The sequence below is a fragment of the Phaenicophaeus curvirostris genome, chromosome 3 (genome assembly GCF_032191515.1).
Source record: "Phaenicophaeus curvirostris isolate KB17595 chromosome 3, BPBGC_Pcur_1.0, whole genome shotgun sequence".
NCBI lineage: Eukaryota > Metazoa > Chordata > Aves > Cuculiformes > Cuculidae > Phaenicophaeus > Phaenicophaeus curvirostris.
Window position 1 is genome coordinate 45,056,776 of NC_091394.1, and position 67,145 is coordinate 45,123,920.

Sequence of the window (67,145 nt, forward strand, 5' to 3'; positions counted from 1 at the left end):
AACCTTGTTAGGACCCAGGGAAAGAGCCTTTTGCAGTATTTATCCCAATTGGTGGTGGTGGTGGTAATTTTCAGTTCTGATATTGGGATAAGAGAAGAGGCAGTTGCCGCAGGAAGGAAGCTGGACCTCACCACAGTAGAAGGAAGAAAAGGCTAACAGAGAAGCTCGGGAAGAAAGAAAGCCATAGGTCTGAGCTTAAGACACCAATCACTAATAGCTCCCGCAAGCTGCCATGCTGCAAGGGTGGCAGTGCTAAAGGACCGAGAATCATGTGACAGCGTCATGGGCTGATGGCCTGAGATAAATTTGACAGCAGGATCCCATGTTAAGGAGCAGAAGAATTTCAGAATCATGTAACTTCCTCGCAGATAGAAGAATATTTCCTTCTGTTCTCCGTCCAGTCCTCTGGCTCACAATATGCTCTCTGGAGGCATCAACAGCCCAACGGCTTGTCACTCCATGCTATCAGCTGAGATAACAATTTGTCTGTACGGCATTCTAGCCCTCCTGGCATCAATTCATTATTTTGGTTAATTTTCAGTGTAGAGAATTTACTGGCCAGAGCTGCTGCTCTTCCCCAGGAAGCAAGGGGAGATAAAAATACCAAGGAACCCTACAACTGTCAGAAACAGCCTTTCCATAGCCAGCAGGAGATGACAATCAGCAAGAGGCATATTGCTTCCTCCACTAGGGAAAGAGAACATATTAATGAACACTTTTCCCTGGATTTTTTATGTATTTTGAGTGGTCCTTCTGTCATCATCTCACTGTCCTGCTCCAAAGGCTTTATGCCAGGTTTGGAATAATGCCAAGAAGGATGAAGGAAGCTGAGAACAGCCATGTCAGATACCCAAATTTCAGGGCAGTGTTGTTGCCCAGTGTTTTCCCCAGGGCTGGTCTCCAGTCCTAAAACAGCAGGACAGAAGAAGGTGGACAGGTCTAGATCCATCAGTATAACCTCCCTGGCACATCAACACAGCAGCAGGTCACTACTCATACTCTTCTAGTGAAAGGCTGTTTACACAGGAAAAATAACAGCAACAGAAAAGGTAGAATAAATCACCTTGGGCTTTTTTCCCCCAGCTGTGACATTTTGATGCAGTTCTGTGGCCTGGTGTTTTCCTTTGAACTATGCCATTCAGAAAGACTTCTGCCCAATCCCTTTCCAAGCATCTCACAGCAACCTTCAAATATGCAATCAAACATACTAGTCTCAACATTGTTCATGAAACTAGATGTAAAAACTTTCCTGCCAATCCACTAGCAAATAAGTCTTCTTAAAAAAAATAGAAAAAGAAAGCCAACAAACAAAACCAGAGTACCAGTACACAGACATTTCAGTTCAAAACAGTTATTCCTCCAAAAGCGTCAAGTATGGGTAGCTGGGAAAACACAAGTCAGGCTCAAAACAACTTAAGGACCTGCCCAATTCTCACCAACCTCCTTGATGCAACTCATTCCACCTTCTGCTCTGAATTGAGGGCCTGATACAGCAGTGCACCGAGCACGTGCTCAATGAGAAGCGTGGTTACTGCCCAGTGGCATCAATACACCAATACACCTTGAGCTGCTTGTTGCAGTCAGGACCTAAGAAGGCAGGAGCTCTTCCCTCACAGGTACACTAACCTCTCCAGTGGGCTGTCTTGGCTTTCCAGCGTGAAGCCATGCCTGCCTGAAAGACTTATTTCTCTGTTTTCCCTCACTCTCCTGGTACCAGTGTTGTTTCAGTCTTGCACTTGCATTTCCTGCAGTGAACTCACTCTGACCTTTGACAAGCTCCACACAGTTAATTTAAGTTTGGCTGCAAAATGCTTCATTTCTAGCGGGGTTTTAATTTTGCCTATTCCCTTTTCCCCTCCACTGCAGCATACAGCTCTTCAAGGGAGACAAAGCCCATTTTCAGGTGAAAGTCCAGAGGTTTTTTTCATCGGTCTAAATTAAACTCCAGATTTGCATTGACATCAGAATTTAGTCCTAGGACTTTCAAGTCCTGCCAAATTCATAGAAAAGGAGAGCTGCATGCTTAGAAGTCTACCTCCACTCATTAAAGTATTTTAATTAAACAATATTTATAGTACAATTGGACATATGCATGTGTATTTTGAGTGAATATTAATATTTTAAATTATGCATTGAAATGAACCACGAAAATAAATTACATGCCTGTACTTGGGAAGTCAGCAAGTGCAGAAACAGAACAGAAACAATTTCTCCTCTTTCACCTGCTTAAGAAAGAGTTGAAAGTATGTATGTTAATGCTAGAAGGTGGTTCTTAAATTAAACTATCACAGGGCCCTCAAAAAAGAATAAAGGGCTAGGTAAGAATGATTAATGTGCTTTTACACAAAGAATGATACTTTTTATATATCTTTGACCTTCTAAGGTCAAAGGGATTATAGGACTGCTTGAAGCTGGGGAGGAGCTGAGCACAGGAACAAGAGGGCTTTTCACAGGGTGATGAGAAACTGTGGCTGATGTTTGAAGAGCAGAAAGCCGATTTTTATTAACTCCTTCTTTCTCAGGTAAGAAATGTTTTCAACAGAAGAAAACAAAACAAGTATGCAAATATGAAAAAAATCTTCCAATTTGCTCTGCAAACATGCAGACCTAAACTTGAAGTTCAACAGAACCAGCAGAACCAGAATGGTCATCCATGAGGAGGCTGAAAGAAAGACCCATTAGAGGGAGGTCACTGAAGGCAGGATAGCATGGCATTATCAGCAGTTAAACTAACATTGCTCACTGCACTTTCGCAAATTTCTTTAGGACAGTTGTTCGGATCCTGCAGCAGTCATAGTAAATTTTTATCTTAGATTTTTCTGTTTAAACTTCTGAAGAGTATGTTTTGTACATTTCTGTGCATATATCAGAGCAGTTATTTCAGCATGCAAATAATAGCAAATATACTGTGTGGACTAGAGAAAGGAGTACAGCATAAGGACTCAAGGATAGATTAGGTAATTTATGATTAGTGAGTATTTTATTTGCTGAAAAAAACTTTGCAAGGGGGGCACAGAAGGACAGGTTAAATTTAATTTAAAATTCTGGCAGTGAGATCTCAGAAAGATTAATGAAATGGCAAAGTGGGGTTTTTTTGATATTTTCAGTATTTTTTTTCTTGTTTTAAAACGGTATTTTTTTACTTTTAAATTGTCCATTTACTTCAAAGAGTTTTTAAAAGGCCTTAAAATCCCACAAAGGAAACTGAATATTTGACTTTGAGTCAAATGAAAGGTTTTGATTAATCTTAAATTATTTGGGGGTTTGTAGTATAATTACAAAAGGGTATGTGCCTTTTAGCATGAATATTAATATTTTGTAAACACATGCAGTCCTATCAAATATAAAGTAAATTATGTGTATTTACTCGCTCAACCACAGTGGTAAAGTGTGAAGAAGAGCATTCACTTCTTTATTTGTTCTGAAATATACTTAAATTTTGTACTTAAATGCCACAAGAATGTCCTGATGTTGAGTATTTGCAAAACAGGAAAAAAAATTCCCTTCTGGTCACCATTATAGCAAGAGTCCATTCCAGTGTCCTCAATACAGCTACCAAACCAAAAATTCAGTGGAATATGTTATGGAATACTTGGGTTGGGGCTGGCTTCTCCTTTTTCATTGTTGTTGCTTAAGTTCTCCACATTTTTATGGAAAAAATGAATTTTTTTCACTTTTCCAGAATTGTCATCTTCCACCTCTAGCAAAAAACTGTAGTGAAAAAAAATCTCATCTCACTCTCTTTTCACTTACCCTCGAGATATGAACTGTAGTACTTGACTGTTATTAGCGCAGCCTGCTTACCTTGCTTTAGATTTTCTGAGCATATGCTGAGGTTGCCAACTGAAGTTCTCCATCTGTATATATAAAAACACCTACACAAGTATCACTTCCTACAAAAAAACCAATGAGTTCTTCTCAAGTACGAACCCTTAAAATGGAATTGGAAATAGCTTGCAAGCCTCCACAGTTTAAAGGATGAATAACCTACTTCCATGCAGAGCATGAGGTTTGTTCTCAGCCTTTTTGCTTGCTTGCATCAAGAAAACACAGGAAGTTTCCACTTTCATGAAGATGCCACCACAGAGAAGTACAATTCTGGAAAATACTTTCAATCATAAAACAAGCCTCTCTGAGCTCATCCTCTTTCGTAGTGTAGTTTAAAATGGTTGATCCCTATTATTCTTCTTCCATACTCTCTCCATGGACACATAAATGCAAAAAGCAACTTCAACACAGCTTATTCAGTCAAGATTGTAGACCAAGTACAAAACTATACCTAGAGATATAATATATACCCTATAAAATCTACAATTCAACGTCCTTCCTTGTCTGTGGACTACTCTGCCATAGCTCTATTTGTGTTGGGAGAAACATCACTTATAGTCTTGCTATCTAGACCTTTCTGAAAGAAAAGATGAATTTCACCTTAAAGGCTACATTCAACCCACTGTTTACCCTGGTCTCGTACTGTAAATCCAGAGGTGTTCAAGGACATTTTTTATTTGGTGGAATATCTGCCATGTAATATGTGTAGCAAAGGGCAGACTGGTCAAATTCACCAAATCACTTCAGCTTGAAGAAAAATTTTAAAAGACAGGCTCATGAAATGGTTAATTGAGGTGTTCTTTTAACTAATATTATAGCAGTCGGAGAACTCAGATGGATGTAAGAAAACATGAGTTTCCTTCCTCTGCCAGAGGTGATGCAACCAATAGCTCTCATCTCCCAGTAGTTCACCCATAAAATCAACACTTTTTTGTGTTTAGTAAGTAAGGAACTTAAGAAACTACTATATTGCAATTTTACCACTTTTCAGCTGAGGATCCTATCCATTAGGGTAGGGAGTCCCACTCATTTGCTCTAGTTGTCTCTGTTTCCAAAAATCCCATACAGGGTAGAAGAGCTTCAACAGAAGTGACTGAGAAACCATCACTAAAATCTGACAGTCTGAATGCTTTCTACAGAGATCTAACTTTAAATTCACTGCTTTGTGATTCAGGGGCTTAGTAGCACCGGCAACTTGAGCTGTACATGTCAGAAGTGTTTATGCTACATCAGGCCAAGGAGACATGCATAAACTCACCCTTTTTCTTTAGCAGAATGAGGACTGGAGTGAAGGTGCTGCCTTCTGGTCTACTTTTTGTCAAATATTTTTTTTAAATAAGTAGTCTGCAAGTTGAAACACTCCTCTGGGCTTGTTTCTATGTTCCAATAAATATTTATACAAAGCTGAAAAGTGACGACTCAGGAGAGTTGTCTGGCAATAGGTTAAAAAGAGTATCCAAATCCTCCTTTTCGTTTTCCAGTTTTGTGAATCTATCCCTTCATTTCCTTTGCTTTTCTTGCAAATGCTTGGGAAACAAAATGTTTCATTTTGGGTTGAGCAGAATATTTCATTCAACATTAGATGTAATTTGGGGAGTTTTCATTCTTTCTCGAGGATAAAAAAAAAGTAAACAAATCTAGTTTCATTTTAAAGTAAACCAAAATCTTGATTTATTTATTTTTTAATTCAGTTACCAGAGTGAAAAAAATCAGGTTTTGATACAACCTTAATAATACATTGCTAGATCTCACTTGTTAAGCTGCTGTAAGCACTCCAGGCTATGAAAACAAATTGTTGCAACAGGAAAAGATGTGCCAGCACATCTAAGTGGAAGACAAGATGGGATGGGATGGGATGGGATGGGATGGGATGGGATGGGATGGGATGGGATGGGAAGGGAAGGGAAGGGAAGGGAAGGGAAGGGAAGGGAAGGGAAGGGAAGGGAAGGGAAGGGAAGGGAAGGGAAGGGAAGGGAAGGGAAGGGAAGGGAAGGGAAGGGAAGGGAAGGGAAGGGAAGGGAAGGGAAGGGAAGGGAAGGGAAGGGAAGGGAAGGGAAGGGAAGGGAAGGGAAGGGAAGGGAAGGGAAGGGAAGGGAAGGGAAGGGAAGGGAAGGGAAGGGAAGGGAAGGGAAGGGAAGGGAAGGGAAGGGAAGGGAAGGGAAGGGAAGGGAAGGGAAGGGAAGGGAAGGGAAGGGAAGGGAAGGGAAGGGAAGGGAAGGGAAGGGAAGGGAAGGGAAGGGAAGGGAAGGGAAGGGAAGGGAAGGGAAGGGAAGGGAAGGGAAGGGAAGGGAAGGGAAGGGAAGGGAAGGGAAGGGAAGGGAAGGGAAGGGAAGGGAAGGGGGAAACTGTCTAATGCTGTCTTCAACAAGGTAAGTACCATTGACAGCCACGGTTATTCTGATTTTGAGAAAAGTGAAAGACAAGCAAGTAATGGGACAGTTGGACCCACTGCCCTTTAACATTGATAAAAAGAATTAGAAAGAAAAAACAGTCCAAACTCCTACACTTCAACACTCCCCTGCATGCAAAACCAGGTGAGTCTACGCCAATTCCTCCCAGCTTGTGTGTTGAGACTTGGCTGATGCCACATTCCACAAATAATTCCTCTTCTCTGTGCCTGCAAGATATTTCAGTGTAGGAATGGGAACACAACCCAACACTTTCAATTAAAATAATTATTCAAAATTGGCAAACTCTGAGATACTCCTATTGTTTCTTGCTTAAAAGTTGGCATTAAAACTTTCAGAGATATGAAGAGGAACTTTGATTACAGATCAAGTGCAGTTCTAAGGAAATCCTGCATCTCACCACTCCTGAAGATCACAAAACCCTCTCTGAGGCTCCCTTATACAGGGACATTGTTAATACATATAGATAAGTATCTCATTGCATGTGCATGAAAATGTTCCTAATAAAACATAAACTGTTTGGCCATAAATGTTGTGCAGTAAAAGGACTATCATGTAAAATTATTCTATTGCTTGCATAGAAAAATGCACCATCTCCCTTTCTAATATTTCAATATTAATTAAACATCTCATCACCTTTTTTATGTGTTTCACATTAGTTTTCAATAACCCTGGTTCCAAAGGAAAATATGAGAAATTAACTTTATTTAAATTGAGAACAACTAGCCTTCTTCTGCATTCATTCATGAGGATGGCACATATAAATAAATAGCCTTTTTTAATTACAAATAGCTCTTAAGTCTCACTTCCTATACATGATCATTGTCAGAGAAACTAGTCTGGTGCTACAAGACTTTGTGATTTAAGCTCCAATATTTTGTGTATGTATATGCATTATAGCCTTGCTGAGGCAAGTTCTATTCTTTGACTCTAAATGTCTCCCCTGTGGCTCAACCCTTTCCTGTTGCTTTAATGAAAATGAGAAATAGCCCTTGATCACAAAGTTCCCAGGTTTTTCCTCACATTGACACAGAAGATTGTTGTTAGCTTGCTGGCAAGTTTTTTGAACATTGACAAAGAAACAGGATTCAAGTGAATATTCTCATCAATCAGGAAGGGATTTTTTAATCCTCTGTAGAAGCATTAAGAACACCGTGATGGCAGCATGATGGAAGCCAAAGGTGACTATGCACTAAACACAGTTCTTAGAGTAGTTTCTCAAATTTTTCCACACATGACCTCACTTCCCAGTCCACTTCCAGGCTCATGATCCCATTTCTGATTGCAAGCCCTACTCCTGCAATCAGGTTCCCATCAAGCCACCTCTGAAGTCTTGTGATCTCTTGTTTGTAAACCCATGTACTAAGGGTCTGGTAAAGAGATAATTTCCTTGTGATTCTCCCAGCACACCCACTGCCACCAAATGGCAGGTATCTCTGGCTGCCTGCCTATATGCTGCCTTTCCTCACAGCAGAGATGAAGATATTTCTACCCAAGATTTTGTCTTGGAGAAAAATGGTCCTAAACTGTCCTAAAACTATAGAAATAAGATGTTTAAATCCTTAAAATGCATGTAGGACAAGACTCCTTCACGGTCTTCCCCTGGCCAGCCTGCACTCCTGATCTGTGACTCCTCAGGATTGAAGGCATGCTTCCACTGACCACTCGGACCTCCATGTAGAGGAGTGCAGAGCCGAGTGCGGCCACAAAGAGCACGTGAAACCACACATTGCCATGATTCTTTCACAATCACTTCACCCACAATTTGCAATGTTCCTTGTGTCACTGTTAGAGGGAAGGGGAAACCAAGCCACCGTAGTAAGCCTCTCTTCATTTCCGATCCCTCCTCATAAATCAGCTCCTCTGTTCCTGACTCTGTAGACTTTCACCTCTGGCTTTCCTCCATTTTACCGTTGAAGTTGGAGAGTTTTGAATCCTACAATCTTTCTCAGAGGCGCTCTTTAAAGTAGAATGCACAGCTAATCACAGAAGAAGCCTGGGCAGCCTGATCTGGTGGGATGTGCTCCTGCCCGTGGCAGGGGGGTTGGAACTAGATGATCGTTAAGGTCCCTTCCAACCCAAACTATTCTATGATTCTCTGAGTCTACGATACTGTGATTCTAAGAACTATAGACTTGGGTCACAATTTAGGACTGAAACTGATGCCTAATGAGCCTCGCACATGCTCTTCTCTTCTTGGTATCTCTTCTTCTGAATTATCCTGCTGTTTTGACCCTGCTGTGTTCCATTTGTCAGACTGCACATGCTACTGCAGATTGGCAGAACCCCACAAGGATTTGCATTCAGTTCTGCAGGGAACATCCATCCAGGTCAGGTTCAGGTACATGCATGCACATCTACTAAAGCAAGAGAGCAAAATGCATCCTGTAAAATGCTTTTTGGTTTTTTAATGATAAATATTTCCTTACAGGGTGCTGGACCATCTGCCACACAGAAAAATGCAATTTCTGGCTGCATTAACCATAAATGGGTCTTTGTAGTGAACTGGAACTTTCAGATGTGTGTTACTATTGATGCCACATGACTCCCTTTCTCTGAGCTTGTTTTTTTGAATACAGGGGAGATCTTCACACCTATGCACAAAAGCACAGAAGCATGGGTTGATTTTTTTTTTTTCCACTTCTATGAACATGCTTGCCAGAACGCGAGCCAGGAAATACCAGCTCCCATCGGCACTGCCGCTGTGGGTGGTTTGAGGCTGGTGCACCCATCCCTCTGGGGGAACAGATGTTGCCACTGATTCACTTTGCAAGCATGTGAGTCTGTGACAACTTACAGTAAAGAATTGTGAGCAGCTGCAGAGCAAAAAGCACAGAGTGAAAAGTCAATCAAGATGTAAGGTAAGATAATGCATCAACCCTGAAAACTAACAAATGGAATCCATTTGACACAAGCTGCGGCAAATCTGCCTGAGCAGAAGAAAGAAAACAAATGAAAGAAAAGAGAGACAGACAACATTTCACTGAGCGCCCCATGCACAATCCACAGTGCCTGCTCTCTGCCTCCTCCCACACTAAAAACATCTGAAAGGCGTCTGCACGTTACTGCAAGACTTCTGATAAACTTGTGATCCAAATGCTGCAATTTTCTGCACCTTCTCCCCATCCCCCCCTGACCCAGCAAAGCACTCAGAGGGTCTCACTGAAGTGCAGCCCCTTGTCATTTGCAGTCACAACAAGATCCAGGACGTTCAGAAAGTGTTGATTTAAGTCTGCTGGTCAAATTCAAATTTTACCATTTATTTTGCCCCTTTGATACAATATTGATGCTGTCAAAATTAAGGGAGGTTGCTTCAAATTGATATGCCCTGCCTACTCCAAAACACAGGCAAGAGCACTTCAGATGAGAGCAATCATAGAATCATAGAATAACCAGGTTGGAAGAGACCCATTGGATCATCGAGTCCAACCATTCCTATCAAAATGTAACCCTGAATTTAATTGTTTGTAAAAGGGGTTAGAATTCTCTAGGTGAAAAGTATTCTCTGCTTAAAGACATAAAGCTACCTCCATGCCTAAACAGGAGAGTGAATACTGGTGGAAAATAAGGAAAAAAATGCAAATATTTGATCATCTTTCTAAACAAGTATTTCCCATCTGGTTTTTTGCTCTTTTATGTCTTGGGGGTTTTTTCCTGGATATTTATGGTTTGGGGAAGGCAGAAATACATTTGTAGAAGGCAGAAATACACAAGGTTGCATGTTAAGGAAAAGCAAATTTTTAATGTGCTTTATCCCCTAACTCTACAAGAAGCAGGATTATATTTCTACACTGTCAGACAAATAATACAAACAATTCCATGAGTCTGAAGTAAACTAAGCCTGTGATGTGAGAACTATCTCAAACTTACTGGTAGTGTTGATACACCAAAAGTTATCTTTATAATCTTCAAACTTATAATGATAATTAACCTTATTTAGTTAAAGTGGGGGATTTTGCCAGTCAGAACATTTTTCTAGCAGTTACCAAGACTATAATTTTGCAAATGGAAGCAGCATCTTCAAAATAATGTTTTTTATGAAAATTTTATCTTTCAAACCTGTGTAGTTCAGGGACTTCTTAAATTAAAAAGGAGTGATTTGACTACCTGAACAGTTTCTATTTCTTGTGTGAGTAGGACTTTCCCTACTTCATATGTTATTTGTAGTGACTTAATAGTTGTATGCTGAGCACAGATTTTTCACTTTTTTTTTCTTGAATCCCTGTAACATACGACTATCTACAGTGTGCATTTGCACTACATTTAAGTTTTATTTTTTATAACTATTACTGCATTTATAAATTGCATTTAGCAATACTGAACTTCATTCGCTACTAATAGTTCATTTATCTAGATTTCTTAAGGCTCACCAAATTTCTCCCAGACTGTCTCCTACCTACTTCTTTCACTTTGACTAACCTTAATTATTTGGGGGCCATCTGCCGACATACTGTGTCCAGACTCACCCTCACTTCCAAGTTATTACTGCATACACTAAACAATAGCCCTAATATTGAAACTTGTCAGACCCTGCTCTTCAGATATCACAATAATGAAAACTGATCACTGATGGAAATTGACTCCTTCCCACTTTTTCAGTGATTACAACTCTTTAACATCCAGCCAGTGACTACTTTGTTTTTTAATAGCTGCTGTCAAAGGTCTTTCAAAGTCTAAATAAATTTTAGGAACACTTTATCCACTAACCACTTAATTGACATGCTCAAAGAAGTTCAAGAATTTGCCCAGCACAATCTCCCAGTGCAAACACACGTTATGATCTTCCAGATTAATTTTATTTAACTAGTTCAAAGCCTTTTGCAAAGTCTGAATGTAAGGTTCATGGCCTAAAACCTCCTGCACTATCTGTAAACCAATATAATATTTATTTAAAAAATAAAGAGAGAAAAATAAAGAAAACTTTCACACAAAACTTTTTCAAACAAAAGTTTGAAAAGAAAATTGGGTGAATTGCCCAACTAAAAATGTTTATTTTCACTCTGGATTTTTAAAAAAACATTCTATTCTGTTTTTCTTAAAACAAACTCTGTGTGTGTGTGTGTTACTACTGTTCAGCTAGCCTAGTCTAGTCAGATCTAAAAATTATCTCTAAGCTGCCTACCCTTCTACAGTACAATCCTTTATGTGGATGTTTTCACATAAATACAGGTTTGGTATCAGTAAGGAAAATCAAACATCGGGGACTTTAAAAGAAAAGACCAAAGCTAATTGTTATTAGTATGTCACTGCATGGATTTCTCATGTGCCTGCACCTTGAATACCTTGCAAAGTTTTGTTCCTCTGAGCTCAAAAAAGATATATTTGAACTGTGGAAGGTTCAGAGGAAGGTCACACGGATGATCAAAGGTGTGGAACAGCTTCTCAACCAGAAATCACTAAACAGAATAGGCTGGAAACAGAATGACAGAGCGGGGATATGACAGAGGTCCATAAATCACACACGTGTGTCTCGGGGTTGGGGAGCAAGCTGGGCATAAAGGGAACATTGTCCCCTCCAGGGCAGGAACCAGGGGCATAGTGTGAATTGGAAAGGTGGCAGGTTGAACACAAGGGACAGGTAGCAGCTCTTCACACAACGTGTTATTAAGCACTGAAGTACTTTGCCTTGGGATGTTGTGGATACCAGCAGTTTCAAAAAGCAACCAAATACATGAAACAAAGGTTCACAGGGGACTACTGCTTCCCCCATCTCAGAAGGGGATTGGGCCCCAAATCGCTAGCCAGGAGAGCACACCAGGCAAGTAGCACTAAGCAATAACCCCTGTTCTACTCTTACATAGACATCCTTGTCTCACCAACATTAGAGAAAAGAGTCTAAGTTAGACAGGCGCCTGCTCTGACCAGCACTTCCATTCTTACATTTCTATTTTCAATCTCTGACGCTCAAAACTACTTTTAATGACAGATTTTTGCTAGTATCTAAACAGCCTCATATCCAAATTACCTGCCAACTCTCTTCTTGTGACAACAGCAGTGTGATATAGACACTCTTCCAACATTTCTGTCCTTCGTCTTTACCGCGGAAGAAGGCTTTTCTGGAGATAAGTCTTTTATGAAGTCATCTGAGGAATGTCCCAGCCATTGATCAGGAACTGCATCTATATTGAATTCAAGCGGAACTGCACATGCTTGCTGACAGTCTTTGATATTTACACTGCAACGTACAGAGGATGTGTAAAAAAGTGATAGACTAATGCACAGAATACCTGATTCCCCATGCTTTGGGCACTTAATCAGCAGGACATTTGGAGCAGAATGACCAAAAGATGGTTGGGCTGAACCAAACCTCAAACTTTAAAGCGAAAGACAAATGTTTCAATTAAAAAATACAAAACCAGGAAATAATCCTGCTATACTGATGTCCTGTATAAATAGATGTATGATATTTCAAGAGCTATATTGGATATCTTATCTGCCAGGGTAAAGAAAAGTAATTTTAAATAGTATCTCCTTGCAGAGATAATTTTAGAAGTTACAGAGGAAATGGGTAAATTTATTTGATTGTCAAGATGAACTATGATATTTTCAAGCTTGTCTGAAAATTTGGTGCCTGAGAACATTTTGCCTCATAGACTTACATGCAAACATTCCCCCATTTGTTCAAAATAGATATATTTATTTATACACACTGAAAGCATACACACTCATGCACCAACAACAGAACATCCAACAACAATCCTGGTTGCTAAATTTACAGAGTCAAGCTAAAAATCCTATGGGGTTGCTTTATAAATATTCAGTCTAAAAAGGGTCAGTAATGCTTATCCTGAACTCATCCTAAACTTCAAATTTTCAGAAGACTTAAAGTACACCTTCCATGCTAGTGAGACATCCTGCGCTAAGAATTATCCTTGCTTGAAAAAGAATGGGGCAAAGTGGCCTGCTTGACATAAAGAACTAAATTTTCTCGGTTTCATTTCTGGAACTGCCACCAAACCATTGCACAATTCAGTCAGCAGGATAGCAGGCATTTTTTCACTTTAAGAAGGTTTTCTTCTATCAAAAAATAGGATTTTTGTAAACACAGAGTTTTGATGTTTGTGGTTTTTAAACAATCCCAACTAATTCCTTTTTATTATTTTTTAAAAACTTTGACATTTGCTACTTTAAAAGCAAAAGAAAATTCCCAACCTTCTCTCTACTATCTTTGGTTAAGGTTTTCTTTGCACTGGCATAAAAAAGGCCATAAAAAGTGAGAAAAAAAATACAATCAATATTTTTATCTTTCTATACTCAGCTCTGGAAAACTGATGAGAGGATAAAGACATCAAACAGAATTGTTTAAAATGCAACTTAAATGATACATTTTTTTCGATTTAAGCAAGCAAAATATTGAACCTAAATCTTTCTCACTTCACCCATCACACATACAATATTCTGCAGCAGAAACAGACAAATGACAATGCTGGCCAAGCTGTACATCTGTTTCACCCAGACCTCCTCACAGTTCTGGACATTCGGCGCTCTGCATCCCTCATACCTGCTTCCAAGAGAGGTGCACCTTGGGATACAAACTAACCCTTGGCCAGTCCTTCCTAATGCTCCTGGTGCTGGCATCAGCATGATCTCTTCATGCTAAAACGTGACTGGGTTGAGCAACAGTTATTTTGGGGGCAGATCTGTTCCTTGCTCAGGGTCACCGGGTGACCAGAGAGCAGCTCATGGTGGCCAGAAGCAGCTGCTCTCTCACATGGGAGCAAGCATCCAATAGCAGAAAATCAGCTCAGTTCTTTCAGCATCTAGCTTTTTATACTACCGAGCCCATCTCTGGGAAAGTTGGGCTGAATTTCCCCTCACCTATTGAGAGGACAGGTTGGTCCTGGCCCCAGAGACCAAGCTGTGGCCGTGCAGAGGACAGGCACTCTCCAGCTGAGTTCTCCAGCAGGTTGCCCAGGGGTAACTGCTTGCCCCTGCAGACAGGCACAGTTCTGCCTTTTCCACCATCATGTCGTGTTCCAGCCTCCTGGAAGCCCAAAAGCCCTGTAAATAAAGTCAAATCCATCCTTCCATTACAGTGTAGCTTATACTAAATCCTCTGTGTGCATGTGCTGCATGTCCAAGTATGCATTATGTCAGAAATGGTTATGCCAGAAACTGATGAAATTATGCATAATGTTGGGACCTTCCTGAAAGGAATTAGTAATGTTTACAAATATGTAAGAAGACATTTCATCAGAAATAAAACTGTGGATATGGGATCTTGCTGCATTCCACAAAAATCATGTATATTACACTGTTGGATCCAATAAACTTTAACAAAGACAGGAAATAGACCTTAGTCAAAATTAAATTGACCTACAGAGTGCATGCATGAAAATATGTGGTGTGCCTCATCTTTGCCTGTAAAATAATGCTTACCTACTCTTTAAGGTTAATATATGAATGTTTCAACCTGATTTAATTTAATTCAGTGCTTCACTGCCACTTACCTACAGTTCAAGCAGTGAAATGGATGCAGCAGTTCAGTTTGCGTAGCAGGGTTTTTCACATAAAGCCATGCCTTCTAGACGTAAGTACAGGCATTCCCCATACATGTAAGATTATCCAACATTAGCAAACGCAAGAATGGAACCTAAAATTTGACTGTGGTATCTGACCAGTGCATTAGTATTTGCTGGACTCTGATACTTATTATTTATTGGCTGTCCTTTTTAATTCTTTTTCTTTAATAGCCTGCTTTCTTTTTCCACATTGGTCCACCATTTCATGGAATATGTCTTTTCTGAAAGGAATCACACGTTATTTTTTATTATTATTTGTTTCCTTTTAGTATTGTACTGCTATCTTTTAACACTTCAAATAAAAGCATGACTGGAATAAAAGACAGTTAAATTACATCCACATGGTTACCAACAAGCAGTCTATGAAGTCTTAGCCAGTTACCTAACTAAAACATGAAGCATATGGGAGAGAATGGGGCCTAAAATTAAAAAAAAGGATATCTCTGCCTAGACTGTTTAGTCTGCATAGTTGAAGGACCGTGAGTATAGAGTACAGGGACAGGAGGGCAAGCGATGGAAGCCTAGTGCAATTATATTGATGTGTAACGATGTTAAAGGACCCCCACCTATACATGTAGATCAACATGGCATACATTTAGGTCTCTACTCCTCTAAAACTTCTATTCTTTTATTGCTTTCTCTGTATCTGCACATCTAGAAGGACCAGGGCCTGGTCCACTGGTGTTGCATCCATTGCCTTGTGCGGGAGAGTGAATGGCCTTAGTCCTAAAAGCTTCACTAACAGCTTGGAGCTGCTCAGAAATCATTATCTTTCCAAGGCCCAAAGGTGGGGTGTTACGAAACGTGTGCACAATGACATGCACATAGTGGAAATAGCTGCAAGAGTCCCTCAGCTTGACTGAACAAAAGCCAAAAGGCACACTGAATTGCCACCCAGCCTGCTCCCTGCCGAGCTCCACGCTGAAACAACCATAGAATTGGATCAGTCACACTTCCCAATTTGTGCATTTTACTATAGGATACTACAACTGGAAAATGTGAAATTTCTCGCAATGGCAATTTGCTGTTTTTCTGATTTTATTTCTACTCAGACAGATAGAGTAAAAAAAATTATTTTTCCGAGCCCATATTTCTTTGCTCTACACAGATTTGAGTATGTTGATGAAAAGACAACAGTTTTCTCTATCCTCACCTTTCCCTCAGAACAAGTATTCAAATCTGAGCCATTTATCTGAGAAGAATCCAGAAAGGACTGAGAAATTATGATGTAACGAGGAGTGATCTGATTTCCAGAGAAGAAGCAGACCTCCACCTGCTGCATTATTCAATTACTGGTCATCAGTACATCAGGAAGCCAATCTATATTATCAGCACTAAGAAAGTACGGCAATTATTTTTCCCTGGTAGACCATTAAGTGATTGTCCCAGATGGGTAAATATACACTCTATTCACCAGAAAACAAGCAAAGAGAATCTGAAATCATTTCCATCTGAGAAGAAATGATGTGTTGTAGACAAAATGGTGCTGTGCATCTCAGAAAGCTGGATACCAAGACCAAACTGTAAAATCTGGTATAAATAAGGTAGATTTTTTTTTTTAAATGCACACTGATTTTGGACACCTAGATGAAGTTATCTTTTTCAGTATGCTTAATAAATGTTTTTTAAAGATGCATAATTCCCTTTTACAAGGAGACAGATTCTTTGGAGTCCCGGGCCTCTTCACTAGGTTCGAAGAGAGCATATTCTGTCAAGTAGGAAGAACATTTTCTCTTGCTTTTCTCAGAGGTGGTGACAAATAAATAATTTCTTGCTGAAGACTTTGAAAATACATTTCACCTTAAAATAATGACCTGGCTAAGAAGCTCAGAAAACTACCAGCCAGTGAAAATAGCAGATTAACATAGAAAACATTACACTATCTTAATGACTGCAATTCAAGAGAAGCATTTGCTTAAGTTTAACAGCTTCTTCAGCCTCAGTTTCTGAATGTATGTAATGAGATTACTTGAGTTGAAATAAGTCTAAAAGTTTATGTGGGTTCAGTGAATGCAGATATGGTCTGCAAATACTTCTTACAATGCCAAGGCCTCTCCAAACAGGCACACAATCTACGGTTTAGATATAAAAGGATTTGGCATATATATATACACACATATATATGTGTGTGTGTATATGTATGTATGTATGTATATATGAACAAGCATATACTTAAGATATGCTTAAGTATTTTAACACTAATATTAATATGCAGAAGAGAAATAGTAACAGGAGAATATAATGTAGTTGGTATGATAAACTGTACCCCATTCTTCTTAGCGTTTCTTCAGCTGCAAATATTTACCAAGTGTCCTTTAGCAGAAGATAAATATATCTTTACAAAAAGCTTATAAAACTTCTCTTGCTAGCACATCTCTCTGTTAACTGTCATCATACCTCTGAGGGTCTATCTTCCCCGTAACATTATAACAAAATATTTTTTTTCCTGTGAGTGTTTTGCATTGTCTCTGCTGTGCCCAAGTATCTGAAACTGCTTAGCCAAGTCATGTTTTCTTTGACTTCAGCAACAAGTGACCATACTATTAGCTAAAAACTTTCTGTTAAGTAAGAGCTCAGGCCTGACCCAGGGTCCTTTAGTGTTATCATCACAGAGAGAAAAAAAAAACAAAAAACAAAGCTGTTATTACAGAAAGTCAAGGAATCATAGAATCATAGAATTACAGAATGGTTTGGGTCAGAAGGGACCTTAAAGATCATCCAGTTCCAACCCCCCTCCATGGGCAGGAACACCTCCCACTAGACCAGGTTGCTTGTAGCCTCTTCCAACCTGGCCTTCAACACCTCCAGGGATGGGGCACCCACAAGTTCTCTAGGCAACCTGTCCAGTGCCTCACCACCCTCATGGTAAAAAACTTCTTCCTAATATCTAACTTAAATATATCTCTTTCAGGTATTAAAGTAAAGTATCAATAAGGGCTCCGTCCACTCTTAAAATCCATGCTGCATTGCTGCAATACAGGCAAATTTTCTTGAAACTTAGAGTGTGGAATGTTCCTCCATTCCCATTCTTATTATTCACATCTTCTTTGAGGCAAGATGCAAAGAATGCTTTAAAATGTAGGACTTTGAAAATGAATACTTAAAGCCATTTCAGACCCAAAACAGCTCCTGGTCAACATCAGGGAGTTAAAGATACCCAACTGTTCACTTAACACAAAGGATTAAACTGTTGGAATTTTTTTCTTAAACTAACATCTGTACAGACAATTTTTTGTTCCATGTCAAATTTGACAACTTTTAAATGGAGCCCATTACAAGCCAGGCTCAAACCTGAACCATTGCCACTTCTCCTCCAATAGAAGCAAACACTTTCAACTCTTGAACACATAAGGAAACACCACAGCAACAACAGTGAAAAAGAGAAAGTTGAGGACAGGGACTCTTTCTGCTGCAAACAAACACCCCAAGAGTATTTCTTTGCTATTCCATTATATAAGGCATGATCAAAAATTTGTACAACAGCCTCAGGGAACATCTCCTTCTTTTCTTTCAGTGGGAATGAATTTCCTTTTTTATTTGTAAATTATTTTAGAAGCATTTAATTTGTGGTAATCTAAATTTTTCATAAGTACACCTTTCAAAGTGAGATTCTGAAAAGATTTGCAAGAAATAAGTATGCCTGTGAGATTTATAATTGAGCCAAAGCCAACAGAAATAAAATTAGATAACCAGCATAATGCTAGTTCATGGCTGAGCTAGTACTAGAACTTGAGAGTCCTGCTTCTGAGTTCTCTGATGTTGGATTGTATGGATTTGAAAAGATAGATATCTTGGACTCCCAGAGGAAAGTGCTCCAGACAAAATAAATCACTGTCAGAAGCGGGTAAGATTCCACTGAAGTCATGCCAGGGGTGAGTTAAGCAATTCATCTTCAAAGAAGTTCATCGCGTCTATCTCCAGGAAGATATTAATGATATTAATGGCACATTTACGCAATGTAAGTTTCAACATGCAAATTATCTTTATTAAGGTATTTCTTTTAGTTGTTTGCACTTGCTTTCAAACTGAACCATAAAGTATTTGTCACCTGCCCTGCAACCTATCCCATTTCTGTTGAAACCAAATATGAAACTATCATTGACTGCAATAAGAAATGATTGAATGAAGTAAACTTGGATAAAACATGGAACAATGTACTTAGTGCTAAAGGTGTGCTTGAAAATTGAAAAAGCAAGTAAAGGGATAATTATTTTCATCATCATCATCATCATCAGGGTTGATAAAAAGCAGGCTAATTGCCATTCTTTAAGGACCACTGTGCATCTCTCTGTTCCTGGGTTACAAGTTATCCTGCCTGTCGTGCCATAAATCATTCCCAGTGCTCACGTCTAGGGCATTTCACCAGTGAAAAAGGAATACAAAGCTCTTTAGAGCAAATTCCCATACTGTTAAGGTGCCCAAAACCAAGTGCAAGCAAGTAAAAGTAAGTTCAGGGAGCTCATAAATAGCTACAGACTCATGTCAGACAGGAATATGAGTAATAGCAGTTTGGTAATGGTTGACCATGAAAGCATTTAAGCAATTAAATTGCACTTCTTTCTCATTCTTGATTTCCCAATATTGATGTTCAAGAGAGGAGAGAGTCTGTGAGCAGTGGAGCATGTTGCAGAGGGCCTTTCATGCTCAGCCACACCTACTCCTCTTCCCAATATTCCTCAGTCCATAGGAATGTGGACCCTGTTGTGGTGGCATCATCAGAAAACAGTAGCCATGCTACTCTCTATATTCATAATTGTAGAAACAGAGAGCAGGCAGAAAGGCACTCTGTTTTACATTCTGTGAGTGAAATGTTAGTTCCTATCCACTGCTCGAGGCTCTCTTTCCCCATGGAAAAACTAAAATCCACGGGGCCTATCTGGTACAACTTGAGGAACTTGTATTAACTTCACCCCTTCCTCTTCCTTCCAAACAGCTCCTTTCAATGCAGGCAGCTCGCTTCCATTTCACACACAACAATGCTCAGAAGAAAATTCTGCTCCCCACATGTGCGTCAATTCAGAGTTACTGACCGGCTGCTTGTTCTGACCACATTAGCTCCCTCCAGATCTGAGAGTAGAGACCAAAGTGAAGGAGCAGCAGCAGCTGTCTGCCCCTTGATTCACAGTGGAGGCAACCTCTGCAAAACACTCCATTAGAAATATCTCAGGGAGTTTACCACCCTTGCATAATGAGCAGAGAGGTCTATGTGTAGACTCCTTCATGTCAGACAATTACTACCAAATGTTACTTTTTCTTTCTGTAATGTGATGGGGAACAGTTCAGTAATTAAAAGAGCAGGCTGAAGGGGATATTTTTAGTAACTTGATAGCTTGAGCAAGTTGCACACACGTGTAGCTATAACTGAAGTAGCTGACGTTATTCTGATGGGAAAACAGTTCCACGGGTTGTCCGTGTGTGCGGTGTTTATTTGTGTGCAACAGAGGAAGAGTGGTGCAAGGGTCAGCATGCCTTTGCTGCTCTCTCTGCAGTCCACATCTCTGTTCTGTTTGCCTCATGGAGCATTACACACACACAGCTCATTACCACCCAAGCCAATAGAGGTGCAAGTATGTCCCTTTTGCCAGATGTTTTTCACAACCCGTCACAGGTAAGTGTTCCTTGCTGGTGCAAGGCCAGGCAACAGTATAAAGGGAAAGGGCTGAGAGGAGAGCTGGGGAAGGGGCTGCCAGAGCTCCCAGGGTCACAGCCGGTGGATGCGATAGGGATAAAGGGCTTTTGCGCTGCTATTAATTCCTCCCACATCAGGAGGAAAAGGTACCTCTACGTGCTGTTTGACACAAGTTGATTGTAACTTCATCTGGACCCAAAAAAAAAAAATAAAAAGAAGGCAGGAGGGGAGATAGGGGAGATATGAGGTATCCTCTTCATACAGAGACCATGTGACTGCTCGGCACAGTTCTCTACAGTAGACAAAGATGCAAAAAGGGACCAAGCAGCCCTCTGTTATTCAAAGCAGTTACTCGCTAGCTATTTTCCAGAGCCTAAATGACATCAGCACCAGAAAACACAGAGATGTCTTACACCACCATGGCTGTTCTTCTCCTACTTCTTGTACCAAGCACAGAAACAAGAGAGGAAATAAATGAGCCAGAATTGAGCTGGTTGGTTTCTCCTCTCCTCTCCTCTCCTCTCCTCTCCTCTCCTCTCCTCTCCTCTCCTCTCCTCTCCTCTCCTCTCCTCTCCTCTCCTCTCCTCTCCTCTCTCTCCTCTCCTCTCCTCTCCTCTCCTCTCCTCTCCTCTCCTCTCCTCTCCTCTCCTCTCCTCTCCTCTCCTCTCCTCTCCTCTCCTCTCCTCTCTCTCCTCTCCTCTCCTCTCCTCTCCTCTCCTCTCCTCTCCTCTCCTCTCCTCTCCTCTCCTCTCCTCTCCTCTCCCTCTCCTCTCCTCTCCTCTCCCTCTCCTCTCCTCTCCCTCTCCTCTCCTCTCCTCTCCTTCTCCCTCTCCTCTCCCCTCTCCCCTCCCCTCCCTCCCCTCCCCTCCCCTCCCCTCCCCTCCCCTCCCCTCCCCCCTCTATTTAGCCACTGCTCCAAGAAAATTGGAGCTTCTCTCCAAGAAGCTGGTAATATTTTCTCAGCAGATAAGCAGTTTTCCTGCAGAACCTGGCAGCTTTTAAGTAGCCTAGAGAACACCTTACAGCTGCAGACAGAATTGTCTGGGAAGATTGCAGTTTAATTCAGGCAGTCAGTAAACTGGCTGGCTGTGTATAGACTTGAAAAGCATATGCTTAGATAATTTACTATCCAGATGTTTCAAAGATTCTATGCATAGATAAAATAGACATTTTATGCATACACATGTATTGTATATGCACATACACCACCTATACAAATATATGTATATAAAATACTTTTTACATTGGTAAATAGGTGGAAATGATGGAAGGAATTCAAAACCTACTGCAACTGAATTGGAATACCCTGAGATGGTGTATATACAGATTGTTCTGTGTAAGTTGTGGAGCCTTCCACCCTGGAGATATTCAAAAGCCATCTGGATGCAGTCCTGGGCATTATGGCTCTAGGTAACCCTGCTTGAGCAGGAAGGTTGGACAGGATGACCTACAGAGGTCTCTTCCAGTCTCAACAATTCTGTGATTCTGTGATTTCTCTTACTTAAAGCCATATTAATGCAATTCTATCTGTGTGTGAACTCCTAAGTTACAGCTCATATTGTACATGCATAGCTTTCAAGCCATTAAGTTATCTACACAGTTGTACATATTTTACTGCAGCTGGGGAAATTGAGGCCCTGAGAAATCAAGTGACTTGCACTAGCCTTGCACAACAAGGCAGAGCAAAGGCTTGCCCTGGGCCTCTGCTCCACCCTGGCTGCCAAGACAAGAAACAGTAACTCTCCAAGACTTCTTGTTGTTGTTTTTTTTCCCCTCCTTCTTATTGTCAAGCTACATGAGAAAATATATTGAATCATGGAATAGAATCATAGAATCATTCAGGTTTGAAGGGACCTTAAAGATCATCCAGTTCCAACCTCCCTACCATGGGCAGGGACACCTCCCACCAAACCAGGTTGCTCAAGGCCCCATCAAGCCTGGCCTTGAACACATCCATGGACGGGACATCCACATACTTCCCCGCGCAATACTAGCTAGAATTTCTTCCTAATGTTCTTCCCTGCTCCAATTTAAAGATGTTCCCCCTCATCCTATCACTGCATACCCTTGTAAAAACTCCCTCCCTGGCTTTCTTGGAGCCCCACTTCAGGTACTGGAAGACCATCATAAGATCTCCCTGGAGCCTTCTCTTCTCCAGACTGAACAACCTCAACTCTCTCAACTTGTCCTGATAGCAGAGGTGCTCCAGCCCTCTGATCATCTTCACAGTCTTCCTCTGGAACCAATCCAACAGTTCCACATCCTTCTTATGTTGGAGATTCCAGAACTGGACACAGTACTCCAGGTGGTTGTCTCATGAGAGTGGAGCAGAGGGGGAGAATCACCTCCCTTGACCTGCTGGCCATACTTGTTTAGATGCAGCCCAGGATATGGTTGACCTTCTGAGCTGTGAGCGCACACTGCCAGCTCATGTCAAGCTTCTCATCAACCAGCACACCCAAGTCCATCTCTACAGGGCTGCTCTCCATCACATCACCCCCCATCCTGTACTGAAACCACAGATTGCCCCAACCCAGGCATAAGAACTTGCACTTGGCCTTGTTGAACCTCATGAGGTTCACACAGGCCCACTTCTCCATCTTGCCCAGGTCCCTCTGGATGATGTCCTGTCCTTCCAGAGTGGCAACTCCACCGCTCAGCCTGGTGTCATCTGCAAACATGCTGAGGGTGTACTCGATCTTGCTGGCTGTATCATCAGTGAAAGTATTAAACAGCACTGGCCCCCTTGCGGACCCCTGAGGAACACCACTTGTCACAGATCTCCATCTGGACATCAAGCCCTTAACTGCTACTCTCTGAATGTGACCATCCAGCCAATTCCTTACCCACTGAACAGTCCATCCAACAAATCCATATCTCTCCAATTTAAAGAGAAGGATGTTGTGAGGGACTGTGCCAAAGGCTTTACAGAAGTCCAGATAGAGTACATCTACTGCTTTTCCCATGTCCACTAATGTGGTTTACTCCATCACAGAAAGCCACTAGGTTGGTCAGCCTGGCCTTGCCCTTGGTAAAGCCATGCTGGCTGTCTTGAATCACCTCCCTGTCCTCCATGTCCTTTAGCACAGCTCCCACCATTTTTATTGTAGCCAACTGTGCTAGCAGTAGCCATGATTACACCTTGATGATGTCATTTGAAAGTGTGTGGAAGTGGTAACCCTTTGCTGAAAGACGCTGGTCAGCCCCCTTCAGGAACAAGCTTTGATAATATGCACTTGTGGTGAAACATACAAGTGGTTTTGAGAGCAGGACTCTGAGTTTAAGATTCAGCGAATGTTTTGAACAAGGGTCAGCTTTGAATGAATGAAATAAAAATGCCTACACTTGGGTACATTTGAGATATCTGCAGACCTCCAAGACTCTGATACTTGCAACTTGAGTTCAAGATTGAAAGTGGCTGCTTAGAAATAAACAACCTTAGTACAAGAATGAGACTGGATACTAAGACAGTCAAAGGCCCGCTACAAAAACCCAGAGACACTGTGAGACAATGTCATACTTTCAACTTGTGCTTGGCTATTTGTGTACCTAAGGCACATTACAAGGGACCCATCACCAAATACAAGCACTGAACAAAACCATGAAAGAAAATATCCCACCTGCTCCCTCAAGGGTCAACTCAGGATCCCCCCAGTTCAGCTGACCACTCGGGGCAGCTATGGACAGAAGGGCAGGAGAACTTCCTCATCTCCTTGCTGAGGAATGGCTCTATCTTTAACAGGACTGCCTGGAATAGGTTCTATTTCCCACTCTTTGTCTCTCCTCTATGTGTTTCCCTTGCTGCAGAAGTTTGCAAGTAGAAGAAAGACCACAGGCAGTGCTCTGCAAAAGATGAAAAATCATTTTCCCAAGGATGTTATTAACCTGGAGGGGCATTGGCCCCATAAGGAATACGAGAAGAATATAAACAAAGAAAGTAGCTCCAATGTGCATTAGCTGCTACTTGACACTTTCAAACAAGCTTGGCAGATCACATTAATCCATTTTTCAGTTTGGAAATGAAATCTACTTCTTTGGATAGTTTATAAAAAAATTGCCAGATCTTCCATTTTCTCTGAGAAATTAATCAAAATCAAAGTTTAATTTTACTTTGAGAAAATATAAGCAGTAATGAACAATACAGTACACGTGTTCAAATTTTTCCAGAAGTTTTCTTTTGTCTTCAGTGATGGAAACCATCATCATTTCAGCTGGTTGCACAGTGTTGAGGAGCAAGAAGATATACAGAGGGCATTTTTACCCAGAGTGCAACAGATTTTCAATCTGCTGGTTTGGCTGCATGGGGTGGATTGTTTTTCTGAGTCACAACATCAGAAAGCCACTGTGCAAACAATGGAAGGCATAAAGAACATTTATGAAGGCATTTTCACCATATTCATTTTCATGGTATTTGAGTGCCATGAACGAACGAAACCAGCAGCACTGCAGAGGGTTAGGATGGCTGTTCGTACATATGTTGGATGATGAAATACCTTCGGTTCTTGTTTGCTGTGCTTCTGGATGAACGCTGTCAGCATACAACAAGCACTTGCTTTTCCAGCTGGTGTTTCCAGGGCCTGATCCAGTCCTTGCCAAGTTCACTGGGAGCTGGAGCAGGCCCTAAAGCTCTGATTGCAACAACAGCACCATGAAAATGTCCATGCTCTTAGTAAAGCAATTCTACACAGAGAAGTTTCTCTTTGGCTCTGAGCAACCAAATCACAACCACATTTCAAATGCCAGAAACACGTGGAAAAAAGCGAGAGCTTATTTTATGGAAAGCCATTTGCTCTCTGTGTGTGTGTGCGCGTGCACACATGTCTCTACATGTACCTGAAAAAAATAGAGGAAAAGGAGCCTACCTTGACAATAGCCACAAGACCTTCATTTTAACTATGTTTGGTCTATATTTTTGATGCCTGTTACCAGGTAGCAGTGCATCAACATGTGTATTGTGTCTTAGATCACTAAAATAAATTCATTTACAAAGTATACTTCTCAGACTAGTTATCTACCTGAACAAGGAAGAACAATGAAGAATAGACTTCTGTGGTAACCCGTACTACTTCAGACCCACAGTCTGCGGGTGAGCATTACCACTAGTACATGCTTGAGAAAGTTAAACTCATATTCAGCATCCCTTAAAACAATGATAAAATTCCACTGGCTTCAGTGGCTGCATTCAAGATCAGGTCTCCAGTGGGGGAAGGCGAACTATTCTGCAGAACTTCATGAGCTGAATACCTAGAAAATATTGCTAAAGGGTCTCTCAGTTACTTTTACTAACAAATAAGAAAAAAAAAACCCAGCAGCTGAAACACCTTACTCTAAAAATACAAAATTGATAGATGCAGTAACTAATAAACCCTGCTGTACTCCATAAACCACAGCATTTTCAGTCTAAACTGAAAGCAGAAACAAACCAAATGCCATTTGTTTACATTGTAAACATCTCCCTCAAACTACTGAAGGCAAAATAAGAAGTCACATAGTGTGTATTTCTATGTATCAGACAAGCTTCAGGCTGGTCTTGTGGATTGTAACAAGCTGCACACACAGGAAAATTTCTCTCCAAGTCTTCACTTATTTTCATTAATTTGTCATGGACAATTCACAAATAGAAATCTGACAGGCGCTTGATTATCGGTAAAATAGTTGCTCCACTCCTTTCGAATAAATCTTTATGTTGCTTCTTTGACTTATTCAAGAGAACATATTGTCTTTTTAAAAATATACTATAGTCATTAGCAAATCATAGCTGTGGCACTGCCAAAGCATTACCAAGTCAAAGAGTGCTGCCCCATCCCATTCTTCTCCATAGCAGAGTGTCCCACATGCTCGCTGCCTCCATTCTTTCCCATCCTCTCTCTCGTTTAAATATCTTTCACCACTAGATTGGCATTGGCAGCCAGCCAACCAGCCAGCACTTTAGCTAGACAAGTGCTATGTTGATATGTCTAGATCTTTGAAGTGTCACACAACAAGTCCAACAAGTTTGTTTTCTTCCTATTTTCATACTTTTTGCAGAGGGCCACAGCCAAAAAGTACATTTCCCATCAGTTTTTTTTTTCAAAACAGCTCCTTTCTGTGCAAACTTCTGCTGACAACTCCCATTTTGAATGCTTTGACCCCAATAATATTCTTGAGAATATGGCCGAGAGATGCCTTTGTAAATGATATTACATTATGCCTACATTAGGTATATACCCTGTCCCAGGAGCCCAAGCTCTGAAAGTCATGCTTGGGTTGGTTAACAGCTTTCAATGAGCACTGATGTGACGTACTGCTTAGAACAAAGTGCAAAGAGCTGTTATTTGCCATTGCTTCCCTCTACAGCACATTCTGAGCAGGGGCACGAGTGTGATTGGGCATATTTTAAAAAAATGTTGTGTATCAGGCTCAAAAAACCCATAACCTTAAAATAACGCAAAATTTAAAAAAAAGGCAAGTAAGAGAGAAAGTATAGTTTGTGCTGTTTTGGGAAAGTTCTCCTGTGTCTGAGCCCATTGGGTATTGGTTTCATTTTATTTCATTACCTCATCTGAAGCTGCACCGATAAGAAAATCACAAGCGGACCCTAAGTTACCAAGTCGGCCAGTGGAGCAGTAAAGTCACCACCCTTTCCTCTTCTGAAAAGCTGTTAGCAGTGCTGCCGTGGGGAGCTGTCACTCCTCTGGAAGAAACTGTGAGCTTCTGGGATAACTGACTTCTGAGATAAATGACTTTTTGGAGGCGATTCTCAGTCTCATCTTTTTACAGATAATTATGTTGCTTGATCTGGGGACTGTAAATCAGGTTTTGTCTATAGAGAAAGCCTCTCCTTTCAGTTTTTGCTGGTTTTATATAGTTACACTTCAAAACTGCTAGTCCTTCCTCACTGCTCATGGAGATGCTGGCCTGCCTTTCACATTCAGGTGTATTGTGGGTGACTTACATTAAAAGCTTTCCTACATGCCATATTATAGGTACACCTGCCAAATGTGAGATTCTCTAAGCTGTCTTGTTGCACCAGGCAGGAACCCTTCGTAATAATCTGGTGCTTGTGGCAGACAATGGGGCAGTCCACTTCCCACAGATGCTGCCTCTCACTTCTTCTATCACCCATTTGAACACTCAGCAGGAACTGATCACCATGGCAGGAACTTCTTTTAGGAGAGGTAACAGTCACACACAGATCTAAAGTGCATCACTGGTCCCCACAACTCAGAAATACAGACGCTTGTACTGCACTTAAGCAAACATAGTTCTTTTTTCTTGCTCACTAGATGTGTTTCACGGATAGAACCTGCAGGTAAAGAAAAACTACCTGGGTGCCTTTGCCAACGCAGGATTGTTAGAAGTGGTAAAATAAGAATTTTGCTCTATATTAGTCCTAAAAATAGTCAAGTGGATACACAAGGCTTCCCAAACTATTTTTCCACACACACTGCACCCACAGCAAGCATCACCTCCCTCCACACACACCTCTGTGGCAACCACTGGAATGGGTTGAAGATGAGCAAGCAGTGTTGGGTAACAGTATTTTTACAGCCTTAGTCAGTGTCACTCACTCATGTTCATGGACGCTTGTTTCTCGAAGGATTTTGCTTTTTTGCTTTTCTCTGTGCTTCTTGCTCCAGGTCACTGAGAGGATATCTGACCACTGAAGGCTTGTACAGACCGCCACCAAGTGCTCTGGAAACCATCCTTTCTGGCTTAAAAAACATTTGTGTGAAGGCGCAAGCATATCCCTGAGAATCCATGGCACTGGAGCGCTAATTCTGACTCACCACTTAACTTCTTACTGTCTCAGTTTCCTCACTGCGTGAGTAAGAAACATTAACTTGATTATTCTTTCTCAAGGGAGTTGCAAGGAATCATCATTGTTAGCATTTCTTTTTAAGCATGCAGCATATAAATAGTTCATAGAATCATAGAATAGTTGGGGTTGGAAGAGACCTTAAAGATCATCCAGTTCCAATCCCCCTGCGATGAGCAGGGACATGTCCCACTAGATCAGGCTGCCCAAGGCCCCATTCAACCTGGCCTTGATCCTAGCAACCGGAGATGTTTGTCCCACTCCACCCTAAGTAAGATTTGGGCTACTACTATATTGAAAAGTACCAACATCTCTCTTTGGGTCTGTTTCTAAGACCAAATCATCATTGTTGCTCCCTTGAGAAAATTAGTTCTACAAAGTTTGTGAGAAGTCATGAACATTAAGAACTCATAACAAAGCAGAGGATAAAAATAAAAAAATTTAAAAAGCAAACCCAAAGCAGTGAGAATATGGAGCCTTTAAAAAAATAAAAATAAGATAAAAAGTCCAGTCAATCAAACCAGCCAGAAAGAGAAGCAATATCTCAGTGGACATTGATATGATAACATGGACCACCCAGCCTTTTTCTCTCTCCCTCTCTCATTAGCAGTGTAGTAAACCCTGATTAATTTGTTATGCATCTTTAAGAACTAGTTGATAAAAATTATGTCTTGTGAAATCGGCAGATAGTCTGGGAAGTGATAGCTGTAACTTGGGGCAAATCCAGGATATCCTCGGCCATATGTTGCAACAAAATTCGGGTAACCCAACATTCCCATCCCTAGCATTAAAGCATCCACTGTATACGGTAATCCACGTGCCCTTCCTCTCATCCCTGCTGGAAACATCCCTTCTTTAGGTTGTGCTTTCTTACGTTCTACCCTTGGAGAATCTGGCAAGGGTGGCATCACATACTTCAGCTCAGTTAAGTTGTTCAGAACTCACTTATGTTGTTTTTTCCCCAAATTTCCTGCAATTTGTTACATGTTCTTTGCCACAAGGCCCTACAGGTAAGCCCAGAGCCCAAAGGCGGACAGGAACACACAATGTCCCCGTCAAGAGGACATGACCACCAAAAGCCTCACGCTCGAACTCTGGCAGACAAGCTGCTCACACGCACATTAAGTGCATGTGTAAGGGCTTTGCAGGACCGGAGCTCAAGACTAGACTAAAAAAACAACACCGATCACCAGCAGACAAGAGGGAGCACGCAGCAGAGAGCGCAGCAGCAAGAATCATAGAATCACTAGGTTGGAAAAGACCCACTGGATCATTGAGTCCAACCATTCCTATCAAACACTAAACCATGCCCCTCAGCACCTCATCCACCCATCTTTTATACACCTCCAGGGATGGTGACTCAATCACCTCCCTGGGAAGCCTGTTCCAGTGCCCAATGACCCTTTCTGTGAAAATTTTTTTCCTGATGTCAAGCCGGAAACTCTCCTGGCAGAGCTTGAGGCCATTCCCCCTCATCCTGTCTCCTGTCACTTGGGAGAAAGAGGCCAGTTCCCTGCTCTCCACAACCTCCTTTCAGGTAGTTGTAGAGAGCAATGAGGTCTCCCCTCAGCCTCCTCTTCTCCAGGCTAAACAACCCCAGCTCTCTCAGCCGCTCCTCGTAAGACCTGTTCTCCAGCCCCTTCACCAGCTTCGTTGCTCTTCTCTGGACTCGCTCCAGAGCCTCAACATCCTTCTTGTGGTGAGGGGCCCAGAACTGAACACAGTGTTCGAGGAGCGGTCTCACCAATACCAAGTACAGAGGGAGAATAACCTCTCTGGACCTGCTGGTCACGCCGTTTCTGATACAAGCCAAGATGCCATTGGCCTTCTTGGCCACCTGGGCACACTGCTGGCTCATGTTCAGTCGCTGTCAACCAACACCCCCAGGTCCCTCTCCTCCAGGCAGCTTTCTAGACAGACTTCTCCTAGTCTGTAGCACTGCACAGGGTTGTTGTGCCCCAAGTGCAGGAGCTGGCACTTGGCCTTGTTAAACCTCATCCCATTAGTTTCAGGGCGACCGCAGCATCTATTTTTTAGCTTTTAAAACGCCCGCTTGCATGGAAAGCCGCAACCGAGCAAAGCTTTCTTCTCGAGGCAAGGGCACGGGGCACCTCTCCTCCTCCTCCAGCCGCGCTCCGCTCCCCGTGGGAAGCGGGGTCCGGCTCGGGCACCGCCCCGCTCCCCGCTGCCCCGCCCCGGCCCGGCCCCGCCTCCTCCGCCGCCTGCGAGGGGAAATATGAAGCGGAGCCGGCGCGGCGCCGCACGGAGTCGGCGAGGGGCAGCGAGCGGCGGGGAGGGCGGCCCCGGGCACCGAGCGGCGGGCGGAGCGCGGCCCTGCGGCTGCCAGGAGAGATGCCCGGCGAGATGCCCGGCAGCCTGGTGAGGTACCTGCTGTCAGCCCTGCTGCTGCACGGTGAGTGCGGGGACGGGGGTATGTCTGGGGGGGTATCGATGGAGAGGTGTATGCACACAGGTATAATGTCTGTATGGCTATGAATGTACTTGCGTGACTGTATAGGCAGGCATGTGTATGTGTGCGTGTATATATACACAAATAGATGTGTGTATATATATATGCGTGTACATATATATGTGCGTACATATATATGTGCATCTATATATGTGTGCATATATATGTATCTATTTATGTGTGCGCATATATGCACGTGTGTGTGTGTGCATATATATATGCATGGATATGTGCGTGTATATACATGCATGTATGTGTGTTTGTGTCTATATATGTATGTGTGCATGTGTGTGTGTCTATATATGCATGTATATATGTGCATGTATACGTGTGTGGTTTTATATGCATGTGTATGCATGTTTGTGATTATATATATGTGCCTGATTATATATGTATGTGTATAGATATGCATGTCTGTATATGTAAGTGTATATATGTGCATGTCTATATATGCATGTATAGTGTGCATGTATATATATACATGCATGTGTATACACACACGTATATGTGTAGGCACTGTAGATATATGTATGTATATATGTATGCACGGGTATATATAGATCTGCATGTACGTATGTGTGTGTTTATATGCTTGTGTATATGTGTGTTTATATATACATGCGTGTATATACAGACACTAAATATATATAAATTCACATGTATATATGTATACATATGTGCCTGTGCTTGTGGTGTGCCTAAAAAGCCAGCAAAGGGGCCCCATAACCTCGCTGGTGCGGAGAGAGGGTTGCATGCGGTTGCGCTTGCCCGCCCGTCCTGGGTGCGGGTGCTGTATCCCTGCTGCTCTGCTGAGCTCAGGCAGAGGAAAGATCCATCTGGGTGCCAGAGCAGGCAAAGACCTTCTTCAGTCTGCCTGAACCCCGCTGTTAGCAGCTCTGCTCTCCCAAACGCATGGCAGAGAGCAGGAGGCAGCTGCTGTGGGCAAAACCAGACAGGAACGTCCCGGCTCCGAAGTTCACGTTGGTGGTGTTAGCATTGTATGCCTGTGACTGCTTGGATGGAGCAGCTGGTGGGGACACCTCACACAAAGACGATTTATGCATCTCTGGGCAAAGGCCTTGTTCTACCAGACTCTGGGGAACTTGGCTGATATGTCCCACAGGACCCGTGTTTCACCTGCAGGGGAAGAAGAGGTTTTTGATGTGGAGGTGTTTGCTGTGAAGCCTCAGGCAGCCAAGTTTGCCAGCACTGGGTCGTGTACCCAACAAAAAAATGTTTTGCTGCAGAGCACAGAGATTCTGGGTGTTATTACACACAGTCCTGCTCTGACGCTGTCTCAGCTGAGCCCTGGACTGACATTTCTCTGAAACTGCACAGTAGGTGAAATTGTACTGAGAAAAGCCAGCGTATTTTAAATTTAACTTACAAGTTCAGCTTGTAAATCCCTATTTAGACACTTAAATAGATAACTCATCTTTCCAGAAAACCTGTGTTCTTCAAGAGCAATTTCTGAAAAGGAGGCTGTTTAATGAGCTGCTTAGCGACGTCTTACATTTGGCAGCCAGATTTGAAAAATCTGGGTGCAATATTGTTCTGAAAGAGTAACTCAACTTACTCGGTTACAGCGTCATTGTGAAGAGTGTTCCTCATTCTGAGGTACTTTGTAGCATCGGACCTTCTTCAGCTAAATTTCTTAGGACCCCAAGCTTACTTGTAAAAAGAGGATTTTTTTTTTTAACTGTTACAATGTAAGTGACCTACATGGATTCAGTGTGGGATCCCTGAGCTGGGGTGAGGATTTCAAAGCTGTTCCTGGAGTTGATTTTGTGGAGCAGGGATTGTCTCTCTCTGTGTTTGTACAAGTGCTAAGAACACAGATGGTACTCAATAAATAATAAAGAGCATGGGCTTCTGATTGTGTGTTTTCTTTTAAGAAAGAAAGAGCAGGAGACCCTGTTCCCCAGGAGGGGGTTTTATACTCTTCTCACAGCTTAGCTATGAAATCCGGAAAGCATAGAAACGTGTTTAGCTGAGCCAGACTTGCCGGAACGCCAGAGGTGTTCTTTAAAAGTCTGTGATCTGAGATATAAAAGTCAAAATGGGAGGTTTGAAGTTAGAGGGTAAGGAAGGGAGGTGTAATTACAGGGTTGGACTCCCCGGCTCATCTGCTTGGAATTACAGAGCAGAGCTGAACCCGGCTAGAGCAGGAAACATTTAAATTGGGGCCAGCGATCAGATCAAAACAGCAGCTGCCAAAAAAGGATGAAGGAATAAAATAATCTATTTCTTCCATCTGTAGTTATATTTCACCAAATAATAGATACTTAAGTTTTTGTAGAAAGCTGTAGTTCAGCAGCTTGTATATAAAGATACACACCTTGGTAACGTGGGAGTGCACAGTCTGGCTCTAAGCTTCAGGCACTGGGAAACTACTGCCCTCTCACAAACTTGAAAATTACATTGGTGGCAGATGATGCGCTGAAATGCAGCCTGTCTAAATGTATTTACCCTCTTAGCTTTAACTTGGCCTAGAGCTTTTCCCTCTGTGCCATAGAGTCAATAGGAAATCCTATGGTCAGCAGCTAACCTGAACTGCTCATATGTAAGAATAACTAGCAATCCTGGGGGATTGCAATGTTAAGCATCTTTACAGCAGATGATGTTTTCTTTAGGATTTCTATTGCATGTGGTGATTTAAGGGTTAAAAGTGAGTGTGGGTGGGTGGATTGTTGAGGATTTTTAGGGCTTAAAGCTTTATGGCACAAGTTAAAATGTCCTGTAAGGCTAAAGCCTCTACTTTCATTACAATAAGAAATGCCTACTCTAACATCAGCAAACAAAAAAATGGGAAAATCTTGTATTCATAAAACCTCCACAATGTCAAAAAAAGAAAGGTCTGCAGCTGGAAGATGTCCATTTTCACTGTTTTCTTTGCTTAGACAAAAAACCACAGAAGTTTCAGATGTCAAATGCTAAGATCATTCAGCTCTAGAAAACCTGATTAATAAGAGCTATGCTCAAGTGGATTCAAAACAGCTTTGGCTAATTTCTTTTGTAAATGTAAACTTTTTTTACAAATACAGATGCTAAGAAGAAACCTTACTGTATTTCTGGTTATGTTAGCGTTAGAGTAATGAATTAGAAACTTTAAGTAAAACAATTTGTTAGTAACATCATGGAAATAGTACTAATAAAGATGATGAGGACAGGATTGCTAGGCTTTTCAGAGCAAACCTGTTTATGCTTTTAGAAGACCTCTGGCAATATTGCTTAAATTAGGTACGTAAAAGTGTTTCACTTCAAAACCTGTTCAGGAAAATAATAAGTGAATGTATTAGAAAATGTGAATGCCTTTATCAATAAAATGGACAAATATTGTGCTGTATACTAGAGGCATGCATGATCTATTCTCTCAGTAAAATACTGCTTTTGGAAATATGGATGACAACAAATAAAAAAAAAAAGAAGGGAAGACACACTGCTTAGTTTAAGACTTATAAAGCTTACAGGGAGAGTTAGAAGATGGACTTAATTTTATTCACAATTTCATCAGGGTAAATTCAATTTCATTCATCTCTGTAGCTTGACTATGGGCTAATAGTGGTACAGTGTAGGTGTCATGAACAGTAAGGACAATTTTTGTGCCCTGTAGGGTATCTGTAGGAGATGGACTGCCAGGCAGTGAAGCCCGAAACTGGCCTCAACCATGCTGAAGGCAAACACCTTCAGCTCTTCAGGGTCTGCAGGCTGCACAGCAGATGTCTCTGACAGAGAGCAGATGTTTCCTTCCAAGAGGGCAAGACCAAACTACTGTTGATACTGAATCACACTTAACAGCCCAGTGCTGCACCCACTCAAGCCAGTGGGAGAGTTCCTGCTGCCCTGAACAGAGGTGGGCTTTAACCCTTCAGGGCTTCATAAAGAAGCCCACACTCTGGGCAGTGGCGTTTCACCTTGCATGAGTAGCAGCAGTCACCCCGATTAAGAGCCAAACTTCAACCTAGCAGAGGTTATCGGCTGTGTAACTGCTTGGCGCTTAGTTCTCTGACTTCTTCCAAGACAGGACATGGGGTAAGGACCAAGTTGCAGAGTAATGGAGGACCTCAATGCTGGGATAGTCACCCTCGGGGAGGTTTCTTTTTAGCTGTTCCGCCTAAACATGCTTCACATCTCTCTGCAGGATCTTCCACGCTCTGAAACATTCGTTTTGCATCTCTTTGAAAGCTGTACCTGGAAACTCTGTATGCACAAGAAAGGCAACAGATATATGTGAAAGGAAATCATTGTCCTGTCTGCTTCCATGACCATAAACCCAGCTTTCCTTTCCCAACCCTTTTGTTTGTAGTAGCTAATTTAGGTCCCAATCCTGCAAGAACTCTTTGAAGTTTGAAGTGCAGGGAAAACACTGGAAAACACAGCCTGCAGCTTGGTAACAGGATGTTATATTCTCTGTAGCAATTACGTAAGTTTGCACTGTAGCTAAAAGCCTGTCATGGGCATTATCTAACACTATCCCACATCAAGAAAGAGCGTAATCCAAATGTCTATTTATTTAATTGTGCAGGGCAACTGCCCAGATAAGGAGAGCTATAAACTTAATCCAGCCAATTACTCTTTATCTGTTGGAAGGTTTTTCAAGTTTCAAACAAGTTCTAACTTGAAAGCAGTTTGCTGCGGAAATAAAGAACGAATGTTAAAATGTTTCTGTTGGAGATCAAGACACATTTTGAACTTCTAGTATCACTTTAGGTTATTTTAATTCCTAATAAAATTATACTCCTCTGGATTTACATTGCTATAAATGAAAGAAAAAGTGAAGTGGGTCCTGATGAGTAATCCCAATCTAAGACCAGGTTTGAATCCTACTTTCAGGTAACATTTTTTTCTCCTGTTTAGCAAAGGATGAACCTGCTGAACGCCTAATAGCTTTGAGTCTGGTTAGAAGCCATGGTTTAAATTCTGGTAAAGGTGTTAATTAAACTGATTAAATCTAAACAGTTTAAGATTATTTGCATTATACTTTTGCAATCTGGCATAGCTGAGAACATAATTTGGCCAGGGTGTTTAAGCTTGAATTAAATTGTAAGAAATTGTTTTCAAGCACAATTCTATTTATCATTATCTGTGTTGCAGTTGTACATTATTTGCATGCTATTTTCCAGAAAATTAAAAGATTTATTCTAGCAGCTCAGATGTTTTTTTCTAGAGCTGTTGATGGAGAGCTTTGTGATAGTCATTTTTGGAACATATTTGGGTAACGGCCTGCCAACAGATTGCCCTTTTAACGTTTGTATTTTACTCGCAGCTATGTGCAGAAGTCTTTGAAGAACTTGAAAGTATCCTATCTTCTCTTAACAATTACTTTTATCTTGATTAGTTGTTCCCACATCAGATACAGGTTTATAACCTGAGAGCCTGAAGTCCCCTGCCTGGTGTAGTACGTGCTCCTGTCTATGTCTTCCTGGAGTGGCAGCTGTACAGACCTCCACTTTCCCATTCAGATAGATATTGCATCTGTCTCTGTCAAGTGTGAACTGTGAGGGGCTGGGAAGAGATCCCCAGCTAGCAGTAGCACCTCTTATTCTATTTTCGATTAGTTTGGTGCTAAAGAGGTAATCTATGCTGCTATGGCTTGATTACAAGGGAGAAGTTGGATATCAGCTCATCAGAAAATGTATTTGGTTTGCTTTGGTTTTCTAGCTGGCATTTCTGATAGACTCTGGAATTTTCCTTTTCTTTCTGGACTTGCTCCTTTGAGTGATACAATATTATGAACTGTGGTTGTATTGTAGCTAAAGTGAAAACTAGCCGGAGACTTCACAGAATTATTGCTATGAGTCTCATGCAAAGATTGGTGGTTTTTTGTTTGAAGTCTACCACACTTTTGAGTGATACTAAGGTGGATTTTGTTTATTTTTCACAAATGGGTAAGATTCCTTCATAACACAAAAATTCAGAAGTCAGTCAGGGAGAGTCTGAGATACTTACATGGATTTACCATGGAGTCTACCATCTTTCTGTGCTGTAGTGAACAGCAGACTTGGATCTCTTTGAATGAAAGTAGTGGCTGCAACTATGGTGCAACTGCATCTAGGCTCCCAAGCGGGCTTTTAAAGAGCCATGAAAGCCTCTTCCCAGTTTCATGAAAGCGCATTTTAACCTTGAGCCTTCCAGCAATGTCCTATTTAAAAAGGACAAATGGATCTTTAAAAATAGTGATGTCATCCCTGCAGGACCTCAGTTTTGTAGAACACCTTGTTGTATACTGCCAGGGGTGGAGCAAGGGACACTGTGCTGTCACTAAGCACCTGCTGCGAGGAAAAGCGCAGGAAGATGGTGTCTGGTTTAATGCCTTGCATGGGACATATCTCACTAGTCTTATGTTTGATCTTAAGAAGGAACTAGGGGAAGTTATGGCACCTTTGTGCATAACATGTATGTGCAGGCATATGCCAGTAAATATAAAGGCATTGAATTAAGGACTTGGTAAGGAAAGAGACTCTGCTAAACTATATCCTTGCCCCAGTAATACACACATAGGTAAAGGTCCCATTGCTGCCTTTTGATTTTATACTATAAATCATATCCTGATGGTCATGTCCTGTTTATGTGATGTTGTATAGCACGTGTGTGTTTTCTGCATCCCTTCCTCTGTCTCTGCAGACTTTGTTATGTTCTCATGCATGTCTTGATTACCTAAACTTATTCCTGCTCTCATTTATGACACTTCAATAGATAAAAGTCAAACAAATACCCTCTTCGCATGTACAGATCTTTAGGGCTATCCATACAAATCTCCTTTTCGTCCAGTGGTTACAGCTTGTCGTTTGCAAGCTGCAGATGATAGGGAGAGCTGGGATCACATTGCTTTTGAGCTATGTCAAAGAAAAGACATTGTATAATGCCACATAAAGTTTGACCTCTTTTCAAAATGCCCTTCTTTTTATTTTGTGCTCCAGGGAATACTTGGGAATGTATAATGTGGTTACTGCATTTTCTCCTTTGATATGTGCACATACAAGATGGTATCCTCCCGCAGAAGGATTTTTGCTTGGAGAAATTAAATGCCCAAGTGTGTTTAAATGAATAAATCATTCACTTTAAGTGTGTCTATATTCATGAATCATATGACATGAGCTAGGCAAAATACAGCTGCTTAAAAGCAAATGGTATAATAAATATGCCTTGGAAGTAGTCACTTGAACCATTTCAAAACCTCCTCTTGATGGCAGATTTCAAACACTTAACAACTTCAAATAGAAATGTAAATTTTCAGAGACTTAGTCACTGGGAGATAATTAGTTTGCAGGAGACACCCCAACAGCAATATTTCTATTGAAACAGTTAGTACTGATGGCAACTGCCTCTACCAGGAACTTTGCAGGTGGTATCACTTCAGACCCAAAAGATGCTCTGAGCCCGTGGACAGGAGTGTTCACTCCATTTTAGAATAAGTTGCTGACTTAGTAATGACACTTTTTGAGTGTGTAGACACGTAGAGATAGAGAAGGCTGTTAGAAGGCAAACTCTTAGTCAGCAGCTGTGATTCATAATGACAGAAATAAATATGCTGGTAAGTACCTGTACCTAGCTGAACTTGTTCTCCAGACAGTGTGCAGCCTGTGCTATCCACCCCATATGCACAAGGTTTCAGATAAACCCAAGTTTTTGAGTGTGAAGTGATGTTCAGGTGCAGTGGGTTGCAGATGTGGCACAGAACAGAGCTGCTGTGCTGAGGTGCTGGCTTCAGCCCAGGAGGCTGTACCACCGTGCACGCGAAGCGTTGACCCTGTCTAGTAACTCCTGCCTCTCCAAAGATGCAGTTAGCCTAAACAAAGTGTCATCTTGACACGACCATAGCATTTCTGAAGTGGCCATACTGTTTGTGGCTGCAGAACAGGAGTTGTTTGACGCTAGCATGAATAACTCTGCTGACCAATGTAGAAATACCTGAGAAAGCTCGATTTCCAGGAAGGGAGAATTACTGACCCTCTGAAAATCAGGCTCCTTTAAGGGCATCTCAGATGGTGTGCTCAAATATCAAAGCATCCCTAGTATTTATTACCTTTTAGAAAGTAAGGCCATAAATTCTCATTCAGATGGAAGAATTAATTGTAACCTGCAACAAAGCTACCAGATTTTCCAGTAAGGACTTTGTGAGGTTGTGCTCATTAATCTTATGATATCTTGAGATCATTGAGTGGTGAAAACTGTTTACATTCAAGTATTTATTGTATTCTTTTTGATCATACTTTACCCTGCCTAGTGGGTAAGTCCTTGCCTTTGTTTAGCTTAGGAATTGCCGGTTTTAAGTGGTTGATGTGTATTTATATTTTTAGCAATGACATTTTCCCAGGTGTTACTTAAGTTTCTTCCAGAAGATCTAAGACTTAGCTAACATAATGAATCACTGACACAATTTTCTTTTTTTGCAATAGGAAATGGCAAAAACTTGTAATGGTGTCTGCCTAGAAACAAACTATACTGATTTTTTTGTAATTTCTGTGGTCATGCTGTGTGCTGCCCAAGCATGTGCCTAACTAAGATGGTGCCTCGGGAATAAAGTGTAGGATCCTGGGTTAGGCACCTTGGTGTGGTAGAGGGTTGCACCACGCATTGATGATCCCAGAGAGCCCAGTTCTTGAGCCAGGTCAGCCAAGGGGGCACCAGAAAAGATGGAAGTGAACCCCAGACCCTGCCCCTGGGAGCATGTGTTAGAGAGACTTCCCACTCCTGAGACAGATGCTCTGACTTCCTGAGCATGCAACCAATCCCTCCACCTCACCCCATATTTGTTTTCTAGCCTGCTGGTTCTTAAATTCCTTCTGGCAAAGTAATACAGTTTCCAGCCCATTATGTAAGGTTCGTGTTTTTCACCTCTTAACCTCTAAATGTGTGTTTTTCTTTTGATCCGTGTTTTCTAACATATCTAAGAGTAGGCTAAAAGAGTAAAGACGCATTCCTTCTGAAGCTATGTATCCATTTTGTTTAATTAATATTGTGTAGAGAGAGCACTGGTGGGTTTTGCATGCATACATTAGTAGAAACCAAAATTACTGTTCACTGAACATAAAATTAGGTTCTGAAATTCTTTTTCCCCTTTAAAATAAAAATAGCAGAATCTGCCTTTAATTGACCCATGTCAGTCGTCACAGAGGCTTCCTGTGTGCAGAAGCTTTGCTTTTAATATCTGTTTTCCTTTGGCTTTAAAGAGTAGTCTTTATTTGCAAGTTTATTATAGAAGCGTTCAAATTAGAGGTGGGCTGAAACCGCAGAGTGTTTGTCCGGATCCAGGTTTTTGATTGTCCTGACCACATCACCTGGGTGTGGAAACACCACACTTTGGTTAAAGTCCTCTCCTTAGTATATTTTGTAAAGCAAATTTATGCAGTGGATTAATAGTGGGCTAAGAGAGAGGACAAGCTTCTTGTAAAGTGCCCTTCTGTACAAGAAAGATATTGAGTTGCTGGAGTGTGTCCAGAGAAGGGCAATGAGGCTGGTGAAGGGTCTAGAGCACAAGTCTTACGAGGAGCAGCTGAGGGAACTGGGATTGTTTAGCATGGAGAAAAGTAGGCTGAGGAGAAACCTTATCACTCTTTACAACTACCCAAAATGAGGTTGTAGTAAGGTGGTAACAAGTGATAGGATGAGAGGAAATGGCCTCAAGTTGCAATAGGGAAAGTTTAGGTTGGATATTAGGAAAAATTGCTTTAGGGAAGGAGTGGTGAAGCATTGGAACAGGCTGCTTGGGGAAGTGGTTGAGTTGCCATTCGTCAAAAAACATGTAGATGTAGCACTCCAGGAAATAGTCTAGTAGACATGTTGGTAATGAATTGATGGTTGGACTTGATGGTCTTAGAGGTCTTTTCCAACCTTAAGAATTCTATGATTTTGCATTTGTTGGGTTTTTTTAAGACAAGACAAGAAATGTAAACAATACTTTCCTAGACACATAACACTGCAAACAAGAGTCATTCAGTACAAGATATTCTCAACCTCCTTTATCGTGTTGAAGTCTTTCTCACCAGGGCCTCTTCATGATTTATACTCTTTTTCTATGACAGGGCTGGGGGAAGGTTCTGCTCTTCTTCACCCGGACAGCAGGTCCCATCCTCGGTCCTTGGAGAAGAGTGCATGGAGGGCTTTCAAGGAGTCACAGTGTCATCATATGCTGAAACACCTTCACAATGGAGCCCGGATCACTGTGCAGATGCCTCCTAGTATTGAGGGACACTGGGTCTCTACCGGGTAAGGAAAGATAAAACAACATGTTTGTGTATTATAGGTGGAAGAGAAGAGGTGAAGGAAGAATATTCCCATTTTAAGCAGCAGGGGAAATATTTGCTTTAATATAGTGATGGTCTAAATTCCAGATGCTTGCTATATGTTTATGTATAAAAGGAGAAGGAGCAGCATTATGTGCATCAGAATAGCATGCTATTAAGCTGTCTCAATGAATCAATTTATAGTCTGGATTTGAAACAGCATGCTGTGAAATATCTTTAAATCTCTCTTTGAATAGGAAGGAGCCCAGCAAGTTGCCAAAATGGGTGCTTATTCAAACATAACATTGTACTATCTTTGAGTACATGCATTAGATCCATTGAATGAGTCCTTATATTCAAAGCGTGTGTCTAGCACAGGTTTTATTAGCAAAAGAAATTAAGAAGCTGTGTTTCACCATCTTTGTTACTCTCTGTACATGATGACTTTTAATTCAGAGAGCTATTTTGCTTTCTGTGGCTCAGCAGGCAATATTCGCATGCTTATTTAAAATGTCTTGTAGTAGGAAAGACTGGGTTTTTTTAATAGAAAGTATCATATTTATGTTAAGCAGCATGGATGTGACGGGGGCACAAGTTTGAAAGCACAAAAGGGCTTTCTACAGGAAGTGAGATTTAACTGCCATTTAGATCTTCAAAAAAAAAAAAAAATAAAACAATCAAAGAAAAAACAGAAAACCTGAATATTGCATGCTCCACATTCAAGCCAAATAGAAGAATTGCATTAACAGTCAACAGTTTTCATTAACTGTCCTCTTGAGAGTCTGAGTGGAAGAGCTGAGGACGCGATCCTGCACATCGGCTGCAGAGCAGAACTGGTGGAGCTCCACTGAGAAGATTGTACAGCAGCATAGGAGCCATTTCTTTGTACTATTATGTGGATGTTTGGCACTTCACTTTCTGATATTATCAGTCCTTTTGCTAAATCTACCATGCAAAAGAGAAGAATAGATGATTAATAAGCTGTTAATTTTTTTCAGATAAACTGTTGTCTAACTGGCAAGCCACAGATGCTAAGTTTCTATTTACCTCCATTTATGTTAGAGGGGCATGAGCACCCAAGTGTCTCTGTGGACCCATGTGGGTTTACTCAGTATTGTTACCTGTAGTGTACGAGATGTGCCACCTTGCTAAAATTTTGTTTCCATCACTTTCTGTCTTCCCCACAGCTGTGAAGTTAGAGCAGGCCCGGAGTTCATCACAAGATCTTACAGGTTCTACCACAATAATACATTTAAGGCCTATCAGTTTTACTATGGTGGCAATCGCTGCACAAACCCTATCTACACATTAGTTATACGTGGCAAAATACGTCTCCGTCAAGCATCCTGGATCATCCGAGGGGGCACTGAAGCTGATTATCAACTACGCAGCATACAGATCATATGCCACAACGAAGCAGTAGCCAAGAAGTTAAGTGAGTTGGTGAACAATACGTGTCCTGGATTTATACCAGCAGGTAGTCCCTGGGAGCAGGATGTGAGCTATGATTTGCTCAGAGAAGAGAATGGCTGTGAATGCACCAAAGCTCTGAATTTTGCCATGCATGAACTCCAGCTGATCCGTGTGGAGAAGCAGTACCTGCACCACAATTTAGACCTCCTTGTGGAGGAGCTATTTCTTGGAGACATTCATACTGATGCTACTCAGAGGAGGTACTATCGGCCTTCTAGTTACCAACCTCCTCTTCAAAATGCCAAGGTACGCGTGAGTATATATGCCCTCTTTTTAAGATGCCAGCAACAAAGGCCACATTATTCAGCTCTTATGAGTCATTGCACTAGTGTAACCTAAAATGTAGGTGGGGCTCAAAAATACGAGGTGGATTTGCACACTTAGATGATGCAGCCGATTACAAAATGGTCATAGAGCATATATCTTGAGAATAGTAACTCTTCTGTTGTCTATGAGACTGCATCAAATGTGCAAGTAGTCTGATAAACTAACATCAACTAAAAGCCCCTCTGAAGATGGAACCAAAGATTTGTATGCAAATGGAAGTGTTTGGCTGGGACCATGGCTGTAGGCCAGGATTGAAACAGAACAAGAGAAACAAGCATCAGTGGATTCTTGTGTAGCTGCGGGAATGCCAGGGAGAGAGGAAATCAAATTCTATAAGCATATGGAAAATGAGTGATCCGTAACCTGACGAGAAAAAGAGGAAATTGAAAGGTAGACACATGAAAGGGGCAGCATAAAGGGAACGAAACTGATGGGCTGTGCAGGTCATGGATCCAGATGCAGGCATACACATAAATTAAATGAAAAACAGGTGAATTTTGAATGGGGCTCTGATTCCATTTGATAATTCAGTTTTCAAAGGGGCCTCAAAATGCCCTGAGCTTCACTGGGTGCTAATCAACCCGTAGTAAGTTAAATAAAAGTCAAGCAGGAAGAGTAGACACTGATGGCCTGTAGCAGGAGGTCTGTCTATATATCTTTCCCAGTGACGTTTCAAAGGCAGGCAATGATTGGAACCACATTGTCAGCTTCTGCTGCCACTGTGCTCCAGCTGGGTGTTGCTGCAGCATCACTTCCAGCTAATGGGTTATCACCATTTTTAATCATCTCATCACAACCGATTCAAAAATCAGCTACGGCTTATCAGCAGTAGGAGGAAACAACAGCAGGAGAAGGGAGTTTGATGAAAAAGCCTTGGCTTTCCTTTCCATGTGAAACTATCTGCCCTGGGTTACATCTGCCTCCTCTGAACAGCAAATTTCAGTGGTTTAGGACTTTACATGATCTGCCTTTATTTTTTGCAATAGCCTGGCCTAGGGATAATTTTAATCCACAGTCCACTGTGTCTCTGTATGAAAGCTGCTGTCATTTCTGCCATTCTTATGCTCTCTTCAAGTGATCAGGAACAAATTTGCATTTTCTTTTTAAGCACGTTTTCCCAAAACGGAGACTTTCAGAAGCAGCATATGAACAACAGCACATTGCTCATCCAAATTTTATTTTTCTTCAATTTAAACAAGTACATTGACTTGACTTTTTTTGCTTATTTGGCAGTGAGGGCTCTTTCTTAAGTCTCTTCTTTGCACCTATCTGTGTGTACAGATTATCTCACACCAGCTATCTGCTGTATCTGTTCTAGAAAATAAGGTAGATCTTTTTCCGACCACATAAAACAGAGACAAAATCTTGATTTAATTCACTGTAGCTAATTATTTTTTCTAGTCAAATCTAGTTGTCTTATTATGGGCTGATAGATAACATAGTAAATGCTAATACATCTACCTTGTAGTAATTTCATAACAGTCAGAGTCATCAGGTGTACTGTCAAACAGCTTTATAAAAATAAGATTTTTTTGTCCAGGTCTGCTGCAATCTTTGAACACACTGGTAGTGATTTTCTTGTTCATCTCTTCTGCTACTCTACCATCATTCTTTGCCTCTAAATTACAATGCCTCTAAAATTTATCCCGTATATTTAAGGGATCGAATCTTGCATAAGAAGCATCTTTTGAGCCAGGTTAGCTCAATAAACCATGAGAGCACTGAAAGTCCATTATTTCAGGCATGATCCAATCCATTCTGACCTGAGTGGATGACATCTCTGTGTAGAAAATAAGAGCAGCCTCAGACTGCCTTCCAGGGTCACCCTGTATACCGTTATCCTGTAGTCCCGCTTGTCCAGATGGACAGGTCCTGCCTGGGGGTACCCATGCACTCCTGCTTGGGAGAGGCTGTGGTGTAGCTCCAAGGGGAGGCTTCCTTATCATATATCTAAAAGAACTACAGGAGGTGAAAAACAAACAAGCCAACTATATACTTGTTGGTATTCTTCAAATCCGGGGCTTCCAAATAAGATATTTGGTAACCAGGTTCTTGGCACGGGCTGAGTCTGGAGGCTGGATTTATGACACTGGAAGCCCATTCACAAAAGTACTATTGGCTACAGGAAGTCTTGTTACTATGGAAAGCACAGGTTAACGCTGAGTACACCAGAATGCATACAGATCCCAAATCACCATGATGAAACTGCTGTTGTTTGATAAAGGGGGGCTTCAGGTCTTCATGTGCAGGCCACTGCTGAACTCCCAGTTTGGCCAGTTATGAGTTTTGGAGAGTTTTTCTTCTCAAACCATTGGCTGCAAGGCCTGTTTGGCTCCCACAATGTGTGTGTGTGTGTGTGTATATATATATATATATGTGTGTGTATATATGTATCTATGTATCTCCTGTGGATTGCTGGGACATCAGTCTCAGCTGGAGCCTTCAGCGGCAAAAGATACAGAGGTTTTACACAAGTTTAAAGTGTGCAACACAGTTTCTCTTTGTGCTTTTTGGTAGGTTCCTCTTGCCCAGATGTGATGTGAGATTTCTTTTTTCTCAAGAGCTACTGATCCTAGGCTTTCAGTACAATACAAGTAACAGTACCCCTAAAAATTGGACTTTTGCTTCAGCTGCCATGAAAGACTTAAGGGTGTTGGTTTGTACCTAATGGTGAAGTTCTCCATAACAACAGGTTCACAACCTAGCTGTCTGACCTAGTGTTAGTTTAACGTAGGAAGAATAGTAACAGAGGGGCTTTTTTTTTTTTCTTCAAAAAAAAAGTCCAGACAAACATACCGCTGAAAGGTTATAACCTTTCTTCTTTGAACTCTTTTCCTTTTCTAATTGTTTCTCCACTGGGACCCAGCTGAAAATGAGTTTAAATGCTAAATTGAGTTTAAAACTACAAGTCACAGACTCCTCTGGAAACTGGACACCATGAATAAATGGAAACATTAAATCAACTTGTTTTTTTAAGGTTTCTACAGTCATACCAAGAGGTTGAGGAGGCCAGGAAATTATTTCTGAAGTGAATCAGGTGTATTGTGTGGGATCTTTCATTTAAGGCTTTTTTCATTTCCTTTTTATTTATTTTTATTTTAAACTTATACAGGCCTGCCTAAAATAAGTTAAGAGGATTCACATTTTGAGTTAAATTTATAGTTAAGCCTCTATGTAGAGGAAAGTTCCACCCAGCTCAAGAGTTTACACAGCCTGTAAGTTGGATGTGGTAGCCGCGTTCATTACTTATGTGGTTGAAATGAATGGTAATTAAAAGCAAATGATTGCTGGATGTGTTAGGAATGCCAAAGCCACACGATCAGGACTTTAAACAAATAGAATTGGAACTTCTCCAGATTCCTGCAGTGATTTCACCACAGGATGGTAAATCAAAACGGCTGCCCAAAAACCAGACAGTTTTATGCTGAGCTACAAATCTGAATAAATTCACAGATTACCATATCTCAAGTGTTCATATAAAATCAGGGAGCTTTTAAAAATATATATGTCATCTCTTAAGGCTTTACAAATTCTGTTAGATAAGAGCATACCTTAAACAAATCCCTCCTGTAAAATACATGGAAGTTCTTGAGTGCAGCTGTTGAATAGGTGGCTGTATAGATTTATGTTAACAGTCCTCTAGCCTAGCTCGAGATGTCAAGTAAGACTTGCTGATAAATAGGGCTGAACATCTTTGATGTCTCTTGATGTTACAAAGTTGATCAAGCAGTTCAAGCGATAGCACATGCAGCTTCTTTAGTCAGCGTGAGCGGGCACATGTTTGGAAAGAGCAGGACAGGGAAACTGCTTGGCTATCATTGTGGCTATTATACAAAATATTCCTGATTAGGACAAAGCTAAGAAGCCTGGCTGATTGGTCACAAACTCACACCTTATTTAAGAATGCATACAGCAAACTGTAGTGCAGAGGAAGGCTTGAATGTAGTATTTGTTCGCTATGTGGAAGGACAGATGATGTTTTCAGAGGCATCTTCTCTCAGACTAGAGGAAATGTGTACAACAGCAATACTGGGACACTTATTTCACATGTAATTGCCTCATCAATAGTGCTTTGTATATAAAGGATGCCTTGTGCTGTTTTACCATCTGATGGAGTGATGGGAAAGATCAGAGAAGGGCTGTGGTGAGCCGTCATTCTAGTTAGGTCCTTATTTAGGAATAAGGCTGGAGTGGTCTCAAACATCAAAAGACGCCTGAAACGTAACATACTAGGATAACCTTCCTTCTGCCTTTGCTGTGCTCAAACATTGGCTAGCCACACAATTTCAGTAAGACATTATTCCTTGAAACACAGTTCCAATGGATCGATTTTCTATTGCAAGTTTATTTGCTGCTGGGAGCTGACTTCTAGCAGCACCTGGCATTTGCAGCTAGTACAGATTCAATGTATGGAGTCTGGCGCTTGGGCATTGCTTCAGCCAGGCAGAGAAAGAATAAAGCGTGCTTTTGAAAGTTTGGTTCTTCATCTCTTTGAAACTTGCTGACTTCATCTGTAGGGGAATGCTATGCACTTGAGGAGCTCCCAGGGAAATGTGAGCATAAGTTAATAAATAGATGCTAAACATGTGAAGCGCCTCAGAGAAATATGCAAAACATTATCTCAACCAAAAAGTGTAATTTTGGAGGACAAAACTTCTTTGTTGGCTAGAGTAGTGCCACTAGACTTCTAGATTAAGCTAACACTTGAAGGGTTTATTTTGTTCATTATTACTTGCAAAAGACTCATGGTTATGGAAATTATGAGGGGAGCAAAGAAAGAACATTCAGAAGAATGTTCAAGTAGGTTAATTCCAGGCTTATGAACAATAATGGCGTGTGTGATGCACTGCAGAGATAAGAAGAAGCAAACATCTCATAACCGAGGCCAGTCCAGCAGCGCTGCTGGCTGTGGCCTTGCACAGAAGAGTGTTCCTTTGAAGGTGCCACTCTGCAATTACTGCCTACACCAGTATTAGTGCTAGGCAAGGGCTGAAGCAAAAGGTTGCTTTTTGCTCTCTGTGTGAGCCTTCAAAAGCTACGCGCCGCTTTTAAAACCCTATTCATCTTTGTTGACCTAACTATCACTGTGTTCTGCAACTGCAGTAAAAGCCTGTCCCAACTCAAATACAGTACCAGGGATCAAAATTAGCTATACAGTCTAGCAAAATAAAGCATGGGCCTTCAGATCAGCTCAGTGTATATATCTAAACTACTGACACCTTCCTTGTTGTTGGCATCTAACCACAGTTGCTTCATCTTTTGTAAGAGAGGAGGGAGGACTCGCTGGTAATATTGCTACATGATTTGGAGGGCTGTATAGGTTGTTATTTAAAGGCATAATAAACATATAAGGCAGCTTCATTTTTGAATACTCTGTTCCCAAAGATGGACATTCAAATTGTCCCTTTGGGTTTACCAGGAATTTTTTTTTTTTTTGAGACTTCCCAGAATATTCATGTCACCATAAATGAGTATAATTTTAATGGGACAGATGACTTGAAAGCACATTCATCTGAGAAAAAGGCCGGATTTCTCTTTGTTCTTGTCTTTTGCCCATGCTGAAGTAGATTATATCAGAAAAGAACAACCAGAAGAGTTTTGCATTTCAAGTCAGTTGTGTTTATTTCAGTTTTATGCAGGGTTGTGCAACAGAATCAACATCGCAGATCAGACAGTTGTGTAATGGTAGTGCCTTCAGATTCCTTTGCTATCTTTCCCTTCGTGGGAGCAGTTAATAAAAAACGTTCCTCAATATCTTAAAATATATGACACGCATTTGCAGATAAATCTGGACACATCTCCACCCTCTTTCCTGTTTGCAGCTCAGTTCCCCATCAAAAAAAATATCCCAAACAGACAACCCTGCAAAGGAGTTACCACTCTCTCCAGCATTTCACTTGCTTCAGAATTTTTAATTAAAGTTTTAAATCTTTGTTATTCTTCATTCTGTTTGGCAGGCTGAATTCTAACTGTGTCAGCCGTGCTTGTCAACTCCCCAGAGCCAGCCTAATGCGTATTAGCCAACTCAGCTTCATATGAGGTCATGGAAAGCCTGCAAATTATCACTTTTGTGGTGGAGGGAGAGATTGTAGCCATTTGTTAAAGAGATGTCTTGGTCTGCAGTTATCTAGAACAGTGGAGGAGCAGAGCATGATATTATACTGAGCAATTCATAAAAGTGTCCTTTCTCTGGACTCGACTTCTTGGCAATGTGAGGCAAAGCTGTCCAGCTTCTTTTGTTGAGTTGCAAGTGTTTCGTTGAATTGGAATTGATGTTCTCCCAAGGGCTTCCATTTGCACTCATCCTGGGAACTCTCAGTTACAAACACTAAAGCCTGGCACCTGGCTTTCTCGGGTGGTGAGGTTTAAAGCACCCTGACCAGTTCCAGTCCCTTCTAGGCTTGCCCATGACGCGTGGTATTTGGGTGGGTGTGAGAGATCGTTGTTAAGCACAGCATTTCTTTCCCCTCTTCTTCAGTGCTTTCCCTCATGGTAACGTGTGTATTCTTGTGGCAGGGGTTTCTTACCCTGTTTAGACAAGCTGACAACAGGATCCACCTTGAAAGAGAAGCCCTCGATGCAAAAGCAACACAACCTTGTGAACAACCAGAGCCTGGGCTGCCTTATGTGAGCTCCACAGCTTGGTCAGAAGCATCTTTCCCACTGATGGAAGGGTGCAGAAGGGATCCAGGTTGAGCACTGGGGCTTTTGCTAGCCCTTGCTTCTTGTGTTACGTATAGATGCAAGCTGTCCTCCTTCTCCAACCATGAATGAGACCTAGTTCTTACTACACACTGGTGACCAGTTCAAATCATGGCAGTTTTATATGAACTGAGGACCTGGCTCTTCCAGACAAGCTACCTACACTGCAGCCACCAGCACAGACATGGAGGCTCAGACAGTAGTAGCAGAGTGTTGTAGGAATATTATTCACTTCTGTACGTGACTTGATAAGGCAGGATATTGCTACAGAAATTTGAAATAAGTTATTTCAGCGTAGTATTATTGCAACTGAGCACTAATTGGTGGCGGCAGCAGCCCTTGAGGAGAGACCAGACCCAACTGACAGGGAATAGGAATGATTGCACTGCTGTGTAATTTCAACCAAGTTCAAAGGCTTTGCAGGTGTAAAACAAGCTATTACTTAGAAAACTAATCAAGTTCACCACTTCTCCGAGTTGTCTGCTGCTTTTCCTTAGCAGAGACAAACTCCAAACAGCAGCAGTCCCATGTCTGCCCCAAATCCAGCTTCCTATAATGGGAGTTGCCATATTTTTGCATGGTTTAGGAGCTTACTACACATCGCTACCTTCTGCTTTTGTCTCCCTAATGTGTCTGGTCTAGAAAATACCAACTATTTGCAACTATAAAAGATGACAGAGAGCCTATCAGACAATGGTCAAAATTCTCCATTAAAAATACAAAAGAAAAAAATCCCCTAAAAATGCTTTTCCTGATTTTTTTGAAGAGAAACATTGGTTTTTTTAGAGAAAAATTGAATACCAGAAAACAAATTCTGCTTTGTATCTCTCTTGCTCCAGACAGTGTATATGCAGTTAAAAATTTCCCATGTCCTTTTTAAAATAAGAATCTTACTAGAAGCATCGCTTTAATTTTTCAGTTTGTTCTGCTAAGAATGCACTACATCTCTCAGACTCTTAAGTGTTCTGAGCAATGAATCTTCCCTTAGAAAACAGTAAGTTATAGTTGAGATAATGTTAATTTTCTGTTATGCAAGTAGCCAAATATCAGAATATTCACCTACTGTAATTCTGCAAGAGAAGGGTTGAGTCACAGTTTGAGCCGTTTCAGACAAATAGCGGTTTGAAATTTTTGGATTGAGATTACAGAAACATTTTTCAGGATATGAAGAATAAATTGACACGGAAGAGAACAAATGTATTTGAACAAGGTGTAACTGTATTTTCAGCCTCATCTGTACTACTTTACTTTAACGCTTGTTTGATTTGCCCCAAATTAAAATTTGCAGTATATTTTGTTGGTCCTTTCCTTGATATTAAGAATTGATTTCAGCATCTGCTTGACCCATAAGAAAAGAGTAGATTTTCTCTGTATTTTGAAAAGTTTTTGGTTCATAGATATCTTACTCTGTAACAACAGCATTGAAATACAAAAATGTTCAAAGAAAACTAGACCAGCTTTCAAAAAAGATCTTTCTAGGTGTTATTTGAAGCTCATTTCACCATTGCTCAGTGAGCATCCCAGTTGCATGATAATTGTTTGGCCTGTGAATTGATTAGAGGCAAATTAGTCCTAGGCAGCCGTAGAATCCCATAGTTCTTAAGAGAAAATTAAACTATGCTGAGAGGGTTTATGTTTCTGACTATTCACAGCAATTGGGAAAAAGATCAAGGAAGCTCAGCCTTGTTTCCTGTTTTTATTAGAAACCTCCATGCTTGGCTTCCAGAGCTTTCTGGCCCTGTTACCACTTCAGCTGAGGCATCAGAGGGAGGGATAAGGAAAAATGTTGGTGGAAATTTTCAGATCACAAATTATCTTCTCCCCGAGTGCAAGAACTGAGTTTCCAGCCAGGGATTCAGGCTTATTTCAGCTCACATGGCCTCATGGATTAATTCAGAAATCGGTTTTAAGGAAACACCCAGGAAGGCGAGGAGTTGGGGCACCATCAATTTGGCATTGCAGAGCTGCAAGGAGGCAGCCACCTTTCACGGGAAGGGATCTTCTACTTATAGGGGAGCAGCCATTTCAAGGGCTGGTCCTTCTAGCAAGACCCCATTATTAAAAGTATTGCATTGTACACCTAAGATTATCAAAACATAGAACAGATGTTCATCCTGTCCACTGCTCATTTTATTGCTTTTTAGTTTATGTCATGGCCAAATGAGCTTTTTATTAGAGAGGACTTAATCGTGTTTGGACTTGAATGCCCTCTGCCTCTGTTCCCTATTTTATTTGAACATGGGTTTTAGAAAATAATCTTTCCCTAAGACACACAGAGAGTGGTTTGCCACTTAAGAGCCAAGAGGAGCCAACCTGAAAAAGCAACAAAGAAAAGTGCAGTCAATTGTTAAATATAAATTACTCTATTATTGCCTCATAACAAAACTAGACCTTTCTCTTATCTATTATTGGACAAAATTCACAGTGAGGGAGTTTACATGTGGCATATTCTTCAACTAAGAAGGTCTAAACTCTGTGAAAAACAGTATTACAGCAAAAAGAAGAAAATCTTAAGTAGGCTTAGATACAAGTGCTGGTCTCAGGGAAGGATGCACTCAGGGTACATCTGTATGAGGTACCTGAGCCAGCCTATGAAAAGGATACTTCTGCTTCCCTCCTCACCATCCCAACCTCTTCCTGTCCCACTCCCTGTTTGTTACAGAAAGTGTCTTTTCACCTCAGCCCCTTCATCAGGGCATATCAGTAGTAATTAGAAGACAGACAGGCTGGACATTCCTTAGCAAGCTTTCAGGGCCGGTGTAAAGCCTTTGGAATTAGAAGAGCTGCACAGAGTTACAGCAGTTCAAGATACGGACTACAGAGATCAGTCAAATGAGCTACAGACAAGTGTTTACACTACTGAACTTCACCTGAGTTTCTGTGAGTTAATTTGGACCTTCCTTAAATTTTGCCAAGGAATTACCTTCACTGACAGTGTAAAGGCAGCCAGCATGGTCACACTGCATGAGGTGTATAAGTTTTGGGGAATAACTCCTCCTTATTCCTTAAAAAATGAACGCATCCCTGATAAGGGGTAAAAGCCTGCTTGTAATTATGAATTTTTTTCTACCATGGAGCTCCATGGACCTTCTGCCCATTCTGCTGCTGGCCATAGCCAAGGAGCTAAGCAGCTGTGGGTGTGACCAGTCTGCACCAGTCTACTTCCAGTACGATGGAGAAGACACCAAACAACAATAATACTCCCTGCCCAGCATCAGAGTCTTGACTCATAATACCTATGGGAAATTGTAGAGGAGAGAACATACCTAAATCACTGCTAGAAAAATTGCAAAAAGAACATTTATGTTTGACAGTCCTTCTTGGTCAAAAAAAAAGTTTAAAATTAAAGTACCATCGCTGCAAATCAGACTGATTCCAGATCTTGTTCTTGTCCATTCACTAGACCTGAGAAACAACAGAGGAATCCCACAAACAGTCAAGGGTAACCGAGAACAAAACAAGCTGGGTTTCTGTTTGGTTTTCTTCAGATTTTGAACAAGGGCAAAGAAACCACTGATTCCCAGGTTAAATTGCCTTGGCTCACAAACCAGTTGTGGAGGACGGGCTCCTGAGAGGGAAATGTCAATACAAACCAAACCACCCTGGCTGGCCCATGCTGTTCTGTCAGGGCCTCCTCTGGGAGGTCATAGGAGCTTTCAACTTCCCTTCAGGAGAAACAGAACTTGTCTCCTACTGTTGACCAATTTAGCTCACATAAGCTATGTTTACTTTTATAACACAGTCTTTTCTTCACTTTCTTGTTTCACTTTGTGCACGTGGGGCAATCACAGCAATAGTTACTGTCATCAATGTAGTTTTATTAGCCCTTACTTTGTTAGTGACACCAGTCTGTCCCATGGTGGGACGATCACGCTGGAGAAATGATCTTCCACAGAGCAACCCCTCGTCCAGCATCACTCTAGGTGTCTATACAAAGCAGTGGCAGCATCTTTTGGATGTTGATATCCAACCAGACAAAATGTTACTTCTCTTACACTTCAAAAGTGTGTCTTTCTTCAGTGCATTGAGCAGTGTGAACAGAATCGCACACCTCATCCAACAGTTTTCTTGCTCACCAGCAGCACTGTCCAGGGTGGACGCTCAGCTTTTGGCATCCCCATTCATGGGTGGAGCAAAATGGAAACGGGGTAGCTTTGCAGCTGCTCAGTATGTGCTAAAGCAATGTTCACCTTTCCCCAGCACCAACTCATTTCCTAGCTATTTACAAGTCATCTGCCTCCCAGCAATTCTGAGCCACAAACCACCCAATAAACCAGACCACTTTCCAGAGAAAATGACTGATGTCCTCTGAAGAGAAATAGGGGTTCAACAGACCAGTTTTGTAAGTCCCAAACAAACTTGCAGATGAAACCTAGTGAGATTTTATTGCAGGCAAGAGGAAGGTGGACACTGGGCTTAATGTCAGATGGTATTTGAAAGTGTGTTCCAGGAATAGAGCTACACACGTTCTTATGATGATTATTACTATTTTATTTTTAATTATATCTAGACCCTTAAAACTTCTCTCTGCTTTCTGACAGCTCAGTGTTTTTATTTAGTCTTCTACCAGTCCTGTCTCAAACAGAAGAGCTGTAATTGTCTGTGTTTCTGTGAAATGAGGTCAAGTCACACAGGAAGGTCACACAAGAAATCTAGAGCAAAATAGGAAACATAACTGGGTCTTCATTCCTCTTTGACCATCAGAAAATCCAATTTGAAACTTGCAGGTTCAGAAAATTACTCAGTTTCAGAGTCCTTATGTGTTATCTGTGTTTTCAGTGTTCAGGAGGACCAGATATTTTGTGCCAGCCTCTGCTGACAGTTATGATGGCACAAATCTGTGATAACTTCACCAGTTGCAGTTAAATTACTCAATTAAATGGTCTTTGTATTTTCACTAAGATACTAATGGCCCTTGCACCTGCTTGCAGAATTTAGCTGGAAAATCTATCTTAAAACTAGTTAATAAACTCCACAGTGGGAAAAAACTGCATCTGCTTAATAGAATACTGACACGCAGTTCCTGGGAGACGTGTTTTGGGATGGCAAGACCCTCTGGAGGTCACCAGGTCCATCTTCCTTCCTCCTTAAAGTGTGGCCGCTGGCCAGCACTCGTTCATATCAGCTCAAGCTATATCATTAATAGTTATGTTGCACATAGATCATTATTCTACATCCCAGGGATGTAAAACAGCAGGCTTTTCATGGATTTCACTGACTTCTAAGTGTCTGTCTGGTCTGGTGTGGGGGCAAATATATGTAAATCCTGTTTAATATATGTGAAAGGGATATATTGTGAGAATTGTATGTTGATTCTTTGAAGCTACATGCGGTCATATTATTGGAGAAACTCAGGACACTAAGACTGTAAATGACACCCATAATGTGCTATGAACTGAAGGAAAGTGAGTGAGTGAGTGAGTGAGTGAGTGAGTGAGTGAGTGAGTGAGTGAGTGAAGAAATGCTGGCTCTATAGCAGCTCACATGGAGTTTAGAATATGAGCAATGAATAAGAGCACTTACATAACAGAGGGAGCTCAGAGACTTCTAAGAAAACAGGGCTGGAAAGAGGCACAAAGAAAAAGTTTTTGTATGAATCTCTCTTCTTGATGGCTGCATGGGGAGCTTCAACTCTTCACTTGGAGCATTCTGAATTGCACCCCAGGAAAATACCTTGCAGTTTGAACAAGGTGGATGTGAGTGTCCTACCTAGAGTCCTCTCTCCAGGAAGGATCAAGTGTCCTTGAAAGGTGAAGGGACAAGTCATCTGTGTGGTCCTTGCCTTTCACTCTGAGTATAACCCTGCTTACAGCTCAGATTACAGCCACACCACACATGGCCAGCTGACTAGACATCCCGAGATATAAACACACAGCACATGGTCAACCCAAAACAGGCACTAGCAAAAAATAAAACACTGCTTTTATCTGGCAGGGCAGCTTTTATTCTTCTTGATCAAATAATTTTTCATAAATGAAGTGAGCTAAAATATTAGGTTTGCAATCCTTTATTGGTCCATAAAATTTACATAAGGTTTAGCAAAGCAGAGACAAACAGTACTGCTGCTGTCTATCTTACAATAGAAAAGGTGAAAAAAATTAAAAAAAAGAAAACAGTTTAAAAAGAGAATACTTAGGCCAAAGTCTTTTTTCAACATGAGGAAACCTTGTAGAGGCAGAAACAGCCTTAGGAGTAGCATACAGGTCTCTGGTATCAGTTTCTGATGTCAGGAGGTGGTATCCTCAGTGTGAAATTCCCTCCCCTCCTGCCATGGACTTGTAGCCTGCACACTGCTCATAAGACACCCCTAGTGTTCACAGATGGGGCTGGGGGTACCTGGCTGCTTAAGGCTGGTGCTTAGCTCACAGCAATGAGCCACCATGAAGCCCAGCACGTACCACAGACCCTGTTCCTGCTGAAGAGGCACATTAAGCTTTTGCTGTGTCTGGTGGCAGTTGGCCGTAGTGTACATTTCACAAGCTTACATAAGGCGCACAAAAGCTGAAAAGGTTTAAAATAGCTGGTTACTGTTCTCCCAGGCTGCCACCCAACTGAAAAATGTACTTGGGACACCCACGTCCATCTATGGTACCCAAATTAACCACTAAAAGGTAGACAAATGCAAAATAAGAGCTCAACAAATGTGCTCATTTCTAACACAAGAGTTGTGAAGTCTCAACCATAGTAAATTATCATCTGCCAGCTTCTTGTATGATTTGAAGGATCTAATAAAAATCTCAAGTAAAATGTTTATTTCAGAGAAATGCAGATGAGGGAATTAATCTAACTCCACTCCTGCTATGCAGTCTTATACATACAAAACCAAATAGTGCCATGTTTCAGGTGCTTTGAAGAGTGAGAATCTGCAGGAAAACATTAAAAAGATAAGAAATAACAAACTACTCCTTAAAATGTTGAGCTGATGTTACTTTAACATGAAATGGAGAGCCTGACTCATTGCCCTCTATCACAGATAATGCTTAATGAGGATTTCTTTCTGCTTTATTTCAGAACCATGACCGCACATGCATTGCATGCAGAATCATCTACCGGTCAGACGAGCACCATCCTCCCATCTTACCTCCAAAGGCAGATTTGACTATAGGGCTACACGGAGAGTGGGTGAGCCAGCGCTGCGAGGTGCGACCAGAGGTCCTCTTCCTCACTCGGCACTTCATCTTCCATGACAACAACAACACCTGGGAAGGTCACTACTACCACTACTCTGACCCCATCTGCAAGCACCCCACCTTCACCATCTATGCCAAGGGACGGTACAGCCGCGGAGTACACTCATCCAAAGTGATGGGTGGAACGGAATTCGTGTTCAAAGGTAGAGTGGCTTGCTAAACTGGGAGTGGAGGTGGTCACATAGTTACAGACTAGAGCAGAGTTTGCTCATAACAGTTTGATTGCCAGTTACTTTATTCTATCGTTTTCAAGAGTTAGTCATTTCTTGGGAAGTTCTCAGGCACTGTGTGAATGCCCAGCCAAACTACCTAGCTGTGTGGTATTTCACACCACTGAAGCAATACTCACTTGAGGCAGAGATCTTTAAATATCGCGCAAGAGAATAAGTTTTTGCATCACTAAGTCTTGGAGTGCAGTGGCCAGGCTTCAAGCATGTAAACAAAGTGCCTGAGATTAGATCTGTGTCCTAGGGCTCCTTCTGTAGAAAGAGAAAAGCACCTTCAGAAGGCATTTCAGGTCATATGTGGTACAAAATGTTTTCTGCTGAAGACAGAAACAGCAACATCATGTATCTTTTCATCAGCTTCCAAGGGGGCCTAGAGCAAATACTGATCTCCCTCAAAACAGCTTTGATTAATCCCACCACAGTGATAACTAGATGTATCCAACCAAAATGCCTTAAGTACTTTGGGAAGGAGCACTCATTGGTAACACCACCCAGGACCCTGTGGCTGAGAAGCCTTCCTGTGCAAACGCCCCACAGCACTCTGCTTAGAAAGAGCTCAGTGGCTTTAACCACTCACACAAACAAACATCTCCAAAACATGATATCCTGCCGTGGTGCCAGCCCCAGTGGTGCTTCTGGAAGCCCCAAGCACTCTATGGGCTCTTCTCTTCTTTATTTTAGTTACCATGTGAGAAACATATGTCTTCTTGCTTGGGCTCCAGTTTAGGAAAGCATCCAACTATAACAAGTAATTTTTTTTGTTTGAATTTCTGCTTTATAGTTTGCCAGCTTACCTCGCTACAAGGTTATTCATTTGGTTTTGTTAAAACTTTTAGGTTCGCTTTTTATAGTTGACCTTTTACACCAGCTAGGACAATTAATGTGAATTGTAGAGCCATTGAGTTGAATATCCATTTGTAAAACCTCAGAATACAATTCCCAACAAATCTTACTATAGAAAGACATATATGCTGTTAATGACCTGCAAGAGAATTCGGGATTTTGGTGTGTTGGGAGGCATGAAGGCTTGTTATTTGCTTCAGTTTAGGTCAGCATTGATCCATTCAGCTCCCCCTTTTCTTGATATACAGTGTCAAGCACACACCACGAATAGTCTCTATTCAACTTCCATAGGCTCATTCAATTTTGCTTTTCCAAACTTCAGACTTGGCTGAAAAATAAAACTTTATGTGCCTTAGGCTCCTTTGAAATACAGGCAGCTTGGAACTATAGAAGGTTCTACTTTTGATACTGCAAGCTGCAGCCACTGTTCAGATAAGAGAAAAAGCATCTCTCTGTAGTTTAGGAATATGTTATAATTCATGGAAAAAGGGACAGGTAATACGTGAAGATAATGTAGCTGTATTACTTAGCAAAATTTCCAACTGGAAATAATTATTTCATTAGCTTTACAGGGTAATGTGCTAAAATAATGAAAAATACATATCAACAGCCCTGCTTGTGGATTAACATAGATGATAATAAGACAGGAGTAAAGTTTTAGGTTTTCTTCTTTTAGCTATCTGCTAGTATAACTGAACAGTCTTTATCAGGAAAGGATTGTCTGGAATTTATGAAAAGCTCTGCTTAATCTCTGACTTAGATATGTTGCCATCAGGTTTTCTTCTACTGAGTTTGTGTGTTCTGTGCAAGAAGTAATTATGTCAAAGATGTAAATTGATACAAATAGATTCACTGGCCACACTTGCAATACAAAAAAAAATTATCTCAGAACAAACAAGGAGAGACAATTCTGATTTCAGAAGTACACCCCAATCTGCACATTGTCTTTGTTTTGTGTTTGTTGCTCTGCTGAGAGCTTCTCTCTTCCTCTGTCACAGTGAATCACATGAAGGTCACTCCCATGGATATATCCACAGCCTCTCTCCTCAACGTCTTCAATGGAAATGAATGTGGAGCGCAGGGGTCCTGGCAAGTTGGGGTTCAGCAAGACGTCACCCACACAAATGGCTGCATCGCACTTGGCATACGCCTACCTCACACCGAGTACGAAATCTTCAAAATGGAGCAGGATGCCCAGGGCAGGTACTTGCTGTACAACGGTCAGAGACCAAGCGATGGGTCCAGCCCCGACCGACCGGAGAAGAGAGCCACTTCTTACCAGATGCCTTTAATTCAGTGTGCTTCATCAGTACCCAGATCTGAAGAGTCACCAGAGGAGAATAAAATAAGGCTCTACAACAGCAGGGCACCGGAGAAATATCCTAGCATTCCAGCCCTTACGTTGGTGTTGTTTATTTGTACTGTGTCATATGGGGCCATTCTCAGCTAGAAGTGAAAAAAAACTTATTTTCATGACTACAAAGCCAGGATTCCACCAGACTGGGGGTTATTTTTCTTCCAAAAGAAAGAGACATTTATTTTCTTGATGCACTTGAATGCCTGAGAAACGTTGTTCTTTTCCTTAATTCCCCCCTCCTCCTTGAATCCCGAACGGCACTCGTTTGATGTTTGTGCTTTGAACTTCATCCAGTCTGATCCCTGGCCTGACATGACTGCACAAAAGTAATTGCACTTTAGGACTGCAGACTTCTGGGGGAGGGAGGGAGTCTCTTTGTTTGTTTGGGTTTTTTTAACTGCTGGGTAGAACACTACTATCCTGCCTCAGTCATCTCTGCCATCTTACCATTGTGGTACTCTTCTCCCCAGTGCTTGGCTTCTCATCAGAATTTAGGTCTGGGGAAGGGTTCGGTGTCGTGCCAGTACTGGGATAGTGGATTACCCCTCATACTTCACAGCTCTGTTGCAGATATGTAAATAAGGAGGAAACCCACAAAGATTTATCTAGCCTTTATCTTACAACTTCTAACACAAAAAAAGAAACACCAAATCAACAGCCCTCTGTTCAGATAGTGCTAAACAGTTGATACCTCTAAATAAAAAAAATACTCCGAGTAATTTAAGCTATTTTTATGATCTTTAAGTTGTAAAAATAACCAGCAGTTTACTATTTTCTTGTTCCATTTCCTTAGCCATCTAATTACTTTGAGGACCCCCTTTGTATCTAGCAAGTAGTTACAACGAAGCCCCCTTGAAGCCAGACAGAAGCAGCATTTTTCTGTCAGATGCAAACAGTACAGGTAAGTCACCGATAAGTAAGGCTGCAGGGACTTCTGCTGTTTTCCTGAGGCCTTATGTACTCCATATGCAGTATTTGTGCGTTGGATTTTGTGTCAGCCAGGTGGACAAAGTAAAGAAGCAAGCGGGGTCTAACATATTCTGCAACCCTATTTAACAGCATATTTTTAGTGATGTGACCTCACGTAGGGACAAGTCAAAGGTTTCAGCAGCAAGCATGCTGTGGCACCTAGTAGAGCAAGAAAGCTGGAAACAGACCTGCATCCGTCTGATGGAGGGAGACTGACCCAGTCTTATCATGGGGAGGAGCAGGAGTTGCTGAAGTGAAGCCACATCTTCCCTTTTCTCTTTGCTGGACTGTCCCAACGCATACCATGGTTTCACCAAGCTTAAATCATCATTGGTTTGGGGAAGACACTACTGGAAAAGCGTATAGGCACAGCCCTCAGAAAGCATTCTTCAGCAAGAACCTGCTCTGGAAGCCCTCAGGTTTCCTGCAGTGGGAAATACATCCTGTGTGCACACCAGTGTTAATCAGAGCAGGCTTTGGAGAGGCAGCAAGGAGTTACAAGTTCTTGGGTGAACCATGCTCCCCTGCTTTAATGGAGAGTAAGCTGAGGGCACTTCTTAGCCTTCTGGCATTTGGGCTGTGGGTTTTATTGATGTACACACGAGTTTTGGCTCACAGAGGGATCAGGAACCCATGTAAGATACATAAGGATTAAGGTCATTTTCAGCATCACAGGAAAAGTATGTCTTGAATAACTCTTTCAGCTTTACATAGGTGAGTCTCCAATACTGTCTGCTATAGCAAAAGCATTATTTGAAAACATAGCGACAACAGGGACTTTGCTAGCAAAAACAGCAAGAAAAAGCCATTTGTGTAGCAAACAGCTATGCTTAGGCTCACTTCTTCCTCAAAGTCCATGCTTCCCTGACAGGTTTTCCAAATTGGTATCAGCACTGGACGCACATTTCCTCAGAGTGGGAACAAAGCTGGTTCGCCTGGGTTTGAGACAGCCAGGTCAAATCACATCTTTCATGTTTTTTCCTCAGACAGATGGAAAGTCACAGAAGACTCACTATGAGTCAGGAACGGAGCTCAGGATGGCTCAGTAATCACCAGAGACAGTGTTCATGCACCTGATATCAGATCCTCCTTCAGCCTACTGAAAGGAGCTGAAAGCCAACTTGCCACAAATAATCAAACCCCATGAACAACAGCTGCTTTGATCAGCACTTCTTGATGGTTTTCTGCTGCACACAGTCAAACCTACTTGAAGAGTCAGTTCTGGATCAGTTGCTGGTAGAGAGGTAGCAGGAGCACAATTTTAACTAGCGGGTCAAAAAACAAAGCACAGTGCCTCTGAAAGACAAGCTAGGAACCAGGACAGAGTTTGGTTTTCTCTAGCTAGACCTGAGTTTTGTATTCAGCAGATTGATGCCAACATTAACTCCAAATGAGTTACTGAGCTATAACAAGATAGTTAAACAAGTCCTTTCAAATGCTAGCTTTGTTTCTTACTTCCGTTCAAATGGGATGATGGTCCTTAGATCACATGAAACAAGCTTCTTCCACCACCATCAACCATCTCCATGTTAGGTCATCTCATCTCTGGAAAAAGATATCAATGGCTGGGAGTTGTCAGATCTTGTTCCTTCTCTAGCAAGTGCCACACACAACTCTGTCCAGGCTGAAACCTGCCTATGCTTGTGGGGCAGGACTGAAGCCAAGAGTAAAGGAACTGTTCTGCAGCACAATGCTCGGTACTCATCAGGACAATGATCTACAATTTCTTAGTGCTTTGTGGCTCCTCTAGAAATTTCTTGATGTCAAAAATATTACAACAGTTTCAAGAGAAAGACCTGTCTGGTTCTTACCTCTAAAAAGCACAATCATGTCTCAACTGTATTTTGAATCACAGACTTGCAAAGATCTACATTTTCCATGGTTTACCGTTAACCTAAATACAAACATGACAAATGTAAAACTTGTACAAGAACTCCTTTTTCTGTCACCTGGAGATAGTTTAAACAGATGCGTTTGAAAGAGACCTTCATAATGCATTGCCAGAAATCTGATTTGGGACTTACCTAGTTTATTTGTAGTATTAACCAAAACCATAATATTATGTTCTGGGTTCACATATGCTGCACCAGCTTCCCTCCTTGTGCCTACATATTTTATCTTTTTTTTTTTTCTATTAGCCTATAGAAGCCAAGTTGAACAAAGTTGTAAGTCTTCAGACTGCAGTTTATTTGCCAATCCACGTTCTCTGCAAGGCTTCTCTTAGGCTACAGGCACAGAACTAGGAGCTAAGCTTCCTTGATCTTTTGGTTTCATCATGTGCTAAAATAACTGTTGCACAGCACCATATACATTCATGATGCAACATATTCCATTAATTTTATTTCTCCAACCTGACCTCATGTGCTGGCAGCCCTGGCTGCTAAAAAAGTTAAACCACAAGTGGTTTAGCAGCGGATAGCCTACAAACAGAGGGATTTGTTCCATACAGAAATGCAGTAGTTTTAAAAGGAGAAACAATTAACGTCAGTATCTTCAATAGCTGCCAGTGTTGAAAGGTGAAAAGTCTTTCCCTCAGCATCACTGTAAAAACCTACTCAAGGAGCCACCTGACAGAAGAAATGATAACCTGAAGAAGTTCTTGGGCAAATTGTTTTAACAGGTTCTGTTTAAGAAAAAGGACAAAAGGGATCAGAAAAATCAAACAAGTGTTCTTACTATGTTTCTATACTGTTTACATATTGTGCCTGCTGCCCTGGGGTAGAAAGTAATTTTTATGAACAGAGGTCTGTATTTTAAGAAATAATGTCTATCTTGCTTAAGTTGGAGTGTGCTTGCTTAAAGTGCAGGATTTTTTTTAAAAAAAAATCATTTTATTTTTGTAAAGTTATAGAAGGTATTTTTCTTTTCAACTATGTTCCAGATTAAACTGTCGGGGAAGTTTAAGCACCTGTTAAACTATTGATTGAAATAAAAAAATCCTAAGTGAAAAAATAAGGATTTCTTTGCCTCTTGTATGTGTTACTTTTCTGTTCTCTTGACTTTCTACCTATTATAAAAAAAAAAGGATACCCCAACTTGCCAGATCCCAGAAAGCGATAATCAAAAATCCTGCTGTTGAGTAACTTGTGCACAGAAAAGTTCATTTCTTACTGTCTACAGAAGAAAACATTTTTGCTTGGGAATTCATCAGTAGAAACAGCTCTGATGGACACCACTGGGATTTGGGTTTCACAGGACATCTTCAGGTTCTCTGAGTAAAACAGAGGCTGGAAGTGCCCAGCGAGTAATGAGAGCTTTGGCTTGCACAGAGAGTATGGTCAGAGCATATGTGTCAAGACAAAGGGCGGGGTTCAACAGAAAAAACTTTTTTTCATAAATATGAGATGTAAGCAAACCAACCAGCATTACTGCTCTATTATTTGATCTCACTTTCTTTAAGGGCTCCATCCTGGGGGAGGGCGTGGGAAGGGATTAAAAAGGACACTTTTCTTAAAAAAAGGAAGAAAAACCTGAAATGAACTGCAAAGGGAAAGCAAGCCATAGGATAAGAAAAGCATCTTTCCTCCGTGCACTGCTGTTTTGTTCCTGCCTCACTTGCACACAGAACGGAGGTGAAAGCAGTCAATGAGACTTCCACCACCATCCAAAGCTTTGAAGTTGACCGATTTCTGAGTTTTCAGAAGTGACTCAGGAGATCCCTGAAAGATGAGCTTGATTTTCAGGAACCATGCCCTAAATACAAGGCATTCCAAATGCAATAGCCACAGCCTGTAAAGAAGTGGCCTCCCTTTCACACAAAGCAGCAGATGTGGATGAATTCAGGCGTAGATAGATTCTGCGCGGCATAATTTACTCACTCCTGACACAAAAGGGAATACTAGGTAATGAAAAGCAGCACCACTCATTCTGAATGTTATAGTTTCACTTATTTTCCATAAATTTCCCTCATACTACAAGTATTTGCCAAGAATTTTTTCCTTCTAGTGTTCTCCTCTCATGCAATCACTGCTTCACTGCTGGGGTTTTTTTAATTGCTATTTGCTGCCTGCAATAAATAATAGTAAGGAAATGAAGAAACGAAATTTCCACGCCATTGCTGAATCAGGCAGAAACAAACACAGCCGTGAGGAATCAAATCATGAGTACCTTCAATAACTCCGGAAGCAGTGCTGATGGCCTGAGCAATTACTTATCAGGTACCTCCTCCTCACCCCTTTTTTCTAAGTCTGCTCCAGGGTATAAGAGCGGTCTGTTGGATGGATTCTATGGCACTAATAAGCCCCGAGGACAGTAATTAATTCCTGTGTGTCTTCCAGTAATGGGAACTGCTCGTGATCGCTGCCTCAAAGCGGGCAGACGTGATTCCCAACATCCTTTTCCCATGGGAATCATCAGTCCTCATCTGCTGCCTTTTCCAAAACAGTCTACTTGAAAAGAAGCAAGCAAGCTGTGCAGGATAGTGCTGTCTTCAAATAAAGGCACAAAAAAAAGCTTGGGAACAAAGCCTGCACTTGAAGTTATTAGGAATTAGATCTCATAGATTGACTCTGCAGAATTTGCAATCCCACCCACAAAAAAGCCCGTGAGATCACCTACTACGTACCTTCATCCAAAGGACACGAGCGAGACACACATGTGCATTATCAGCTTCTTTAAATAAATACCCAACTATCGGATCATTCATCTCTTAGCACCAAGCAGAAGCCTGAAGATCCCCCAAGATGAGCAAGACAATACACAGATATCAGCTTTGCAAACTGGTGGGAACAACTGGATCTTCCAACCAACACAAGGAATAGTTTTGTGGCTGTAAACAAAAGACTCGCAGAATCACTTAGGTTGGAAAAGATGAGCCAACTGCAAACGTAACACTGCTAACTCCACCACTAAACTATGTCCCTAAGCACTGCATTTACACGTCTTTTAAAGCCCCTGGATGGTGACCCTTGCTGGGCGGCGTGTCCCGATGCTCAGCAACCCTTTTGGTGAGGTCATATTTCCTAACATGACCTGAAAGGAGGTTGTGGAGAGGAGGGTGCTGGCCTCTTCTCCCAAGTGACAGGGCACAGGACGAGAGGGAATGGCCTCAAGCTCTGCCAGGAGAGGTTCAGGCTGAACATTAGGAAAAAATTTTTCACGGAAAACGTCATTGGGCACTGGCAGAGGCTGCCCAGGGAGGTGGTTGAGTCACCATCCCTGGAGGTGTTTAAGGGACAGGTGGATGAGGTGCTAAGGGGCATGGTTTAGTGATTGATAGGAATCGTTGGACTCGATGATCCAGTGGGTCTTTTCCAACCTAGTGATTCTGTAATACGCAGTTTAAACCTCTCCCAGCGCCACTTGAGGCCGTTTCTTCCTGTCCCTTGGGAGAACAGCCCACCAGCCACCTCTCCGCGACCTCCTCTCGGGTGGCTGTGAGAGGGACGAGGCTGGGCCCGGAGCCCCGGGAGCAGGGGAGGCGGCGGCAGAGCCGGGCAGACACCGCCACCTGGCGGCCCGGGCCCTCCCCGCCTCACCGGGCCTCGCGGCTTCCCCGAAAAACCCGCGGGAAGGCGGGCGGGGGGGGTGAAACCAAGCGAGGTGCGAGGTTCGCAGCCCCCCTTGTGGTGAACGCCAAGCGGAGCTCGAGGGAGAGGGAGACTAGGCACGTTTTGCCTTGGTCTGATAACAGCAATTAATTCAGAGCACTTGAAAGGGGAGGGGAGGGACTGTGGAGCAGAGAGGGGGCGACAAGGGGCGAGGGTGGCACCATCGTCTCTCATCAAAAAAAGAAAAGCTCATAGGAGACTGGGCAGCTGGGCAAAGTAACGCTTTTTGGCCTTTAAATCGCGTTCTCTATTGAGCCTGTAAGCCACTATTTGCCTTCAAACCACTTTCTTATACAGCAAATAAAAACATACACACATATTTTAAAGGTCTTCCTTTACATTCCTCCCTTTATATCCTTCCACATATTTTGAAGAGTCACAGGATCACTAGGTTGGAAAAGACCCCCAGGATCATCCAGTCCAACCATTCCTATCCATCACTAAACCGTGCCCCTCGGCACCTCATCCACCTGTCTTTTAAAAAAACACCTCCAGGGATGGTGACTCAACCACCTCCCTGGGCAGCCTGTGCCAGTACCAAATGACCCTTTCCCTGAGGATCAGATTAATACGATTTCATTCTGCCTGATGCTCTGTGCTCTGTCTTTACAAGAGGGGCAATACCGCCCGTGGGAGCAGTAGCGATAAATAAAAGAAATCACAGGTACAACACTCAGAAGAAATGTGAAGTTATGCTTTCGACAGGTAAAGAACACCAAAATGAAGCTTTCCTCTGGAACCTTTGCTACAGCCCTTTCTGCACGCCCAGTGCCATACGATCAGAGCAAAACTTTTTGAACCTGTACTGTTCAAAATAGGAATTCATCCAATTCCATAAGGAATATTGGGAAAACAACTGCATGGTCTAAGCTGTACCAATCATTTCTGCAGGTTTGGTTTTAAATTAACACTAGAAGAAAAACGCTATTACTAACCTGCAGAATTCACATTGCTTCAACATATTCCCGTCTGTCAAAAAATGCATATGTGTGAATGGCAACCAGAAAACAATTTTGTAGACATACAACATATGTGTTAAGTATTTTCTTCATCGAAATACCAAAATTTTTAATTCACTCAAATTGTACCCAAAGCTACATTAACTCTCAAATACACTGCATGTGCTAAAAAAAAATACTACATTTTGTCGTACAGTCTAACTTTAGACTACTGTTGGCTCACCTTATTATAAGAGCAAGTGCTTTAGCTTCTGTGATTCCAACCAGGACTAGGAGATAACTATTAGTGCATAGTTACATGAAAGGGAACATAACAGGACTGGGTGACCATCAGGCATGAGACTGGGAAGAATTTTCCTATAAAAATAGCTTCATTTCTTTAAATGTAAAAATACTTTTGCATTGACAGATGAGATCTTTGCACTTCATGAAAGCAGGAGGAAATACTTCTAGATGTTGGAAATTCACCTTGTGTCAGCATCCTCCTGCTTAAACCTCCCATTTCTCTTTGAAGGTTTCAAATTAATACTTGCAGAGGCTCAGCATGCATTTGGGAAGGAGTTCTGGACAACACAGCTCCCATTTGGCAAGAATGAGCGAAGTGTTTCTGTGCCCAGTCACCCTGAAAATTATCGATTTTTAAAGAAGCTTGAAAATTAGGAACAGTT

At 41.6% G+C, this 67,145-nt stretch overlaps 1 protein-coding gene across 1 annotated transcript; it reads left to right on the top strand.

The window, feature by feature from the left end:
- The first annotated feature begins 28,927 nt into the window (after positions 1–28,927).
- Positions 28,928–60,049, top strand: APCDD1 (APC down-regulated 1). The gene is made up of 6 exons (XM_069853169.1): positions 28,928–28,946; positions 30,251–30,598; positions 40,681–40,864; positions 42,069–42,600; positions 56,395–56,716; positions 58,642–60,049. Exons 1-6 carry the CDS (start codon positions 28,928–28,930, stop codon positions 59,091–59,093), a joined length of 1,857 nt encoding a protein of 618 aa, XP_069709270.1. The 3' UTR covers positions 59,094–60,049.
- The last annotated feature ends 7,096 nt before the right edge of the window (positions 60,050–67,145 follow it).

Excerpts from the sequence above, each read along its gene's own strand:
- APCDD1 (XM_069853169.1), top strand. Across the intron at positions 30,599-40,680 it reads GTCAGCCCTGCTGCTGCACG|GGCTGGGGGAAGGTTCTGCT; the intron begins GTGAGTGCGGGG and ends TTTCTATGACAG. Across the intron at positions 56,717-58,641 it reads AACGGAATTCGTGTTCAAAG|TGAATCACATGAAGGTCACT; the intron begins GTAGAGTGGCTT and ends CCTCTGTCACAG.